The following is a 63,127-nucleotide window of genomic DNA, read 5'->3' as shown; positions in this document are numbered from 1 at the left end:
AAAGAAGCCATTAGAGACCTTCAGAGTTTTTAGTCAGTGAAAAGTTGAGGCTCTTACTTCAGGATGGCCAGCCTGATGGAGTGGCTAGGTCTCCAGAGACTGGAACCTGGAGGATGGAAACTGTGGGAATTTCACATGCAGAAACATCTGAGGCAACAGAAGCTGTTGGAAGTAATTACAGGATCGGAACCAGGAGAAGGTGCTTCTTGGGAGGAACAAAGAATTTGGACTGAGAAGGAAACGGTACAAGACCTCATCACTAAATGTGTGAGTAATGCGCAGATTCCGTTGATTACGAATTCTAAAAATGCCAGAGAGATGTGGAAAACTCTGGAATCCCATCATAATCCCAAAAGCCAGGGACATTTAATTGCAATGTTAAGAAGCCTTATTAATTTGCAAATGAAGGATGATTGTTTTGAGGAACATTAGACTAAATTTATGGTGTTAATCCAAGGGATAGAAGAGGCGGGAACACAGCTGGACCAAAAGGTAAAGGTTGCATTATTTCTGGACTCCCTTCCAAAATATATGGAGACTTCCATACTTATACTGCAAGAACAAAACAAAACTCTAAACGAGATGATTTCAGAAGTGAGCGAGCAGTTCTCTCAGAAAGCAGCTACGGAAAAGGGACAGCTCTCCTCTTTCCTAAGCAAAGAAGCTGCTGGACAGGCAGTCAGATGCAGCTTTCAGGAACAAAGGGAATCCAAAGGGGTGAAAGCCAAGCGTTGCTATCTATGCAATTCAGCAAAACACCTCAAAGACCAATGTGAGAAGAAAGGGAAGCCTGAAAGAAAGAAAGAATTTAAAGGGACAGAAAAGAAAAGTGCAAAGAGCTTTCAAGTAACTCATGTTGAAAAATGTTACAATGAAAATAAATTCTATATTGACAGTGGGGCAAATGCTCATTAATGAAAGAGAAAAAAATTGTTTGAAGATTTAACCCCATATGAAGGCACAGTTCCATTGGCTGACTCGAGAGTCCTGCCCATAAAGGCGCGGGGAGATGCTAAGCTGTTTTGCCAGACTCTAAGCGGCACTGAGGAAATTTATCTCAGGAATGCGCTCTGGACCCCAGGGATCTCAAACAACCTAGTCTCTGTTAGTGAAGCGACAAATAATGGATGCAAAGTGTTATTTGAACAAGATTCCTGCACAATTTCTAGAGATGGTGAAATTTTATGCACAGCTACCAAAAGAAAGGGCATGTATGAAGTGGATCAGGAAGGTCCACAAGCTAATGCTCAGTGGTTCACAGATGGAAAGAATTAAAAGACTTGAGCGTATTGGCATGGATAAACAATGTATGGAACATTGCCTTACTAGGGAACGTTACTTGTTCACTTCACCTCTCTCGAGGATTGGAAAAGACAGACAACTTCAATGCTATATGGTGGAACTTTATTACATACATCTCAGAACATGATTTACAAGGACATTTGTCGGTCGCAGCAAAACTTATATGGTTAAGCTAAGAACTCTTCCTTTTCATGGAATGATGAATCATGGAATTAGTTCTGCCCTTCTCAGGGGGATTGAGGGTGGGAGGGAGGAGGGGTAGTTTATATTTTGAAGGGGGTTGTTAAAACATAAAACATATAATGTATAGGGCTACTACGACGTAAGGTGAATTATGTTGTAATGTTTTAAATGGAAAGGTTGGTATATGTAAAGTGTAAAGAGTTGTTCTTTAATAAAACCCTATTATGAAAAAAAATCATTTGCACCATTGGGTGGAGGTCTAAAACTGTTGCATCTAAGGTTCTAGCCACGTTACACTTTTCAAAACCATTTTGAAATGGAACCAGACTGAAAGGAATGAAAGGATATCTTCTTCAACTTTTTAACCATCTAGGGAAGAAATGCCCCCCAGGCACACACACACACACAATCTTCCAGCTCCCCATTGCCTGGACTGAGTTAGTAAGGGGTCTCATTCGGCTTCCTGGGCCTTGGGGAGCCAGCTCACTCCCCTCTCTGCTGCTTCCCAGGTGCTGCCCTGGACCAGGTTGGGCTGCTGCACAGCTGAGGCCCAAAGGCCCAGGGACACCCACCAGATGCATTAATAGCACCCAACCCCTACAGGGGCTGCTTGAGCTTTATAGGGGAGGCGGATATCAGTGTTGGCAACGAGAACTGTTTTTCCCACCAGACCCACGCCCCAAATCCACCAGAATCTGACCTTGACCCACTGGACACCATGTTTGATAACACATTTGACACCCTTGTGAGGAATTGCTTAACAAGGTGGATGACAGAATTTTTAAGTCCTAGCAGTCATTGGTGTGTTGTATTTAAGTTTGGAACTGCAGGTAGAAATGTGTGTGTGTGGCTTTTAGATCTGAGAGAAGTACGGAGATTTTGCATTCCTAGGTGGGGTGTGTGGGGGGTTGGCTACCCTGAGAACAGGATGCTGGACTAGGTGGGCCTTTGCCTGATCCAGCAGGCCCTTCCTGTGATGATGATAAGATGTACTGTTTATACAAAGGTCCCTCATTGGTGAGGCAGGTGCACTCTGTGCATGCTCAGGCCATTTATTTCTGAGGCTTATAGTTCCTAATCATGTCTCCTTTGGTGGCGCTTAGCCTGCCTCACACTTTGATTGGGTAGAATAGGGGCTCCACGTTTTCCTTCTCAGTCAGTCAACAGGAAGAACCTCCTCGTTCTTTATACCTTTAAAAAACAAGCACACCAGAGGATCAGGAGGCTTGACTTAGAAAACTTCTCTGTCACTGGCTCCGTGTGTTGCGTTGGGTAATTTACTCTGGTCTCCTTTCAGTCAGAGGCAGCCAGCTAGCCGTGGCTTACAGCAGAAAGGAAATAATAGTCAACTAGCACTTTAGAAACTATGCACAGAAAAAGAAACGCAAACAATGGAAAATACAATATCCAAAAGTAGATTTTTTTTAAAGGGTAGATTTTGGCAAGACAGTTTCATGATATACATAATGGAGGGGGGTGGAATGAAACTGAAGTATTTGTAAAAACCACCATATTCTGACCATAAAACATCTGACATCCACTAGATTTCCCACTAGCCACTAAAATTCCCCAACAGACCTGGGCCTAAAGACAGTAGATTTTAGTGGGGAAATCATTAAATTGACTCCAATGGGAGAGATGCTCTGCAGTGAAGAACACAAGTGATCCTTCCCACCTCTCCTTCCTCCAACTGCAAACCCTTCCAACTCTTCCCTTTGCTGTGTTTACAGAGGAGAACTTTAGTGGCCACATCCCGTCTCATTCTGGTCCTCATCCCTCCTGCCCCCTTTGCCTCCCCTCGATTCCCAGGCCCTGGTCAAGGCGAACTTTATAAACTCAAACTTCTTATTAGCAAAATACAAGACTTTGCATTCACCTTCCCTGGGGTGACATGGCCCTGCCCCTCTCTTGGGATGCCTAAAGTACATTTCTGAAAGCAAACCTGAAGTTTGAAGTTCCTGCAGTGCTAGAAATTGGGGGACCAAAGGAAAATTTCATTTGGGGGCAAGATTATGCCCCCTGCCATTCTTCATTTGGTTGCAGGTGTGGAGGGAGGGGGCAGAGCCAAAAGGGGTGGGGTGGGGGGAGCTCCGACAAGAGTCTGCAGCTGCGGTGGGGAAAGCCTCCCCTCCCCCCCACTTTAGGGCCTCCCCCTCCCCCCTCCTGCACTCAGCACCCGGCTTGGATGAAGGGCGCGGATCCCCCAGTTGCGCTGGCGGCAGAAGCGCCAGGCGCCCCCCCGCCTGCTCCAGCCCCCCACTTGCTCTTCCTCCCGGAGGAGAAGTCCTCGTGGATGCCGTAGTGGAACCGGCAACGCCCCACCTTGGCCATCGCGCCCCGCAGCCGGTCCTTCTCCTTGTTGCACCAGTTCGACGTTGCGCTCGCTCAGCTGGGCCCCGAAGTCCCCGCGGGCGCAGTCGAAGTGGAAGAGCTCCTGCCGGTCCCAGAAGTGCCTCTGCAGGGGGGGACAGGGCGGAGCGTCAGTTGGGGAGAGGGGGCTCCTTCCCCCACGCCCTCCCTGCCCCAGGGGCCGCTGCCCTGCGAGAGAGAGGGCCCCCCTACTCCCTCGGCTTCCCCAAGCCGGAGCAGCCGCCCCGACCCGCCTTTCATGCCCTCCCAGAGGCAGAGGAAAGGGGCGGGGGGGAGGCAAATGCCTGCAGGGCACAAGTGACCCCCAGGGCCCCTCAGGCCCCCCATTCCCTCCAGCCCCCTGAGACTGAGAGCATCCCAGGACTCGAGGGCAGCTATGGGGGTGGGGGGAAGAGTGTCTTTTTTCTCCCCCTCCGCAAAAGGGTCTTCCAGCCCTTTCTGACTCTGCTCTTGTTTTGCATACTAGTTTTCAGAAAATAGCCCTGCACTCCCGTGCCCCCCACTGTGTGGCCTAGTGGTTAGAGTGCTGGGCTGGAACCTGGCAGAGCGGCGTTCAAATCCCCTCCGCGCTCAGCCACGCGAAGCTCACTGGGCAGTCTTCAGGGCCTGTCACCGCCCCTCAGCTTCGCCTACATCACAGGACCCTCGTGATGATAAAATGGGGACGGGGAGACCCATGCAAGCCACCTCGAGCTCTGGGAGGAAAGGGGGTGCATTCCTGTAGAAATATATATTGGCGAGGGGAGTGAGGTCTCCCCAGGATTCTTTGGAGGGAGCCAAGGCTGTTTCAAGGATCATGATCCTACTCTACAGGGATAGTGCAGAGCGCTTCAGAAAGTGAAGTCTCCCCTTCCTGTAGACGTTTTTAAGCGAGGCTGGATGCCCCCCCCCATGGATTCATCACCATGACTCGGAGTTGGACTAGATGACCTTTGAGGTCCCTCCCAGGGATAGTTAATAATAGTTAATGACAGTTTTATTCACCCTTGGATCACCTGGCAATGAAAGAAGGGATAATAATAATAATAATAATAATAATAATAATAATAATAATAATAATAATAATAATAATAATAATAATAATAATAATAATTCTGCAGAAACAGAGAGGGAGGCTGGCGAAGACCCCCTCAGGGCCTGCTTCAATTGCACTCCTCCCCCTATAAAACTCAGGGCTATCCACCATCAGCTGTCCTGATGCCTTTTTAAAAAGATGTTTATATTGTGGGTTTTGAAAAATGGAATTAAGTGTTACTTGTAAGGCTTGGTATCCTGAGAGGCGGGATAACTGTAATAAAGAAAGAAAGAAAGAAAGTCTCCTTCCCACCCCCCAAAAGCCTGAGCAGCCATTTCTGTGTGTGTGTCACGTGCCTTCAGTGACCTCCAAGTGCATCTATCGTGAACCCCCCGGTTCAGACCTTGTAAGTTCAGGTCTGTGGCTTCCTTTATGGAATCACTCCATCGCTTGTTTGGCCTTCCTCTTTTTCTACTCCTTTCTGTTTTTGCCAGCATTGTTGTCTTCTCTAGTGAATCAGGTCTTCTCATGATGTGTCCAAAGTAAGTTGCCCCCCTTCTCCCATCTCCCCTGCTTGCCCCATCAGGAGCCCCCTTTGCTACTGCCCCATTGATGACAGGGGCACTCTGGAAGGACTTCCCTCTTACTCCCCCCCAACCTGGGATCTCTGCTCACCTGGAGGCTCCTCCACACCCAGCACCTTCGGGGAGGAGACCAGCACCGCCAGCACTGCTGCCCCAAGGAGGACCCCCAAGTCCAATGCATAGGAGCCCCCCATCATCTCGCAGCCTCCGGAGTGGGACTTACTCCGCTCAGCTCTGGGAGAACTCCTGCCCAAGCCCCGCCCCTCCCCTCCCGTCCAATGGGGCTCCGATCCGAGGCAGCGTCATCGGTCACCAAGCAGGGGAGTCCCGAGAATGTCCCGTTCAGGCACTTGTAAAGTGAAGGGGCAAAATTGAGATTTATTTAAGATCTTTCTGCTCTTCCGAGATTTGCGGGGGGGTTGTGTGCTTGGCTCATTCTGACGTGTTCCTTAGTTTTATTTTTCTGCGTGTGAATAAATGCTCCACTGTGAGTCATCCTGACTACCTGACGGAAGGGAGGGCTGGGAATCCTAATCACTTTCTGTGACCCAGGTAAGGCGGAGGACGGCTCCCCTGCATTTGCTAAACTGCTCCTTAGGGGAGCCCACCACCCCCGGGACAGAAGTTCTCCATCGCCCCAGGAGCATCTTTGCTCTGGCTGGCAAAAGCACGAGCCACTTGGGGGGATGGGAGGGCTATGCTCTGCCCTCTTTTTAAGATCCGGAGAGGCTACTCTAGAAGGGCTTGCGGAGGAGGGGGCAGCGTGAAGGGTTATTTTTCTGTTTCTTTTCGTGAATGTTTCTGTTTGACAGATGAAAAACTGGAAATGGACTGCCTTCAAAATATGAAATTGAGGAAGCATCCAAACTAGGAAATGTGGTAGTAATGGGTGACTTCAACTACCCGGACATAGACTGGCTGCATATGTGTTCCAGTCATGACAAAGAAGCAAAGTTTCTAGATATTCTAAATGACTATTCCCTAGATCAGTTGGTCATGGAACCGACCAGAGGGACGGCAACCCTGGACTTAATCCTCAGTGGGGACCGGGACCTGGTGCGAGATGTAAGTGTTGTTGAACCGATTGGGAGCAGTGACCACAGTGCTATTAAATTAAACATACATGTAACTGGCCAATTGCCAAGAAAATCCAACACGGTCACATTTGACTTCAAAAGAGGAAACTTCACAAAAATGAGGGGATTGGTAAAAAGAAAGCTGAAAAACAAAGTCCAGAGGGTCACATCACTCGAAAATGCTTGGAAGTTGTTTAAAAACACTATATTAGAAGCTCAACTGCATACCGCAGACCAGAAAAGGTACCGCCAGGGCCAAGAAGATGCCAGCATGGTTAACGAGCAAAGTCAAGGAAGCTCTTAGAGGCAAAAAGTCTTCCTTCAAAAAATGGAAGTCTTGTCCGAATGAAGAAAATAAAAAAGAACACAAACTCTGGCAAAAGAAATGCAAGAAGACAATAAGGGATGCTAAAAAAGAATTTGAGGAGCACATTGCTAAGAACATAAAAAACAACAACAAAAAATTCTATAAATACATTCAAAGCAAGAGACCATCTAGGGAGACGATTGGAGCCTTGGATGATAAGGGAGTCAAAGGTGTACTAAAGAACGATAAGGAGATTGCAGAGAAGCTAAATGAATTCTTTGCATCTGTCTTCACAGTGGAAGATATAGGGCAGATCCCTGAACCTGAACTAACATTTGCAGGAAGGGATTCTGAGGAACTGAGACAAATAGTGGTAACGAGAGAGGAAGTTCTAAGCTTAATGGACAATATAAAAACTGACAAATCACCGGGCCCGGATGGTATCCACCCGAGAGTTCTCAAAGAACTCAAATGTGAAATTGCTGATCTGCTAACTAAAATATGTAACTTGTCCCTCGGGTCCTCCTCCGTGCCTGAGGACTGGAAAGTGGCAAATGTAACGCCAATCTTCAATCTTCCGGGATCCCGGAAATTACAGGCCAGTTAGCTTCACTTCTGTCCCTGGAAAACTGGTAGAAAGTATGATTAAAGCTAGATTAACTAAGCACATAGAAGAACAAGCCTTGCTGAAGCAGAGGCAGCATGGCTTCTGCAAGGGAAAGTCCTGTCTCAGTAACCTATTAGAATTCTTTGAGAGTGTCAACAAGCATATAGACAGAGGTGATCCAGTGGACATAGTGTACTTAGACTTTCAAAAAGCGTTTGACAAGGTACCTCACCAAAGGCTTCTGAGGAAGCTTAGCAGTCATGGAATAAGAGGAGAGGTCCTCTTGTGGATAAGGAATTGGTTAAGAAGCAGAAAGCAGAGAGTAGGAATAAACGGACAGTTCTCCCAATGGAGGGCTGTAGAAAGTGGAGTCCCTCATTGGGACCTGTACTTTTCAACTTGTTCATTAATGACCTAGAATTAGGAGTGAGCAGTGAAGTGGCCAAGTTTGCTGATGACACTAAATTGTTCAGGGTTGTTAAAACAAAAAGGGATTGCGAAGAGCTCCAAAAAGGCCTCTCCAAACTGAGTGAATGGGCAGAAAAATGGCAAATGCAATTCAAAATAAACAAGTGTAAAATTATGCATATTGGAGCCAAAAATCTGAATTTCACATATACGCTCATGGGGTCTGAACTGGCGGTGACCGACCAGGAGAAAATAAAACAGCCGATATCATAATGCCGTTGTATAAATCTATGGTGTGGCCGCATTTGGAATACTGTGTACAGTTCTGGTCGCCTCATCTCAAAAAGCATATTATAGAGTTGGAAAAGGTTCAGAAGAGGGCAACCAGAATGATCAAGGGGATGGAGCGACTCCCTTACGAGGAAAGGTTGCAGCATTTGGGGCTTTTTAGTTTAGAGAAAAGGCGGGTCAGAGGAGCCATGATAGAAGTGTATAAAATTATGCATGGCATTGAGAAAGTGGATAGAGAAAAGTTCTTCTCCCTCTCTCATAATACTAGAACTCGTGGACATTCAAAGAAGCTGAATGTTGGAAGATTCAGGACAGACAAAAGGAAGTACTTCTTTACTCAGCGCATAGTTAAACTATGGAATTTGCTCCCACAAGATGCAGTAATGGCCACCAGCTTGGATGGCTTTAAAAGAAGATGAGACAAATTCATGGAGGACAGGGCTATCAATGGCTACTAGCCGTGATGGCTGTGCTCTGCCACCCTAGTCAGAGGCAGCATGCTTCTGAAAACCAGTTGCCGGAAGCCTCAGGAGGGGAGAGTGTTCTTGCACTCGGGTCCTGCTTGCGGGCTTCCCAAAGGCACCTGGTTGGCCACTGTGAGAACAGGATGCTGGACTAGATGGGCCACTGGCCTGATCCAGCAGGCTCTTCTTTTGTTCTTATGTTCAAGTGATCCCGACTTATGGGGACCCCATGAAGAGGGTTTTCATGGCAAGCGGTGTTCAGAGGAGATTTACCATTGCCTTCCTCTGAGGCTGAGAGGCAGTGACTGGCCCAAGGGTGCCCAGTGAGCTTCATGGCTGTGCCGGGATTCGAACCCTGGTCTCCCAGGTCCTAGTCCAACACTCTAACCAGCACACCACACTAGCCCTCTCACCTCTCTTTAAACAGAATATATTTTCAATTTGGATGAGGGGGGAATTATCCTGCCATTTCTCCCCCACACCCCATGTATAAAACTTTAAAGTTTAAAGCAGTGGTTCTCAAACTATTTTGTTCGCAGTGCGCTGTAAAACATATACAAATTTCTGGTGCACTTTGTGTACAAAATTACATACTTTCATAATATCTGCGGCACTCCTAGTCACCTCTTGCGGCACACCAGTGTGCCGCAGTGCACCGTTTGAGAATCATTGGTTCAAAGCCAGAGGCTACCAAAGTATAAATACAGGAAACAATCAATTTATTTAACGTAGCCGGCAAACGGTGTGGTGCCCATGTGGTGTAGTGGTTAGAGCGTTGGACTACGACCTGGGAGACCAGGGTTCGTGTTGGAAGTGGGGCAAGAGCATCTCCTGTTTTGTTCTTTTGTTTAAGCTCCAGAAGCGAGATAGAGCAAGGGTCCTTCAGATGGAGAGGCTTGTTTACCTTTACCTGGGATGCTCTGACTGACTTCCTTCCCTTGTTAGACTGATACGTCTGAAGGGAAGCTGACCTGCCCCTCCTCCTTCTGCCCTTTCCTCTCTTCTCCTTCCCAACTGATACCTGAAAGACCATCTTACCCCTGCTATACTCAGCCGATCACTGCGCTCTGCAGGTGGGGGCCTCCTGCAGATACCATCTTATCAGGAGGTCCGCTCTGCACAATATAGGAAATGGACCTTTAGTGTGGGGGCACCTACCCTGTGGAATTCCCTCCCCTTAAATATTAGACAGGCGCCACCTCTGTTATCTTTTTGGTGCCTTTTGAAGACCTTCTTTCAACAAGCCTTTTAAGTTGAGACCTTATCCCAGTCTGCGTCTGTGTTGGAACTGCTTTTCAATATGTTTTTAAACCTTTTTTTTGGTAATGTTTTTAACCTTTTTATAAAAAACATTTTTTAAAAAAGCTTTCAAAACTTTTGAAAGATGTTTTGTTTTAATTTTAAATTATTTTAAAGTCTGTTTTTACTATGTTTTCAAGTGTTTTTAGTGCTTTTGTTTGTCCTCATGGGCTCTGGCTGGGAGGAAGGGCAGGATATAAATCAAATAAATAAATAAACGCCTGGGTAGAAAGGTTTTTGCCTGGTCCCCAAAAATAGATGATGGCGCCTGGTGTAGCTTCCCAGGGAGAGCATTCCACAAGCGGGGAGCCACCACTGGAAAGGCCTGTTCTGATGTCACCATCCTCCACACCAGGGCTGTGGAGTAGGTATGCCAAACCTTCGACTCTGACTCCTCTATTTTTCTACTGTCCGACTCCGACTCCACCCAAAATTGCTCCCAACTCCACAGTCCTGGAAAGGGCTGTAAATGTCTTTTTAAATTGGAAGCTCTCGTAGGAGCATTTTTATCGCTGCCTGAATATGCGCTGATCTCGGCATCACAGCATTTGTCTTCATCTGGGTCCTGTGTCATACACTGACACACAAAATGTTTTCCATCCTGAGTTATGGTGAAATGCTCAACTACAGCTGACATCATGGGAAGCTCCTATGACATTTTGAATTGATATTTTTAAAAAATTGTCAATCAAAATTTATATTGAAGCCGGATTCGGAGTCGGTACATTTCTACTGACTCCAACTCCACCCAAATTGCTTCCGACTCCCAGAGGCACCCCTAGGCACCAGGAAGCGGGGAAGTTGCCCCGGGCCCCGCGCTTTGCCCCCCCCATATTCTGTGCTTGGCGATCTGCGCCCCCACTCCCCACCTCAAAGAAACAAACAAAAAGGCGAGCATGGCGGAGCTGCCTGAAGAAAACTACACCTCCCATCAGCTCCCGAGGAGGCCCTCTCTCTGGCGTCATGCAGCATCCCCTCTTCTGCAGTCACTGCACGGGGATTTCCCCTGCTCTCTCTTCGCTGGTGACACGCAGCATCCCCGCAGCCAATGGGCGTGGAGGGGGCCCCCTGCAGCAGAGCGCAGCAGAAAGACACCCTCGGATCCTTCAGGCAGGAAGGGCGGGCAGGCAGGGAGGCATGGCCCTAAACAGCAGGGGGAACCCATTTGAGAATGACGCGGGGAATCCCTTCCAGGTGCCTCCTTCCCACTCCGTGTGACGCTCGTTCCTGGGTAAAATAGGCGCTTACCTCGGTGTTTGATGCATACCGAGGTAACATGGGTCATTCTTTGTTTGGACATTAAACTCTGCTTCCTGCAACCCGTCTCCTGCCCGTCTTTTTACGATGCCTGTGCCTGCCCTCGCTTCTTAGTTCACCTCGGTTTTAAGCAGAGAGGTTCAGCCTCCCCTTCCCAGGTAAGTCAGGGGTGGAGTGCAGTAACTCGGGATCCTCCTTCCTGCCTTTGGCTCGTCAGCTGTTGGTTGTCCTTCCCCCTGTTGCTGGGATTGCTGGGTGCTGTTCGCTCTCCACCCACTTTTAAGAAATCAATCAGGGCTTTCAGGGGGAAGCTCAGTGGTAGAGCAATCTGCCTTGCACGCCAAAGGTTCCAGGTTCGGTTCCCGGCATCACCAGGCTTGGCAGGAGGAGACTGCCTGTCTGAAACACTGGAGAGCTGCTGCCGGCCAGTGCAGACAATACTGAGCTAGATGGGCCAAAATTCTGGCCTAGCTATAAGGCAGCTTTCTGTGTTCCTATTTAAGTCAGCCCTTGAATCCAGAACATTGAGGACTGGAATCTTGCTTTGTAGCTCAGTTGGGTGGAGCGTCTGCCTGGCATGCAGAAGGTCCCAGGTTCAGGCCCCAACATCTCCAGAACTGACACAGGAGCAGCAAGTCTCTGCCAGACTGCCACTTATGAGAAGCAACACCTTTACCTAGAACAGGCTGTAGAGACGGGAGGTGCATCTATGGACACAATGTCATTTCTCTCCCTGTGCTAGATTTGAGAGAGACTTTATTCCGATAATCTTTTGCAAACTGCTCTGAGAGCCTTTGGGGCTATAAAGCAGGACAGAAGAATTATACCTAAGTGCCCTTGAGAAGTGAAAAGGGGCAGGCAGCGATACCACATCGGGCAGCCTACAAGCCAGGCAAAGGACTTCCCTCCCATTCCAGTCTTTTCCACAGCATCTGGGTCTGACAACATAGGATGAAGGAACGGGAAAGGGGAAAAAATCTTCTAAATAAATCGTATTCACATGTCCTTTTCTCGCCTAATTTAATTTAATTAAGTTGTCCGTCCTGGCCACACATGCCCAAATCCTATTTCCTCCCAAAGTGCTGCACCCTCATCCCCCTTCCTATATTTTATTGTAAGTAAGCCAAAGCAACTGTCAATGAAATAATCGCATATTCTTCCCATGCCTCCATCCTCCCTCTCTCCGTTGTCCCCCTGGGTCTGTCTTAGATTGTCAGTCTCCCCTTGAGGTTTGGACCTGTTATCTCTGTTCTTTGTACATGCGTATATATTTCATTGACTCCACTTCTGTCCACGTGGTGAGGAGTGGTACTTCCGTTGCCCACCCATGAGAGCCCCCGATCTCTTCTGTGTGGAAAATACAGGCATGGAGTACTTCTACATGTCCACCACAAGCAAGACTGTTTTGCTTTGGGGAAGGTGAACAGAGCTTTTGGACCTTTAACAGCTGCAGTAACAGGCAGCCATTCAATGGGTGACGATTTTGTGCAATTTCTATGCTGGGTGAAAGCTTGACCTGTTGAATATATATAAATATAGAGAGAGAGAGAGAGAAAGAATGGGGGGCAACTATGCTTTTGCCCTGGGCCCCACACATGCTAAGGCCAGGCCTGCCGACTCCACAACTCGGACTCCACATCCCTGCTCCGCACTTCCCTCAGAAGTGGCACACGGAGAAGGGCCTCCGATGAAGAACAGAGTCCAGGTTGGTTCATGTGGGGCGGGGCAGTCCTTGAGGTATTGGGGTCCTGTACCAAACAAGGCTTAATAGGTCAAAACCAGCTCTTTAAACTGAGCCTGGAAACTAATTCGTAGCCAGAGCAAAGGTCCTGGTCCTCTCTTTGTGGGGCTGCACCTTACGATGGGTCCAGCAGCCGTGGCTTGTGCAAAAGGCCACGCTTTGCCTGCTGGCTGGAGGCACCAGCTGCAGACATGTCACACCACAACTCCGAGATCCACACCCACAGGCTGCGAATTGGCTACCAGCCCCGCGGGCCAAGTTCTCTTGCTGGCCCAGAAAGTCCTCAACAAGTTGGGACGTGGTTGCACAAAGGGGTCCTTTTGCCCATATAAGCAGATCTCCCAATGGGGACAAATGGGGGCAGGGCCTTTTCTGTTGTGGCACCTACTTGGTGGAAACATCCAACCACACAATCAAAGTAAGGCTGAGTTTTTAATGCCTCCTGGAAAGATGTTTGTTCACTCTCAGGCCTTTGCTGGGCACTGATGCATTGAGCAGCCCATGGAGAGACTGTCCAACTGCTATGATCCGTGCCGTATTGATTGACTTTTAATGGCATGTTGTACTGCCTTGGCATTTTGAATGAAGGGTGGCATGAAATTGTTTGACATAAGTAACCAATCAAAGCTGGGAAGACACTATAGGTATGACAGAAAGTAACATTTATACAGATAGAGAAGTTGTATCGAAATGGGCAGATTTAGTCCCCACTACTGATAAAAGTGGCACTCCTTTGAGCCCTGACTTTTAGGGAAGAAAACAGTTTAAAGACTGAGGGAGGTTCAAAATATTTTTATTGGTACAACTCAGAAGAAATCATGTCAAGGCTGTGAAATCTGCTGCTAGATTGAAGTGGGTCAGGGGCAGAGGGTGGTTAGTGGTTGCCATAAAATAGCTGGATATTTACAGAGCAATTAACAAATTAGCAGCTGTCAGCAGAGGGGGAAGGAGGAGGTCTGTCTCTGGAAATTGGGCTCATCCTCGGGGTCTGGGGGAGGAATGCAGAGTCCTTCCCCCACAATCATCTAGAAAGTGGGAGCTTCAGACTTGCAGCATTTGTCCAGGAGTGGGTGGCCAGACATTGACTCCGGATCCGAAGGGGAGGGAGGCGGCCAGGCAGAAAGAGGGCTGACCCACAAGTGTCCCCTGGCCCTCCTCAGATGCTGCCGGTCAGTGCAGACATTATAGTAAAGGCAACATCGAACTAGGCTGATCGTGAGGTAATTTCCTTGTAACCTGGAGAGTTGGTGGCAGCCGTATCAGTCCGCAAGAGCAGCCAAGACTTTTGCAGCCCTTGAAAGTGAACTTTTTGCAACTCAAGGGCCGCTTCCCTTCTGGGTAACCTTCCAGGGGCCAGATGCTAGAGGTGGGCGTGGCCAGAGGCAAAAGTGGGTGGAGCACAGAATGCAAATTTAACCTTTCAATAGGAGGATGGTTTGCCCCTCCCCCTCCCTCCTCCAAAGAAAGAGTAGCCATTATGGGGGGGGGAGGGGGCTCCAGCCAGGCAGAAGTTCTCAGGGAGGGGGCAAAGCGAGGCTAGTGAGGGGTGTGGCCTGGGGACGGGGGACGGTGGCTAAAGGAGAGCTTCAAGGGCCAGACAGAGAGGTCTGGAGGGCCGCATTTGACCTCTCCCCCAGCCCTGAAATTCCCCTTCCCTGCTTTAAAGACCAAAAGTCCTTATGGGATCGAGTAGATCCTTTGTTGTTTTAAGGGACAGTTCAGGCCCCACCCCCAGCAGGGAGTGCACGAGACTCTAGATCTAGAAGACATGTGCCAGAAAGATCAGCCAGGCTTACAGAGCTGGAAGAAAACACCAAATAGGACCCCCCTTTCCCTTCTCCCCCCCTAAAGGAGACATGAAAGGCGGAAGACATGTGGGGCTCTGGAGGGAGTGGCTTTGTCTCTGCGAAGGGTCTTCTCCAGCCCCTCTGTCACCTCCAAAAGTCTGCATCTTCAGAGCAAGGACAGGCAGACACTCGCCGAGGGGGGGGCAGAAAGGTGCTCCTCCACATCGGGGGATCCCCACGGAGCAGCGAAGTCTAACTGATGAGCGCTGGAGGCCAAGGAGAGAGAGAAAGAGAGACAGAGATACTAATCAATTGTGGGGTGAGGAGGAGGGAGGACCATCCCTGCCGGACTTCGGGGCAACCCTCAGATGTGGGGCCAAAAGAGAATGTCAAGAGGCTGAGTGTGCGTGAGGGGGGCAGGGAGGGGGTCAAGATCCTTGCCATATTTCCCTTTTCCCAAAACAACTCCTGGAGCAACAAAAGAGTAGTTTGCTTATTTACTGTAAAATATGGATCTGACGCTTTCCCAGGAAAAGTCTGTCCAAATCACAGAAGAAAAACTAGGGAGTTTAAAAGAAAATCAGTACTGCACAAGACAAAAAACCAAAACAGCTTAATTCAGGGATAGCCAACCTGGTGCCCTCCTCCTCTTCCTGGACTACAACTCTCATCATCCCTCCCCACTGGCCATGTGACTGTGTGTGTGTGGGGGTCCCTAATCCACCTGAGGCAAGATGTGGGGAGTGTCCGGTGAGGCACTGAGGTGGCAAGGGAGGTGGAATGGGGGGCTTGACTGGCTGCCCAGCAGAGAAGGGGAGTGACAGGGGCAGAAGAAGGTCCTTCTCCAGATGGACCACAAAGGGGGCAGGACACCCGCCTTCCCCTGAGGGCCGAATACCCGCCCTGGACTCTGCACTGGCCCCTGCGAAGGAGCTCTGCCCGATACCCTCCGGGGTGGGAAACTCTCCTGCAGACCCACTTCCAGGAGCCAAAACTGGAGTATGTGTGTGGGGGATTGGTTTTTCAATTGAAGCCCCCCCAGGAGTCTGTGGGTGAAAAAGCAAAGCCCCCCAGGACCTGAGGAAAGGGAGGGAGGGTGAGGGGGGAAGAGCCGAGAGAAAAGTTACCTGCAGGCTGAGGGATGGATCGCCCTGGGGGGGGAGGAGAGAAAGACTCAGTCAGGATGGAATAGCCCCCGCCCCTGAGAACACCCTCCCCACCCCAGATCAAAACAACACCCTCAAGGGACAACTGTTTTGTACAAAATAAAGCTCTCCCACTTCCGTCCTGTTACAGAGTGTGAAAGAGGAAGAAATGGAGACCATCCGTGATGTGGAGGGTGTGCAGGATAGAACCATGTCTCCCCAAATGACAAAAACTAGTGCGGGGGACATCTTGCCCTCTCACCTCCCCACCCCCACCCAATGCCCACAATCACACGGATCCCTCCCATTTCCCTTCACCTGCACCCTTTGGACCAGCCATGGGTAACACAACGGCCCTTCGCTCTGCACGGAGGGAGCATTGGTCAGCTGCTGCAGTGAGATTTTTGGTCAAGTGGGAAGGAAAATGGACATGAAGAGTTCAGCACAAGGACCCTGAGAGAGAAAGGCATCCAGAACCGGAAGGAGCGTTCTGTTATTCCCAAGTATAAAAGGACTGAACGAGTGTCAAGAGATGCAGCATGTGATTCTGACTCTGTTTAGGCTAAACTCTGCCCACGTCTTAGACACCAAGAGGGACCTCCTAGGAGTGGAGAAGGAGCAAGGACAGGAGGGGAGTCTAGAGCCAAGCCCAGTTCCCCCCAGATTCAGGACCCCCCATCAGACCCCCACCTCCCTCATCACCTTTCTTGTTCTTCAGGTAGAGGGTGAGTCCGGTTGCCACAAAGACCAGCCCCAGCACGATCCCCACTATCCCCGTCCACATCTTGCTCTTGGCGGAGTCCGACTGTGGCTCTGGAGAAACAAAGGAAAGAAAGCCTTGACTGAGGAAAGGCAGGCCTGGGATCAGACCACAAGGGGAGCATCCTTAACCCCCATGGAGGCCTTGGCCCCGGAATGCCCCTTTCCAAAAGAGTCTGCCTCCACTCCAGGAGATAACGAAGATGGATCAGGGCTGTCCTACCCCACTGCACGGTGACAGGGCCCTCGAAGCTGGTGTGGTCCACCTGACAGGCATAGACGTCTCCGCGTTCTGGCTGCGCCTCCAGCATCACCTGGATCTGGAATGTCCAGTCCCCGTTCCGGGTGACGTCTGTGGTCCACACTCTGGTCTCCTCCTTCCCGTTCCTGAACCACTTGATCTCGATCTTTGGAGGGAAAAAGCCGGCCACGGTGCAAATCAGCAAAGTGTTGTGCGATGAGGAGTCATCCTCTGTGGGTGTGATCTTCACCTTGGGCTGGACTGTTGGAGGGGGAGAGAGAATATTTGTGAGGGGGCTTCAGAGACTGACAGAGGGGTAGACCTGCAGACTTCAAGGGAGGGAGGGAGGGAGGGAGGAATATTGAGAGCATCTTCCATCCATCATCCCCAGTAGACACTCAGTGAATCCTTCCCTCCTAACACCATAACCAACCTGTTTGTTCTCTGTAAGATTTTTTTTGGGGGGGGAGAAGGAATTAAGTGGCCAGACTAAGAGTCAGATAATATGTGATGCTCACTTGTGTATAGCTTTTGTGGAATTTTTATAATATCTACACACACACACACACACACACACTTCAGCCATGTGGAGGAGGCTTCAGTTTCAAGCAGAAGACTGCTGAGGGAGGGGCTTAAGCCTTTCTGTTTGCTGTTGTTTTTAACTGTCTCCTGTGGCCACTTGTATGATTACTATATTGTATTGTCTGTTGTTTACTTGTACATTGCTGTAAGAGCCAATGCCAAAGTGCTGTCTTGAAATATTTTCCCCTCTCTATAATAGACATATTAAATTGTTGTCATGCTGTAGTGATAATTCAGCCTCTAGGGGGTCCTCTTGCTTCCCCCTCCTCTTCCACCGCGATGGAAGATGTATTTTTGCTAGAGGATTGTTGGAGGGAAGGTTATTCACAGTGGCATCACTGTATGCTCCAAATACATGTCCATTCCCTTTTTTATGTAAGATTCTTAAAAAATTAACCAAATTTGCAAAAGAAACCAGTGTTATGATAGGGGGAGATTTGAACATGGTCTGCGATGCAAATATACATCTATCCACAAGGGGGCAGAGAGGGCTTGTAAGAGAGAGAAATCAATTATTACAACTATTAACACGATTTAATTTCTCTGATGCCTGAAGACAGGCCAACCCGGGGATCAGAGATGATTCATATTTTTCTTCAAGGTATAAATCTCTTTCCCAGCTGAATCATGTATTAATATCTGCCCCCTGCTCTCACATTTCTGGTCAGCAGACATAATGCCAAGGACAGTGTCAGACCATTCAGTGGTTGTAGTGGTACTTTGACGTTTGGAATTCACTCCCGCTCATCCAATCTGGAGGTTAAATCCAAATTTAATGGTTTCTCAAGACTCAGTTCAAAGTATAACAGCATTAAAGGAACATTTTGAAGTTAACATAACTCCAGAGATAGCACTTACCACAGTTTGGGATCCTACGAAAGCAAAATCAGAGGAGTATGCATAGCAGAAGAAGCAAAGGAGAAGACAAATGGCAGATCCTATTAGGTCTCAGTTATTAAAAGATATCTTGAGTCTGGAACACTGTTATAAACAAAGGGGTTCTAGAAGGATCTTGCATATATTAGAGATCCAACGTAAAGTACTTGAAGACTTGGAAACTAATAAAATGGCCACTTCTTCACTGTATGTTCGACAACGGTATTATGAGGCAGGGAATAAACATTCTAAACTATTATCAAATGCATTAAAAAGAAACAAAGTTTAAATAAAAATATATTATTTAACAAACCAATCAGGCAAAGTGATATGTGATTGGGAAAAGATTAATTTACAATTTGTGGGCCTGCCCCTGAATTCAGATATTTTGGGGGGAGGTCCACAGAGAATTCTCAAAATTACAGGGGAAAAGATTGTATGTTCTGCTGAGTTATTTCTATTATCCATATTTGAAGATCAGAATGTGAATATTAAATTTAAGAATTGATATCTTCACTGCTTCTGGCGGCACATGAGACGGTGGTTCAAAGATGGAAAGAATTAAAAGACTTGAGCGTATTGGCATGGATAAACAATGTATGGAAGATTGCCTTACTAGGGAACATTGCTTGTTCACTTCACCTCTCTCGAGGATTGGAAAAGACAGACAACTTCAATGCTATATGGTGGAACTTTATTACATACGTCTCAGAACATGATTTACAAGGACATTTGTCGGTCGCAGCAAAACTTATATGGTTAAGCTAAGAACTCTTCCTTTTCATGGAATGGTGAATCATGGAATTAGTTCTGCCCTTCTCAGGGGGATTGAGGGTGGGAGGGAGGAGGGTAGTTTATATTTTGAAGGGGGTTGTTAAAACATGAAACATATAATGTATAGGGCTACTACGACGTAAGGTGAATTATGTTGTAATGTTTTAAATGGAAAGGTTGGTATATGTAAAGTGTAAAGAGTTGTTCTTTAATAAAACCCTATTATGAAAAGAATCATTTGCACAGGTGGGTGGAGGTCAAAGACTGTTGCACACACACAATATTCCAGCTCCCTATTGCCTGGGTTAGTAAGGGGTCTCCTTCCAGCTCACCCCCCTCTCTGCATCTTCCCAGGTGCTGCCTTGGACCAGGCTGAGGCCCAGAGGCCCAGCCACACCCACCAGACACACTCATGCTGACAGGCTGCGTCTGTGTCAGAATTGCTTTTAATATGGCTTTGAATATGTCTTTAACCCTGTTTTTTTTTAAAAAAAACATATTTTTAAAGGGTTTTTAAAATGTTTTTAACATTGTTTTGTCTTAATGCATTTTAAGGTCTTTTTATGATGTTTTAAAGTGTTTTTAGTGTTTCTGATTGCCCCCCTGGGCTCCTGCTGAAAGGGAGGGGGGTATAAATAAAATAATAAATAAAATGAATAATACCCCCCAACACCTATAGAGGCTGCTTGAGCTCTATGGAAGAGGGGAGATCAGTGTTGGCAACGAGAATTGTTTTTCTCACCAGACCCACGCCCCAAATCCACCAGAATCTGACCTTGACCCACTGGACACCATGTTTGATAACACATTTGACACCCTTGTGAGGAATTGCTTAACAAGGAGGATGACAGAATTTTTAAGTCCTAGCAGTCATTGGTGTGTTGTATTTAAGTTTGGAACTGCAGGTAGAAATGTGTGTGTGTGGCTTTTAGATCTGAGAGAAGTATGGAGATTTTGCATTCCTAGGTGGGGTGTGTGTGTGGGGGTTGGCTACTCTGAGAACAGGATGCTGGACTAGGTGGGCCTTTGCCTGATCCAGCAGGCCCTTCCTGTGATGATGATAAGATGTACTGTTTATACAAAGGTCCCTCATTGGTGAGGCAGGTGCCCTCTGCGCATGCTCAGGCCATTTATTTCTGAGGCTTATAGTTCCTAATCATGTCTCCTTTGGTGGTGCTTAGCCTGCCTCACACTTTGATTGGGTAGAATAAGGGCTGCACATTTTCCTTCTCAGTCAGTCAACTGGCAAGAACCTCCTTGTTCTCTATACCTTTAAAAAAACAAGCACACCAGAGGATCAGGAGACTTGACTTAGAAATTTTTCTTCTCGGTCACTGGCTCCGTGTGTTGCGTTGGGTAATTTACTCTGGTCTCCTTTCAGTCAAAGAGGCAGCCAGCTAGCCGTGGCTTACAGCAGAAAGGAAATAATAGTCAAGTGGCACTTTGGAAACTATGCACGGAAAAAGAAAAGCAAACAATGGAAAATACAATATCCAAAAGTAGAATTTTGGCAAGACAGTTTCATGAAATACATAATAGCGGGGGGGGATGAAATGGAAGAATTTGTGAAAAACAGCAGATGCTGACCATAAAACGTTTGACATCCACCAGATTTCCCACTAGCCACTAAAGTTCCCCACCAGTCATCTGCATGAAAACACTACATTTTAGTGGGGAAATCATTAAATTGACTCCAACGGGAGAGATGCTCTGCAGTGCAGAGCAAAAGAGATCCTTCCCGCCTCGCCTTCCTCCAACTGCAAACCCTTCCAACTCTTCCCTTTGCTGTGTTTACGGAGGAGAACTTCAGGGGCCACATCCCCTCCCATTCTTCATCTGGTTCCAGGTGCGAAGGGAGGGGGCAGAGCCAAGGGGGGGGGAGCTTCCGGAAGGGGACAGCCTTCGCCCCCCACTTTTGGGTCTCCCCAGCCCCCTTCTAGACTCACTCAGCGGCCTGCTAGCATGAAGGGCGTGCCGACCTTTCCCCAGTTGCGCAGGCGGCAGAAGCGCCAGGTGTCCCCCGCCTCCCCCACTTACTCTTCCTGCGGGAGGAGAAGCCCTCGAAGATGCCGTAGTTGTGCCGGCAGAAGCGCTCCACGTTGGCCATCAGGGTGCGCAGTCTGGCCTTGTCCTTGTTCCAGGCTTCGAATTCGGGCTCGCTCAGCTCAGCCACGGCCACGAACCTCCCTCGGTCGCTGTCGAAGTAGAGCTGCTCCTGCCGGTCCCAGAAGTGCCTCTGCAGGTAGCGGATGCGCTGCAGCGTCCCGTTGGCGGAGGAGGCGGAGAAGCGGCACTCGTTCTTCCCCTGGAAGAGGAAATGCTCTGGGGGGGAGAGATGGGGAGGGGGTCAGGCGGGGGCAGAGGCGGCTGTTCTCTTGGCGAGGCGGAGGAAGGGCCGGAGGGGCGAGGCGAGGGCCGGCCGGAGGGGCAGGTCCCTCGGGAGGGATCCTTCCGCTCCCCCCTCTAGAAAAGTCTCTTTTCCAGCAAGAGGGAAGAAGGACTGGGGGGGGGGGAGGAGGCAGAGCAGCGCTTCCTTTCTTTCCTTTCTTAAAACAAAATTATTAAATTCCGGTTTTTACCTTTGCCTACACTAAGTGCTCCCCAACAAAGCAAAAAAGGAGAAATGTAAAGGGAACAAAAGTACAAAACATTCTAGAAGAAGGAGGATTGCTCTGAAACGACTGGAGCTAGGAAAAACTCATGTTGCGGAAACCTTGAGGGGGGAAGTATGGAAAAAATGGAATGATTTTTTAAAAAACTTTGATTTTTCTCAGGCTGGGGATTTCCAGTTTTCCCCTTTTGGAGCGATACGTATTTTCGCCCCTGGGACCAAAGTTGCTAGAAATGGGGCCTCCACTTTTGTAACTCCCCCGCGGAGAATCGCTCAGAGATTTCTTGACATTGTTTTCCCTCTCATTTCCTTTATGAATTTGTTTTCCAGAAGGGTTTTACTTTGGCACAGCTCCAGAAAACATGTACAAACTCTTCTACATCTCCAACAGTACAACTTTGGATAAAACCTTTTGCTTAGCCTGGGTGGTGTTAAGCACTATTGGTCAATTGCTTTAAAGAACTTTCCTTTCAGATTCGGACTTGATAATGCAATTGGGATGTTCCTAAATAGCCAACTCTGCTCTTCTTCTGATATGGGCAAATGAAATTTCTCTAAATATGAACTCCATTTCCTTTGGTATGTTGGGTGTAACTGTTGTATTTTCAGTAAGGAAAGAATCTGAAATATTTTACCAACAGCTGTCCTTTTCTCTGACTAAAGTAAGAAAATTTCAAAGATAGTAGATGAACGTGGAACTCTGTAGCTTGTGTTGATCTCCTCTGTGTCTTACTTGTAAAAACTGAAAAAATGGAGGTCTCTCGTTATTCAAAATTGCAACCACGTTTACATAGAAAGTGATAGATCCTTGTTTAAACCAGTTGCTTCATTAAAGCATTTTTCCCCATAGGTGATGAGCAGTGCCGGATTTAGACTTGGTGAGGCCCTAAGCTATATAAAGCTTGGAGGCCCTTTGTTAAAAAATTACACCAGATATATATATATATTCAGTACACATAAAATTTTAAAAGCCCCCCACAAAAATTCTGAATTTCTTTGAGGCCCCTGCAGATTGTGAGGCCCTAAGCTGTTGCTTGTTCAGCTTATGTCTAAATCCAGCACTGGTGATGAGCGATTCTTTTAAATATTGTGTTTGTAGATGTGAGGAAATGTTATTTGCTGATCCTTATTTTTGGCTTAAACCATAATATTTGCTATAGTTTTTTACCCTACAGTTCTTGCTCAGCTTTTAATAATGTATTCACTAATAGATTATGAGAACTCTGAGAGAAAAAAGTCCAAAAGGGCTCTCAGGTTTCACTCTCTCTTTTTAGACTTTGAACTGTCTATTCTCTCTGACTGTTTTGTGTATCGCCATGAAAATTGAGAGGGTTGCTTAGCAAGCGTTTCTGAGTTCAGGACTATAAGTCTTGTAAGGTTTTGTTTTGAAATGAGCTTATGGGAAGCATAAGAATGGCACGGGGGTATTTTCATTTTCACATTGCGGAATGTGAAAAGTCCACGCTGGCTATAGGATATGGCCACTCTTGTGGCTGCATAATTATCTCTATCTTCAAACCATTCTGACATCAAAGGCAATTTAACTGCTTGATAATACCTAGTTATATTAGGTATTCCCAGTCTTCCATTACTAGTTTTTTGATACACATTCTCATTCACTGTCTTACTTGGCTTATGTGACCAAATAAATTTCAGTATTCTTTTGATTGTAATAGGAGTAATTTTATTACTTTTGAGGAGTAATTGCAATGTTTCCAGCATTACTTTGGGGCATTACTGGGGGGGGAGCAGGGGAAGTCTTCTCCTCCTGTGATTCATGGATGAAAACAATGTTCCTGAAATTGGGCTTTTGCACACCATCGCTTTTCCCTCATGCTCTGTGGGTGTTCATGATGCAACAAGGGAGGAGGTGAGGAGCAAGACAGGTGGAGTGGAGAAAACAATTGTTTAAGAAATGGACGGTGGTGGAGAAGGATGGCGTGGAGGGAGAAAGGAGCTGGAGGAAAGGATGTGGATGGAGAAGGAGAAGGAGGCAGCAGTGGAATGGAGGTAAAGAACTGTGGAGCTGAGAGATGAAGATGACTGAGTGCGTGTGCATGTGTGAACACTGTGTTTGCACTTAGCCCATGAACTGGTCTCTGCCTCCCTCCCTGGCTACTTTGCTGCATTTGCAGTGTTGTAACTTTTTTGCATCTCAGGGGAAAATGTCTGTTTGGATGGGTGTCCTTTAGATGGTGGCAGGGCAGGGTCCAGGAGGTGGTTGAGTGTGAGAGAGATGATGCTTGCTGGATGAGAGTGGGGGGGGCTTGCACTTGGTTTGAGGCACAGAGAGCTGAGCAGTGGCCTTTGCCTCCGTCCCTCCCCACCTCCCTTACCAGCAGAGAGAGCACCATTGCTATCTTATAGATAAAAAGAATTATTCTGCTACCTGTGTTTATTTTTCATGTTGTTTTCGGCTACTTAGGTGTGCAGCAGCCAAGACCAGCACCTTAGAGGCATTCTAGTTTTTTATATAGTAATTTAACTGTAAATGTAGTGATTATCTTTGAGTAACGATAAAGTAATCAATTCCTTTCAGAGCAATTGTTAATTGTAATGGTAATGTATTCCTTTTGGGGGCCATGTAACAGTAATTGTAATTTATTCCTTTTAAAAGTCATCTTCCAAGCTCTGGTTTTCCCAAACACAACAGTTGCCATGTTTCCCATTTTTAAAGATCCTCTTCAGTCTCCGTAGTCAGGCTTTGAGAGTTGCCTCCTGAATTGTTTCAAGGTTAGGATGTAGCCAAATACCTAAATGTCTGATTGGTTTGTTTTCCCATTGTAAACCAGTACCTCTTGGCTGTTCTTCTATTTTCCTCTTAAATATATTAATTCCACAGCACTTGGATTTAGTTGTATTTATATCCAGAAGCTTCACCGTATGTTGAAACGGTTTGTGGTCTCTTTAAGGGGAATGGTTTGGGTGTGACACAGAGAGAAGGCTAAAGGGAAATCTTTTTACGTCACTCCCATTGAATAGTATGCGAAGTGAAAGCAACTAGGTTTTCCTGCCTTTTTCTCTCTTTTTCCCTTTACCTCACAGTTTGTAGAAGCAGAGCTTAGTTTTGCTGTAAGCCAAGCCTGTCAATTAATAAATATAATCAGTGTTAAAGAAGTCAAGCCACCAAGAACCATTATTCCTGTTAGGGAGACTTTAGCTGTTGCAATATTTTTGGTGCCAAAACTTGGGAGGGAAAGATTCAAAGAGAAGACAGACTGTGCAGTAAGGTCGGAAAGAACAAGGGGACATTGCTGAGGCTCTGGAAAGGCAAAGGCGCAAGAGCAGGGGTGCAGTGGTCTGGAGTCTCGAGGGGTCTTAGACCCTTTACTTTTTTGGGAGCAGAGTCCCTATGTCTGCAGCGCCCTGCGAGCCAACTGGCAGGAAAGGGCAGTGAGTTAGTCACTCAGAAGAGTCTTCTAGCATGCTTCCTTGTCTTTCCTGCTGATTGGAGCCGATCAGAGTGGAAGGTGGTGTTTCAACCACTGAGATGACTCTTCTCAGTAGGGAACACACTCCCCTTTCATACTGATTGACTCGTAGGGACATCTGTTGTTTGGCAGAATGCATGCGCAGGAAGGACTGAGGAGCACGGAAGTGATGACAAGGAGCAAGCGAGTAAGTGGGAGGAGGTGTGGCATGGCTATCATGAAGGGACCCCACACGTCTGGATTTGCCACTACACTACTGTGCAAGAGGGCTATAACTAGAACATTGACAATAAAACTGTTACAAAAGACAGAATCTGGACGACAGAAAACTGATGCAGATGTGGCTCTGCTTGAGGAAAGCTTAAATCAGCTTCCAGCAAAGGAGAGATTCTAAATGAGCTTTACCAAGAGCTGGTTCACACAGAGCTGTAGTGCGGGTCTGGTGCTACTCATTGCCCCTTTTAATTTGCATGGATCACACGACGCCTTGAAGGCAATCAGCAGCTAGATCTCAGTGTACCCCTTTAAGTCCATAGTAGGTCAATGTTCTTTTAATTGAACAAGGGAAGGTAAAAACGACTCAGTTCTGTATCTCCAGTGGTTTGTAAGTGCTTTACTCAGATGCTTCCCCTCTCCACGCCCATTCCCTCCTCCTCTCTTTGCTCCTGTCATTCCCTGATTGGCTGCTTTCTCCCGTCCTGCAAGCCTGCATGGTCATTAGGAAGCTGTGCATTTGATCCTTTCCCTTCAGTGTGAATGAAAAGCACCATGTTTGCAGCTGGCTTTGAGCCCCCTCTGTGGACTGTGCAGACAGAAAACGAAGGTAAAAGCAGAGTTTTAAATATGATGTTTTGCTGCCATTTGGTCCATCCCAAGACATGGAAACTGGGATACATTTTTAGTGCTTTTGTTTGCCACCCGGGAGGAATGGTGGGATATAAATCAAATAATAAATAAATGCATAAATAAATAAATAAAATAACTGATCTAGATGGATTAGAGAAAGAAGTGGAAACAGCACAGGGCTACAAAGACCGCATCATAGCTGGGAAAGCTCATCCAATGCGAGCGATTAACACTGAAGATGCAAGAAGTCCCTCTTCCCCAGCAAGGGCAGATCCATGGCCGCTGAGGGTCAAGCTCCCCAAACGGATGACTGAAAGATTTTATGGGGACATTAGCTGCTGGTGGGGATTTTGGAGCCAGTATGGAACCTCCATTCACCAGAACACCAGGCTGGCAAAGGAGGACAAGTTTAATTGCCTCAAATCCTTCCTAGGTGGGGCAGCAACCAGTGCAATTGCTGGCATGCAGCTATCAGAGGGAAATTAAGATGCATCTGTGAAAGTCCATAGGAAATGATTCCTGAAGATACAGCGCTGGAGTTCAGCCGCAGTAGGGATAATAATAGTGATGAATGGAAGATACCAGCACTCCTGACGTTCCTCTAAAGGGAAACTGAGAGCCGAGAGCTTACCTCAGTCCTGACTAAGACTGCAGTTAAACCATGTGAGAGCGATACCTCCCTCAAGTATAGCCAGAAGTCAAGAGCAGAAGAAAGGATTGGTCTCTGTGCCATCCGCTGTAGCACTGAGCACAACTCCAGAAGCAGCTGCATATTCTGCAATGCTTCTGACCACAGGGCAGATGACTGTTCAGCTCTGACACTTGGAGGAGGAAAGGAGAAGCTGAAGAAACAAGGCCGATGCTTCATATGTCTGGGGGTAAGACAGGCCAAATTCTGAAAAGCAAAGGGAATTGTTTGCTCTGGTTGTGGAAAAGGCCATCACAAGTCCATTTGTTCTCAAGAAGCAAAGGAGAACCCACCAACAAGACCACTCCTGACGACACTGTTATGCCATCAGTCGCTCCATCTCCAGTGGACTTAAAGCCACAGAACACAGTATTACTGCAAGCTGAAAGCACATTTCTATGAGAAGACATCTCCAGGGCACTAAAGCTCCTGCTGGTGGGAGAAGGGACCCTAACTATCCACTCCTTTGCCATAAAGACACCAGTGAGTGCCAAAAGACGGAGAGTTAAGGTGGTATAGCACAGTGGGGAGGAGAGCCTGGCTGGGAGTCCAGACTCTGAGTTCAAATCCTGCTCGTGTCTCCTGGGTGTCAAGGGCCAGCTAAAGATGAGCCCCACAAGGAGTGGCTCAGGGGTTAAGTGCCCTGCCACCTGTGCAGCCGTGGGCAAGCGGCATAGTCCCAAGGAGCCCAGTTGCCCCCCAGCTGGCAGTTACGGGCAAGGAAGGGGCTGGCTTGTGCAGCTGTGGCAAGCTGAGCAGGCCCTAGCCAGCTGGGGAGGACTAGCCTGAGAGGGAGGCAATTGTAAACCCCCTCTGAATACTGCTTATCATGAACACCCTATTCATAGGGTAGCCATAAGTCGGAATTGACTTGAAGGCAGTCCCATTCCATTCATTCATTCATGCAAGGCGTCTGGGGGAGAAAAGATTAAACTGGAGGCCCTGGAAATGCCACAAGTATGAGCGCCATGGTCAGGGTCCCAGGAGATGGCCTGTGCCAAGAATCAGAAACAAGAGGCCTCCAGGTGGCAGATGCAACCTCTCCCAAGGAAATCCAAGGGCCAGAGTTAGAAGTACAGATTGGAGGAGATTATCATTGACAGGCAGTGACAGGCCGAGTGGAACGTCTAGGAAATGAACTGGTGTCACTTGAGACTGTATTTGGATGGGCTGTTCAGGATCCCACTACACCCCGCGTAGGCACCAGTATCACAGAGGCCGGAGTACTGAAAGTCATAACGGAGGAGGAATCCCTCATCTCCAAACAGCTGAGAGCCTTCTGGGAACTAGAATCGATTAGCATAATGGAAGAGCTGAAGGGGAAGATGAAGTGTGACAAAGAGAAGCTCCAAGGGTTTGAAACTTCCATAAAATACAAGGAAGGGAGATATGAAGATCACCTGCCTTGGAAGTCAGATCAACCTGACTTACCAAACAACAACCTTGTAGTTCAGAGAAGATTCAAACAGTTAGCTAGGAAGTTCAGAACTGATCTTCTGCTCTTTAAGAGGCACAACAATGTCATTGAAGAGCACCTTCAGAAGGCCATAGCTGAAGAAGTCACCCATAGGTCTGCACTTGAGACAGGCAAGGTGGTCAACTGTCTTCCTCTTTGTGCAGTCATCCGGGAGGATGAGGCTACCACAAAACAGAGTAGTGTTTGATGCCTCGTCCCATGAAAGGGGGTGTCCATCACTTAATGACTGTTTACTAACTGGACCCAATCTGAATCCAGATTTGTTTGGTGTCTAATCAGGTTCCACCAGTACAAGGTAGCTCTCAATGCAGAGATTGCAAAGGCTTTTCTTCAGATCTTAATAGCAAGTGAAAATCAGGATGCAGTAAGATTTTTGTAGATGGAAGAACCACTAAACTTTGATCAAGAACCAGAACTAAAGATTCTGAGAATGACTCAAGTGTTATTTGGTTTATTGCTTTTTGCTTGCTGCTACCATAAGACATCATTTAAAACAATATCAGAAGGAACATCCAAACATCTGCCAGATGCTTGATTAATGCCTGTATGTTGGTGACTCATTGCCATGAAGTCCAGAGAATTGCTTTCAACACCTGGAATGGACCTCCGGAAGTGGAAGACCAGTTCTAAGGAACTTCAGACATTTTGGCAGAACAAGGAGAATGAACCCAACTTACAGCTGGAAGAACAAACTTTAGGACTTTCATCATTAAAGGTTTTAGGTCTGACATGGAAGACCGAGGCAGATGAGTTCATATTTGAGATTCATAACCTGCTATCCTATTTCAGTGACTCATACAACTACTGGAGATGAACTCAGTAAAAGGTGGAAATACCGACAGACACTGATGAATCCGTTTAGGAAAAGATGGCGACAAGAATATCTATTGGACGTATGATCAGTTCATCGCAATGAAAGCTGAACTCACAGTAAATGGCATAGTTTTGATTCATGAGGATAAAATGCGCAAATACAGGTGGAAGATTGGTAGAATTGAAGAAACGTTCCAAGGACGTGACAATAGAGTCTGTGCATGTGCAGTTTGACTTCCATCTCGAGCGATTCTGAGAATGCCAATGCAACTATTATATCCATTAGAACTTGAAGAAGAGGATGAGCTTGCATGAAGTTCATTGGGCCAGAGGATGCTGAAATTGTTTGTGGTCTCTTTAAGGGGAATGGTTTGGGTGTAACACAGAGAGAAGCCTCAAGGGGTATCTTTTTATGAAACTCCTGTTGGATATTATGAGAAGTGAAAGCAACTAGGTTTCCCCGCCTCTTTCTCTCTCCTTTTTCCTCACAGTTTGTAGAAGCAGAGCTTAGTTTTGTTATAAGCCAAGTCTGTCAATCAATCAATATAATCAGTGTCAAAGAAGTCAAGCCTCCAAGGACCAGTTTTCCTGTTAAGAAGGCCTTAGCAGCTTTTGGAATACTGTATACCTGTAACCGATTAAAAGTATTTTCAATGGCTGGTTCTGGTTGTGTTAAAGCTAATGCTATATCATCTGCATATAACACTATATTAAATTCCTCACCGCCATTTTAGAATTTTGTTATTTCCTGATTATTTCTTATTAAAATTGCTAAAGGTTCCAAAAAATAGCGAACAATAATGGTGAGAGTGGACATCCTTGGTGAATATCGCGCTCCTGCAAGATAGGTGTTGATACTTGATTGTTAACAAATACTTTTGCAGTGGGTTTTTGATATAATAAATCTATCCAAGATTTGAAAGTTCCTCCCAAGTTCTTTTCTTGAAGAGTTCTAACCAGAAATGACCATTCCACCCTATCAAATGCTTTCTCTGCATCTAAAAACATAAATATGGCTTGTAAATTCTGCTTTTGACTTAATTCTATGCAATCGACTAGTTTTATGACATTGTGCTGTAATTTCCTGTTTTTTCTGAATCCTGTTTGGTCTGCTTTAATATAAGTTGGTATTATGTTATTAAGCACTTTTGCTATAATGGAAGTCCAAATTTTTGCATCTTGGGTCAGAAGCGACATTGGCTGATAGGCAAGCCAGGGTCTTGATCTGGCTTTGGTATAACTTCTGATACGTTTGTCTCTAGGCTTCTTAGGTCTTGTTCTGTGACTTTGGGCATGTGAGAGGAAAAAGGAAATTTCCAGTACAGGAAAGCTCTTTCTAACCCAGGTTTTATTTTACATGTTAGTTTTCAACAAATTAAGAAAATCAACCTGCACTCCATTACCCCCATGGAGAGATAGTGTAGCACAGTGGTTAGAGAGCTGAATAGCGACCTGAGAGTGCCAGGTTCAAATCTCCCATACTAAGTGGTCTTGAGGGCCTGCAATGCCTCTCAGCCTAACCTACCCCACAGGGTTGTTGTGATGACAGTCTGGGGGAGGGGCAGACCACGTACACCCCCTTCAGCTCTTGGGAGGAAAGTGGGGGGTATTAACATAAACATATATCAATATAGGAGGGGGGATGCTGTCGCTGAGATAGTGTGCCTTGCGTCAAGGTAGTCCAGAGTAAGAGGTAGCAGGTGAGTTTGGTTTGGAACCCCCAACCCCAAATTTCCCAGGCAGGACACACTCCAGTTCCAGCAAAGGTCATTCTGCTCAGATGCCCCCCCAGGAGATTTGGAGGGGCAACAGCATCTGGCCTGGCTTCCCCCCACCCTTTTTGCTTTTCTCCCAACCCACAGGAGAGTTCTGGGGAACTTCAAGGCTTCCTCAGAGATAGGTCAAGATGAACCATTTGATGGGGGTGGACCAGGCACATAAGTGGGGTAGGGGACCCCTGACCCCCTAAAATGTTTCTGGGTGCCCTAAATATTTTTCCAAAAAATAAATAATGAAATTTATTTCAGAAAATAATTCTGGACATTACTTTTTTGTGTACCCCCTTAAACCTTTAGGCTGGCTCCATGCCTGGGGGGAACAAAGACTGCCTCAGAAAGGGGTGGGTTTCCTTCCTTTACAGCTTTTGAAGCGGAGGCTGGATTCCCCCTCCCCCTGGGACGCTGGAGCAGTGGATTCTCTGCAGTATCTGTGGGTTGGACTGGATGACCTTTGAAGTCCCTTTCAGGACTGAAAGAGGAATAAAGGTGACCCTCTCTCTTCCAGGGCAGCTTCTGAGTAAAGGGGGGAGCTTTAAGCCTGCAGTTGATGATAGTGAATAAGGCCTGTGGGGCAACTGTGGAAGTCTGGAGGAAGATGTGGGGCAGCCCGGAGGGGGAGGGACAAGTGGGTTGGGTGGGCCCTCGCTCAGAGACTGGAGCACCTGGTCTGCATGCAGAGGGTCCTTGGTTCAGAGGCATCTCTGGGAAGGAGGACCCTTCTCTACCGTAGACCATGGGTAGGCAGTCCTGAGCTAGGCAAGCAGACGGCTTGACTCCTATGACCCCAAGTGAATGTGGGGGGGGGGCTTAGGTGATTAGGGGTGGGATTCCGGGGTGGGGAAATAGGGCCGGAGCCGTCTAAAGTTTCACTGGGGCAGGTGTTTTTTGGTAATAAACTTAGTTGTTTTTTGTAGAAAACGATTGCAGGGGAGGGGTACCGTAGGACTCCCCCTCCGCTATGGGTCAGGGAGAGCTTGATGAAGGGAGTCAGGTTCAGGTCCCTTGAAGTGGGGAGATTACTGAGAAGGAAGACGTTGGGAGATTACAGAGATTCATTTTATGGAGTTGCTAATTTGTTACGGCGCATCTCTTTGTGGGACCCTTTGGCCGCGAAGGGAGGATCGCTCTGCCCTCAGCTCTCCTGTCCTGGGGGGGTCCTGGGGGCTTTTTAAGGGGGCAATATTGGGGCTTACTGGTAAGCCGCCTTGGAAGGATTTATAGCCTGAATGGCGAGATATAAATAATTGCAATAAATGAGCTGCCCCCCTCCTCCTCCAGCCCCAGCAGGAGCCCCTTTGCTGCTGCCCCACTGATGGGGGGTCTCTGGAAGGACTTTCCTCTTACTCCCCCCCACCTGGGATCTCTGCTCACCTGGCGGCTCCTCCACGCCCAGCACCTCCGGAGGGGAGACCAGCACCGCCAGCACTGCCGCCCCAAGGAGGACCCCCAAGTCCAATCCGCAGGAGCCCCCCATCATCTCGCAGCCGACTCCGCAGTGGGACTTTCTCCGCTCAGTCCCGGGAGAAACTCTGCCCAAGCCCCGCCCCTCCACCCTGGGGATTGGGCAGGGACCAATGGGGCTCCGATCCGAGGCGGCGTCATCGGTCGCCAGGCAGGGGAGACCAGAAAACGTCCCTTTCAGGCACTTGTCAAGAAAAGGGCAAAACTGAGTTTTATTTGCGCTCTCTGCTCTTCCTACATTTGCGAGGTGAGCAATTTCCCACTTAGCTTATTCTGATGCATTCCTTATTATTTATTCCGCGTTCATAAATACGTCACTGCGAGCCTGCCAGACAACCTGACTGAAGGGTGGGCTAATCGGAGGCTGTGACCCATTTGCTAAGCGGCCCCTTATCGGAGCCCCCCCCCAGAGATCCCCTCCCAGCCTCCACTCCAGGAGCCACTTCGGATGGGGGGGTGGGGGGTGCTTTTGCTCTGCCCTGTTGGTAAGACCTGCGTGGTTTACTCTAGAAGGGCAATGCGTGGCTTTTGGGGGGGGGGATGAAGTTTCATTTTTCTGTTTCTTTTTTGAAATATGTATTTGTTTGCTCGATACGTTAAATAATTTTTTTTGCTGTATTTATATTTTGGTGGCCTCTGGCTTTAACCAATAATGTTTTATTCACGCATGCAGAAATCCAAAAGAGTAAGGACGATTCGGGTGAGCGCTTTGCTCAGAGGGTAGAACCAGCCCCCAGCCCACCAGTCCAAAGAAACAACTCCCCGTCCAGTCTTCCTGCTTTCAGTCTGAAGCCCGTTCCCTGGAGGAACCCCCCTTGAACGAGAGGGCAGAACCAGAGTTCCCCCTATAATCTCCCCCCATAACTTCCCCATCCTCTGGATTTCTTTCTATCTCCCAGGGAGGCGCCTGCCCGGGGAGTTTCACCCGGCAACAGGCTGGTCATCACCAGGGCGCTTCCTCATTGGCTGAGGTGCCGAGGCTCGCCTCCCCTCCGCCAAGGCCACCCTGGGCACCACCGCCCCACAGCCACTTTGGGGGCGGGCAGGCAGGCGGAGGGTGCAGGCGAAATCCCTTTCTTTGACTCACTCCGGAGACTCATCACTCCTTCCCCATTTCCATCCAGCCCTCCCCCAGCCCGGGAAGAGCTTCCGCGATGATGGGCACAAGAGGAGCCCTTTGCCTCTGGGGGTGCCTCTGGGCCGTCCTCACCGTGCCGCGGGCTGGAGCCCTCACAGGTCAGGCAGGGGGTGTGGGGAGGTGCCAGGAGAGGGGGCGTGGGAAGGAGTTCTGCCTCTGGGGTTCCCTTGGGCAGAGGGAGGAGGGATTGAGGAAAGAGTGCATGGGGCAGAAGAGGAGAGAGAAGTGGGACCTACCCCCCTGAAGAGTCCCAGGCAGTGTGGGGTGAGGAGCGAGGGGGGAGGATCTGCTCCCTTAACTGAGGGGGGTGTCTCTTTTTAGCCAAAAAGGACAAGGTAAAAGGGAGGTGCAAACGGGACCCCCCCAAAACAAAGCGCCTTTTCATTCCCTTTCATTCCATTTCAAAACAATGGCCCGCTCCCCCCCCATTTCCTTCTCATTTGTGGGAAAGATCGTCACCCGTTGCCTCTCTGTGCCTCTCACTGGACTGCAACAGGGCCCCTTCACCTACCGAGGCTCTGCAAACACTCGCCTGACAGCACTTGCCCAGACTGGCAGTGCCTCCGTTTGGAGAAAGGGCAGAGGGGGCGGGGCCTCTCTCGTCACTGCAGAACAAGAGAATTTGTGTCGCTGCCCAAGTTTGCAGCACGTTGGGTTAATAGGGTGCGTGTGCACCGGCTGCAGCCCCCACAGGGACTAAATCGGCGGAGGTGGGGGAGAAGCAGCTGAAGCAGCCCGGCATTTCCTCTGCAGTCTGCACTCTTGTTCGCGGCCCCCTTTTTACTGGTTTGCGACCCCTTGGGGGCCGCGGCCCCCAGGTTGGGAAACACTCGTGTAGATCATGAAAAATTATGGACTGCTTTAAAAGACATGGGGGGGCCGCACCATCTGATTATCCTGATGCACAACCTAGCACACCTCTTCCTTTCAGTGCCTAAGGTGCCTGGGAATCCAGGTGCCACAATGAGTATGGAAGATGCAAGGTCAACAGGGAAATTGTTTCATGGTCAAAGTCACAGCTGCCTGTCAGCACTAAGGCTCACAAGAGGACTTTTCTTAAGGCTTTATTCCGGCCTGTAGCTACTGTCTCCTATCTGTCTGCCAATCAGCACCCCAGGTGCTAGTAATTAGGCTGTTGGGACGCAGGACCAGCTGCCGCTCTTCTAGGTCCCGGATCATGGGAAAACTTTGTCTCACTTGCATCAGGTACAGAATCAGTTGGTAGAGGTTCAGAAGGCAGGCCTCTGGGTTCAGCTCAGCTCCAACATTCTTGCACTGTGACATGTGTCCAGTTGTTTGGACCCTGATGGCAGAATGGGCTGTCAGTGTCTCTAGATATGGACCTTGCCACATTCCCCAGGGAGAGTGGGATGACCAGGTTCTGTGAGGGGCTCTGGAAAGGCCTCTTTGACCTATGAATGCAATGTTCTAACAGCATCCATTAATACACAACAGTACTTCAACAAGGCTTCACCCTCGAGGGTTCTGGTCGAAAGCGTGATGGCAACGGTGGTATCCAGGCCCTCCTCCCACTCCCTGCTGTGGAGGCCAATTCTGGATCCACACAGCATCCCACAGGGAGGACATAGGTTTTCGGATGGAAGATGGTTACAATGAGGATTTGTTTGACATGCCTTCTGCGTAGATTGTTTGTCCCTTTTGCCCTGTATTCATGCTTCTTCGAAGTCCACAGCACCTTTGATAATAGCCGCCTTCATGGGCCAAAGCTTCCCAGGATGCCATGCTCATGTTACATTTTTTAAGATTTGCTTTAAGAACATCTTTAAACCTCTTTTGCTGTTCACCAATATTTTGTTTTCTGTCCTGAAGTTGGGGGTAAAGTAGCTGCTTTGGAAGACGGTGATCAGGCATTCAAACAACATGGCCGGTCCAGCAAAGTTGAGGTTGAAGGATCAACACTGGTGGTCTTTGCTTCTTCCAAAAGCCTGGAGGTGAATGGCCAGAATGCAGACACTTGCCAGTTTCTACATCACCTGTTCCATCCATCTTGTGAGGTGGCGGTGGCGGCAGCAGTGAGGCAAGAGCTCAGGAGCCGAGGTGCACCTCTCTGAGCTGCGCCCCCTGTCCGGCCGGCCCCACTTCGACAAAGGATGGGTTTGGTGGTCGCTGCGATGAAAGAAACCTGGTGCAACGGCTCCATTTTCGGCATCCACAACTCCGTCGGGATGCTCTACATCTTGCTGCAGAAAAGACCCCACGCTCCAGTTCAAGACAGCTATTCCGGTGTCTGTCTCCTCTCAGGGGCTACTCGCTTCTTGTCCGGGGATGCTGCTGTGGCCCAAGACGCAGGAAGGCCGCGGCGAGGAAAGGCCTCCAGCGGCTTCTCGCTCTCCCTCCCTCCCCCCATTGGGCTCCACCTTCAGGACCCTCGCAACGTGAACCGGCGGCTCCAGGGCCAGAACTGCCATCCCGCCACCATCCTATGCGGGAGGCCTGGCTTCTGCAGGCCGAGCCACACCCAGAACTATGGGGATAAGAGGACTATGACTGAGAGAGTGTGGCTAGCCTTGCAAAGTAGCCCAGTGTCTTTAACACCTATTTTGCCAAAGTGAGGGGGGAGGTAGTTTGTGTTAACTTTGAATTGTATTACAAATTGGATTGCTTTTATTGTGTATTGTTTTATTGATGTATTATTGATGTTTTATTTGTGTTTTTTTATATTTTTTGTAAGCCGCCTTGAGGGCCTTTTGGCCGGAAGGCGGGGTAGAAATATTAAAATCAATCAAAATCAATCAATCAAAATGCTAGCATTAGTCCGTCTGTCTTCCCAAGCAATTTGCAGAATTTTCCGGAGGCAGCATTGGTGGAATCTTTCAAGAAGGTGGGAGTGGCATTTATAGATGGTCCATGTTTCGCAGGCGTACATTAAGGTCGGTAGTTGGTAGTAAGGTTGGTCTCCCTGCAAATATTCCGATCCTTGAACACTCTATGCTTCATTCAGTGTTGCCAACCTTGACTGGAATAAACTCACCAGGGCTTCAGACAGAAAACCTTTCTAACCCTACCTGACAATGCTGGGACGGCAACCGCATTGAACCTTCTGCATACAAAGCAGACACTCTTCCAGTTAGCTACATTTCACATCTCTGTCTGTTGAGAGTCTCGACTTCTTATTCTGTTAGACATCTTTTAGACTTTCCTCTTCACCCAGGCATTTTAGCAAGTGTTTTAAAATTTGTATATTTGTTTTTAATTGTTGTAAATTGCCCAGAGAGCTTTGGCTATGGGGCAGTATACAAATGCAATAAATAAATTGGCCATAACAGCAACCACAACTACATTGGACGTAACAGCAAAGACGTGTCACATACCCAAATACTCACACGATCGCCCGAGTGAACACCAGCCCCAAATGAACAGAATCAGACTCACCTCCCACCTCCAGAGGATGTCTCAGTAATCCGGAAGGGCTCTTCGTGAACCTTTACTTACTCTCAACAAGCACCATCCTGGAAGCCCCTTCCTTCTGGACAAAATAAACATTCTACTTTTCTTTGTTGCAAATTTGGGTAGAGACACACTTACTGTTGTGCCAGTTCCAGTGCGTCTACCTCTCTTTTCTCAAAATGGGGGCATATGATGCTTAATTTCTTTTTAAATTCAGCTTCAGGGAGATTTCACAACTGATTGGTAGATCAACCCCTTTCTGTTCCAGGTGTGGCCAATGGAAAAGCTTTGCTGCAGGCTCAGGCAGAGACAGTGATTGGCTGCTTTGTTGTGGGACGTCCTAAAAGGTCCGAAGGCAGCAGTGGGGAAGGAAGCTGTGCCAGCCGAGGGCAGAGTCTCTTCAATACGCAGGCAGAAAAATCATTCTTGCTGTTTTTAAAGCAACTCATGTTCCCACAGCCTTAGCCCCATGTTCTTCCTCGTAATCCAAATGATAACTAGCCAGATATACTAAAGGCACTTTGCCTTTATAAACCTCTTGGATACTTTCCTTCCAAATCTGTTTCAATCCCAGGTTGGCTGCTGGGGGTGGCAGCTTGGAAGGGGTTGGTCTTACTACCACCCTCTTTATCAGACTCAAAATCTTTTTCTTTCCCTTTTTGGCTACTTCTTGTTGTTGTTATGTGCTTCCAAGTCGACTATGACTTATGGTGACCCTATGAATCGGCGACCTCCAAGAGCATCTGTCATGAACCACCCTGTTCAGATCTTGTAAGTTCAGGTCTGTGGCTTCCTTGATGGAATCAATCCATCTCCTGTTTGGCCTTCCTCTTTTTGTACTCCCTGCTGTTTTTTCCATCATTATTGTCTTTCTTAGTGAACCAGGTCTTCTCATGATGTGTCCAAAGTATGAGAACCTCAGTTTCATCATTTTAGCTTCTAGTGACAGTTCTGGTTTAATTTGTTCTAACACCCAATTATTTGTCTTTTTCGTGGTCCATGGTATCCGCAAGGCTATCCTCCAACACCACATTTCAAATGAGTTGATTTTTCTCTTACCAGCTTTTTTCACTGTCCAACTTTCAAATCCACACATAGAGATCGGGAATACCATGGTCTGAACGATCCTGACTTTAGTGTTCAGTGATACATCCTTGCATCTGAGGACCTTTTCTAGTTCTCTCACAGTTGCCCTCCCCAGTCCTAGCCTTCTTCTGATTTCTTGACTATTGTCTCCAGTTTGGTTAATGACTGTGCCAAGGTATTGATAATCCTTGACAAGTTCAATGTCCTCATTGTCAACTGTAAAGTTACATAAATCTTCTCTTGTCATTACTTTAGTCTTCTTGAGGTTCAGCTGTAGACCTGCTTTTGTGCTTTCCTTTTTAGCTTTCATCAGCATTCATTTCAAATCATTACTGGTTTCTGCTAAGGGTATGATATCGTCTGCATATCTTAAATTATTAATGTTCCTTCCTCCAATTTTCATACCTCCTTTTTCTTGGTCCAATCCTGCTTTCCGTATGATATGTTCTGCGTATAGATTAAATAAATAGGGTGATAAGATACACCCCTGTCTCACACCCTTTCCTACTGGGAACCAATCATTTCCTCCATATTCTGTCCTTACAGTAGCCTCTTGTCCAGAGTATAGGTTGCGCATCAGGACAATCAGATGTGGTGGCACACCCATTTCTTTTAAAGCATTCCATAGTTTTTCATGATGTACACAGTCAAAGGCTTTGCTGTAATCTATAAAGCACAGGGCGATTTCCTTCTGAAATTCTTTGGTCAGTTCCATTATCCAACATATGTTTGTAATATGATCTCTGGTGCCTCTTCCCAGGAATCCACAGCCATCTCCCCAGACACTGAGGATGAGCCCAGTTTCCAGGGACAGACCTCCCTCCCTCTCCGCTGACTCTATCTGCTCACAGTGGGTAATTTGTTAATTGCTGTATAAATATCCAGCTATTTTATGACAACAGCTAACACCCCTCTGACTGTGGGCTACCCCTGACCCACCTCAATCTAGCGGCAAATTCACAGCCTTGACATGGTTTCTTCTGAGTTGTACCTGTCATGACATCAGGCCCCCAAGAGCCACGATTTTATGCTTCAGGCCCAATTCCCACCCTTAGGGCAATTGATCTGGAACCTAAACAAGAAATTCCCCTTGCCAAGGCTGTGCAAACCAACACCAACCCTGCAAGGTAGAAGATAAGCTGCCACCACCCCTTCACTGGTTCAGCTCTGAGCTAGTGGAACTCAGAGCCCAGAAATAGGTAAACCAAGGATCAGTGAGACAAGAGCCAAACTTACACTCCTTGTCCAGAAACCTCTGGTAAAGCCAAAATATACTCTGCTTAACTCCTTGGTAGCGCTGTGGTCAAATGGTCAAGGTGCTGGATTCAGAACCACCTTCCCGCTCAATGAACACACCAGGTTAATAAGAAATAGCTTTATTAAAAATATAAGTGCACATTAATATGTAGCAGCAAAACAATTCCCCAAAACTGTTGGAAGTGGGGCAAGAACAACTCCTGTTTTGTTCTTTTGTTTAAGTTCCAGAGGGAAGATAGGGCTAGGGTCCTCCAGATGGATAGGCTTTGTTTACCTTTTACCTGTGATGCTCTGACTGACTTCCTTCTGCCCCTAGACTGGGACGTCTTTAGGGCAGCTTACCTGCCCCTCCGCCTTCCGCCCTTTCCATTCCTTTCTCCTCGTGAGAGAGGAGACATCCCTTTGTCTCTACCCTCTCTCCGAGCATGGGGCTGACTCCTACACCTGGGAGTCATGCCTCCAACTTAGCTAGTTAGAACTAGGAATGCCTTTTCTATCTACAATGTATTTCTCTAAATAAAGTAGCTTTTCTTATTTTACTAAGTCTCCAGTCTCAGTGATGTTGATACAGGGTAAAAGCCTGCTTTCTTAGGCAAACGCACGCACACGCTGGCACACTCGCGTTTCAACATCTGCTGTTACTCTGCTGCTGTGGTGCTGCTTTAAACAAAATTAAGCACACAATTGCACACAGCAACATGTAAAGCACGGGCTCAGTGGGGTAGGGGCCAGCTCAGAAGTGTAGGGTCCCTTCATGATAGTCTCACCCCCAGGATTCACAGTCTCTTCTGCAATTCCAGAGCTCTGTAACCAGAATAAAACTGCTGTGTCCACAGGCTCTCCAGCCCTCACCCCAAATCTCTCTCCCTGGGGGCTAAATGTTGCCAGAAACTACACACAGCGCAACAAAAACCACACACCCAACCAGGGGTTCAGGTATAACATAAGAGAGTTCACACACGCAACAGAAAATAATAAACTATCTAGCCTCATCTACTTACTTAGAGGTAGTTGTTGATAAGTCTCATCTCTCCGTAGAGAGAATAATGTCAGGATAGCAAGAAGCAGTGGAACCCCACATAGGGAACCACCCATCAGGATGGAAACCCAGGGGAACAAAGGCTATGGGTCTCAGACCCTATACTTAAGGAGAAGAAACCCAATGGTCCAGGATGAATTAACCAATCAGGGGCTTTCTGATGTAATCATGTTCCTGAAGCTTCTTCACTTTTTCGCGCCTTGCAGGCCCCCCTCCCATCTCTGATCTCAACCTTCTCAAGCCCGCATGGTCTTGAGTACCAGGCTCCTACTGGTTAGCAGAGATAAACAGGTGTTTCTGTTCAGGCCTCCCCAACTGCTTGCAGCTGGAAACGAAACTTCAAATTTTCCTCTCACAGAGGCCTGTCTCCTTCCAAGATGTCCCTTGTAACTGAGCCATGATATACAAACCAGGTTAACAATTCACAGAAATTTCCAATTTCATGACAGTACCAATAAAGATTTTTACAACCACAATCTGTTGTCTTTAAACAGTTTTCTTCCCTAGAAGTTAATTTAACTATACACTGTGTGAAGAACTTTCTTTTCTCTCTCCTGAATCTCCCAACATCCAGCATCTTTCCATGTCCATGAGAGGTGCTGAAAACTCAGCAGAGTTGGCACCTGCCTTATTTCTGTGTATGTGTAGTGTCATGATAGGCACCACCACAGAAAAGGCCCTGCTCTGTGTGTCACCAGATGAACTGCCGCAGACTGTGGGGCAACCAGGAGGGCCTCATCCTGAAATCTCCATTTTCTGGGGTTTGGTTATTATTATGACCCTGCAAGCAGCCATTGATATAGATATGTCACTTTTCCCATTTTGTTCCTCCCAAAATTTTTAAAAGAGCTAATGCTGGTGTACCATACATTGTTTGATCTGCCAAAAATAAAAAAAATGACTTGCCAACTGAAATGAGGTAAACACAGAACTAAAACATTCTATTTTCATATGGTTTGGCAGTGGCGTCACTAGGGTTGGTGTCACCCGGTGCAGTAACTCATGGTTCACACACCCCGTACCAGACCATACAGAATCTTTAGTAATGTTTTTGTACTAATGTAACTTGTAAATTGTAATTCCCATATATCACTGAATGTAATAGCACACACACACAGAGCCAGCTGTGGGATCATCACACAAACAACTTAGAACATTTTTTCCCTTCCACAAGGACATGCAAAAGATTGAACCCAGGACCTTTGGCACACAAAGAACATGCTCAGCCTACCACTGAGATATAGGGTAGAAAAGCAGTCACTGTTCTGCTGGCCTGGGGATAATTCTGAGGGCCAGTGGGAACCACAGATGTGATGGGAGGCAGGGAGAAGTGAGTGGGCAAAGGGTGCAGGTGCAATGCTGAGGTGCCGTCTCAGCAAAACTGACACCAGTCCTAGTGGGTAAGCCCCATTCAACAGGGTGGGATTTACTTCTGAGTAAACATGCACAGGATTGCAAGGTGGGGGGAGCAGCAAATCCCCCCTCCCTCAACCCCAGCTTAGTCCTTCCCTACTTTAAAGTTGATAATGAGGACACTGAACTTGTCAAGGATTATCAATACCTTGGCACAGTCATTAACCAAAATGGAGACAATAGTCAAGAAATTAGGCTAGGACTGGGGAGGGCAGCTATTGAGAACTCACATGCAAATCTGTATCACTGAACACTAAAGTCAGGATCATTCAGACCATGGTATTCCCCATCTCTATGTATGGATGTGAAAGTTGAACAGTGAACAAAATGGATAAGAGAAAAATCAGCTTATTTGAAATGTGGTGTTGGAGAACTTTGCGCATACCATGGACTGCGAAAAAGACAAATAATTGGGCGTTAGAACAAATTAAACCAGAACTAACACTAGAAGCTAAAATGATGAAGCTGAGGCTGTCATACTTTGGACACATCATGAGAAGACATGACTCACTTGAAAAGACAAGAAAGTTGGGAAAAACAGAAGGGAGTAGAAAAAGAGGAAGGCCAAACAAGAGATGGATTGATTCCATAAAGGAAGTCGCAGACCTGAACTTACAAGGTCTGAATAGGGCGGTTTACAACAGATGTTACTGGAGGTTGCTTATTCATAGGGTTGCCATAAGTCATAATCGACTTGAAGGCACATAACAACAAAAACCTTGAAACGCAGGAAGCTGCTTTAGACTGGGGATCATTGGTTCATCTAGTTCAGTATTGTCTGCCCTGACTGGCAGCAGCTCTCCAAGATTCCAGGCAGGGGGTCTTTCCCAGAAATATCAGCGATCGAACCTGGGCCCTTCTGCATCCAAGGAGGTTCTCTTCTAATGAGCTTCGTTTCGTTCCCAAATGGTGAGCCCCCCTTCAAAAGAGCCACCACCTGTCCACTGCTGAAGTGTATCCAGGGGGTGGAAGGGGGTGAGCAGCCTCGATGTCAAAGCAGGGGCAGAGAAAGGGGAGGCCTTGGCCTTCTTGGAGGCAGGTGTTCGTGGGGCCCATTACTGGCCCTGGGCTCACAGCCCCCCAAAAGTCTGTTGCCAGCCCTAGACCAACCCCTCTCCTAACATCAGAGGAGCCTGGCTGCTGGGTCAGGCCCAGAGCCCAGCATCGTGCCCTCAGTGGCCAACCAGAGGCCCCACTGGGAAGCATGAAAGCAGGCCTCGAGGACAACAGCAACACTCACCCCCAAATGACATTCCCAGCAACTGGTATTCAGAGACATTTCCTGCCTCCGACAGCAGACGGAGCAACAGAGCCGTCATGGTCAGCAGCCATTGAGCCTCTAGAAACGTGTGCAACCCGCTTTGAAAGCCATCCAAGTTGGCGGGCATAGAATCATAGAATAGTAGCCAGTGCAGTTCCTTAAGTACAGGGGTAATATGATCACGGCAGCGGCTGCCCTTAATCAGGCGAGCCACCACATTCTGCACTACCTGCAGCTTACGGACCGTTTTCCAGGGATTACAGTAGTCCAACCGGGACAGAACCAAGGCATGTACCACATTAAGGAGCTGGTGGCTCGGGAGATAAGGGCATATCCTACGAATGAGGTGGAGTTGGAAAAGTGCTGCCCTAACGGTCGCTACCTGTGCTTCCATGGATAGCTGGGAGTCAAGAATGACCCCCAAACTCCAGACTTGGTCTCTTAGGGGCAATTGTATCCCATTGAGCACCAAATCCGTAATTGCCAAATTCTCTTGATCACCCACCAACAGAACGTCAGTTTTATCAGGATTCAGCCTAAGCTTATTCCTGCTCATCCAGTCCCTCACAGCCTCCAGACAATTAGATAGCCTTTCTATCGCCACCAGTGGGGGGGACTTAAATGAGAGAAAAATCTGGGTATCATCTGCGTATTGATGGAATTGCAGTCCAAATCTCCTGATGATGTCTCCCAGCGGCCTTACATAGACATTAAATAACATCGGTGAGAGGATAGAGCCCTGTGGTACCCCACATGTAAGAGGCCAAGGCTCTGAGACCTCCTCTCTCAGTACCACTCTCTGGCATCTCCCAGAGAGGAAGGAGTGGAACCACCGTAAAACGATGCCTCCAATCCCAAGATTCTCTAGGCGATCTAACAAGATATCGTGGTCGACAGTGTCGAAGGTCGCCAAAAGATCCTGGAGAACAAGGAGGATATGCTCCCCTCTATCTAGTGCCTTTCTCATGTCATCCACCAGGGCTACCAGGGCTGTTTCTGTCCCATGTCTGGGTTGAAACCCTGATTGGAATGGGTCACAGTAGTCCACTTCATCTAAGTACACTTGCAATTGCATCACCACCACCCGTTCAACCAATTTACCCAGAAATGGCAGATTAGAAACTGGGCGGAAGTTGTTTAAATCCAAGGGGTCTGAGGAGTTATTACTGCCTCTTTAAAGGCAGATGGCAGATGGCCTTCGTCAAGAGACGCATTCACCATTGCCTTAATCCCCTTGATGAGTTTGTCTTTACAGCTCATAATAAGCCACGCTGGGCAAGGGTCGAGCATAAACGAAGTTGATTTAAGCGAGGACAGGGCCCTGGTGATTTCCTCAGAGGAAGGAAGCTGGAAACTATCCCAAGACCCTGAGGGTTCAATGGTCACTTCTGGTTCCATTATTAAGGCTGTGGCAGGTGGAATAGAACTCTTGATGTAATCAGTTTTGTCCGCAAAATGTTTTGCGAAGTCATTACAGGAGGCCAAGGCAAGTTCTGTCAGATCTAGCACAGCTGGTCTCACCAAGCTCTGGACCACCTGAAACAGTCTCCTTGGGCAGCTTTCTGCGGCAGCTATAGAGGCTGCAAAAAACTCTCCTCATCGCTGTCCGATAGGCGGCTGCTGCTGCTCTGTTCCGAGTTCTCTCTGCCTCTGCACGTGTCTTTTGCCAATGGCATTCAAGCTGTCTTACCTCCCACCGTAGGCCACACAACCGTGGGGTGTACCAGGGTGCTGTCCTGTATCTGTATAACAGGAGGGGGCATTTTGGGGCCAACTGGTCCACTGCCTTGGTCGCCCCTGCATTCCACCTGGACACCAGACTCTTGGCCACTTCGCTGTCAATAGCATTTAAAAAATCCCCCAGTTCGCGTATGAAGCCATTCGGGTTTGACAGTCACCTAGGGCGAAACATCCTGCTGGGCCCTCCAGTTCTCCGAGGGGGAGGGGATATGCAAAGGTCTATCCTGACAAGATAATGGTCTGACCAGGACAGGGGGGCAGTGAGCAGCCCCCCGGCTTCCAGGTCACTGCCCACCTCTCCTGACAAAAAGACCAGATCAAGGGCATGGCCCGCTGCATGGGTAGGCCCTGTTTGAATAGGTTGTAGCTCCCAGGCTACCATCGAGTCCAAAATGTCTTGGGCCACTCCTGAAAGAGGGGCCTTGGAGTGCACATTAAAATCCCCCCAAACTACCAAGTTTGGGGATTGCGCGTGTACATCCGAGACCACCTCCAGCACCTCAGCCAAAGAGTCCAAGGTGCAGCGTGGTGGCCGATATACTAATAGGAACCTGAAACTGCCTGTTGGGCCCAGTGGCCAATTTGTCCTGGCCCAGAGCAGATTTTGGGGTGGGCAGCCCCAGTTCCTTATTTTTTCCTGTATGTTTTTCTCTGGTTTGGTTTCGCATAGATGACCTCCTCCATGCCCTGCGCCCAGCAAAAGCTCTGGGCCAGGAAGGACACAGTGGCATCTCGCAGAGGACACCCTTCCATTTCCTGGGGTGTATGATTTTTCCTGGCCCAGACCACATTTTGGGGTGGGCACCCCCAGGTCCTTATTTTTTCCAGCACATTTTTCTCTGCTTTGGTTTTGCATAGATGCCCTCATCTGTGCCCTGCACATAGCAGAAGCTCTGGGCCAGGCGGGACGCAGTGGCATCTTGTAGAGGACACCCTCCCCTTTCCTGAGGTATATGACTTGTCCTAGCCCAGAGCAGATTCTGAGGTGGGCACCCCCAGTTACTTATTATTTATGATTTTATGACATCATTATGTATTTATGATAATATCAGAAACCTGATGATTTTGATTGCATAAACGTATTGTTGTTCTTGACGGGGAGAGTCCCCCGATCACAGTGATATATCATACAGGGTACCCCAACATATATTTGGGGTTTCAGAGACATGCTAAATTTGGCTTGAAGTTGCTGTAGCTGTCAACTTTTCTTCTTTTTTAGCGTTTTGAACTTTCAAGTAAACAAGGAACTGGGAACTGGGAACCAACTTCAGCGTCGTTTCTGGCTCAGCTTCTTCCTGCTTCCTGGGATTCAGCCTCACAGGTTGTCTGCTGCTGGCCTCCTCCACTCCTTACTCTCTTGGGATTCCTCCCTCAAGCCTGGCCTCCCACCACTCCTACGCCTTTCCCTGGGGTAACCGGGGTGCCAAACTGCCAAGAGGATGTTCTGGGCCCAGTCCACTGGATGTGGATCACACCCTCTGCTGCACTGACAGATGACGACACAAATGTACATGCCCTTCATGTCATGAGCAAATGTGCACCCTCTTTTGCAGATGGAGGGGGGGAAGCCCAAAGATAAATGGAGGTCACACACAAGTAACAAGATGCCTGACAAATGCAATATCAAACTCGTGAAGCTTTCCCATAATTTTAGTTCCGGACTAGAAAAGGCTTACTGTTTAATATCTGCCTGCCACTCAGCTGTTAAAGCCATGAGAGCCCTGCTCCCCTTCAGCGCCAACCGGAACCCATGCAAAGAGCTCCAATTTCATGAGCTATAAATGAGTTCTGTATTGTTGTGTATCTTAGCTGGGGGAATCTTTTATCCTCTTGAAATGGTAACCCCGGGACCTCCTGGTGAAGTGTGGATAAGAAACACTCGTGAGAATTCTGCTTTCAGGCTACCATCTTCAAGCACACTTTGGAAGCAGCAGGATTCAACCCTCTCATATCTTTATTGAGCATTTGTTCTGATTTCTTCATGGGCAGGTAATGCGACCACAAGGGAGCATTCCTCCTGATTTGCTTGCAGGATGTTCGCAGGTCTTAGGAGTGCACTGTCGGTGCTCACCACAGTAACACGAGAGTTCCAGAAGGAAGGCATTAGGCAGGAGATCTGTCTCTGGCTGGACTCGGTCACTTCAGACTGCAGGAGAGAAGTAGCAGGGTGAGATGTTCCTCCGTACAAGTCAGCACAAAAAGTCCCTGCACAGATAAATCAAACAGGTAAAGGAAACAGGGTTTAGGCTAACCTAAGCTGTTCTTTCGAAGACTTTATTTAAAAATGTGCATGGCATTCTTGTTTTTAATATGCAGAAGAGTCACCGGCGAGAAAGAGGCTTCCCCTCGCTCTCCGTGCGAAGCAGCCGAGGAGCTTCAGCCACTTGAAGGGTTAAGAAACGACAAGGGAGCTGAAGGCAAGAAGGCAAATGAGGGACTTCCCTTTCCGGCCCCGCCTCTCTTCATGCGCAGCGATGCAGCAGAGCGCGGTTGCAAAGGGGGAGCCTCGCAACAAAGGTATGCAATTGGGGGGTGGGAGAGGGCGAGCCCCCCCTTAAGCATCCCCTCCCAGCAGACCCTCCAGATCGATCCCGTCTGCCTCTCCCCTGAGCTGGGCTGGCTTTGGTGGGCCGGATCGAAGCATCCCGTGGGCACATCATGCCGCTGACGTTGGTTCCCAGTTCCCAATTCCTTATTTGCTTGAAAGTTCAAACCACTAAAAAAGAAGAAAAGTTGACAGGTACCGCAATGTCAAGGCAAAGTTAACATGTCTCTGAACTCCAAGATCTATGTTGGGGTACCCCGTATGATATATCACTGTGATCCGGGGACTCCCCCCATCAAGAATACCAATACATTTATGCAATCAAAACCATCAGGCTTCAGATATTATCATAAATGCATAATGATGTCATAAATTCATAAAAAAATAAGTAACGGGGGTGACCACCCCACGATCAACTCTGGGCGAGGACACATTGTGTACCCCAGGAAAGGGGAGGGTGTCCTCTAGGAGATGCCAGTGCATCTCATCCTGCCCAGAGCTTCTGCTGGGTGCAAGGCACGGATTAGGGCATCTACGCAAAACCAAAGCAGACAAAAAGCACTCTGAAAAAAATAAGTAACTGGGGGTGCCCACCCCATGATCAACTTAGGGCCAGGACACATCGTGTACCCCAGGAAAGGGGAGGGTGATGTCTAGGAGATTCCAGTGCATCTCATCCTGCCCAGAGCTTCTGCTGGGTGCAAGGCACGGATTAGGGAATCCACATAAAACCAAAATAGACAAAAACATAAGTAACTGGGGATGCCCTCCCCGCAATCAGCTCTGGGCCTGGATAAATCATGCACCTCCAGAAAGGGGAGGGAGCCCTCTAAGACATACTAGTGCATCCTGCCTGGCCCAGAGCTTGTGCTGGACACATGGCAGGAATAAAGGCATCTCAGAAAACTGAAATGGAGAAAAAACATGCAGAAAGAGATAAGTAACTGGGGGTACCCACCCCAAAATCTGCTCTGGGTCAGGACAAATCATATACCCCATGAAAGGGGAGAGTGTCCTCCACGAGATGTCTGTGCGTCCCACCTGGCACAGACTGTCTGCTGGGCACAGGGTATGGGTGATGGCATCTATGCAAAATCAGAATGGACAGAAAGAGGCAGAAAAATTCAAGTTACTGGGGATGCCCATGCCAAAATCTGCTCTGGCCCAGGACAAATCATACACCCCAAGAAAAGGGAGGATGTCATCTGTAACATACTAGTGCATCCCACCTGGCCCAGAGCTTCTGCTGGGTTCAGGGCATGAATAATGGCATCTACGGAAAAGCAAAGTCTGCTCTGGGCCAGGACAAATCATACATCCCAGGAAAGGGGAGGGTGTCCTCTCTAGCATACCACTGTGTCCCACCTGGCCCAGAGCTTCTCCTGGGCACAGGACTTGAAAAAGTGCATCTATGCAAAATGAAAATGGACAAAATAAAGTTTGAAAAAAAGAAGTAACTGGGGCTCCACAAGAAAAACTATTCCAGGCAGGATGCAGTGGCATCTCACAGAGGACACTATCCACTTTGCTCAAGTGAATGATTTTTCACAGCCCACAGCACATTTTAAAGCGGTCACCCCAAATTACACATTTCCCCCTATTTACTCTTCATTATTTTAGCTGGGAAAGAATGGCATCTCATAGAATACACCCTCCCTTTTCCTGGGGTGTATGATTTGTCCTGTCCCAGAGCAGATTTTGGGGTCGGAACCCCCAGTTACTTATTTTTTTCTGCCTCTTTTTGTCCATTTTGGTTTTGCATTAACTAGGATGGACAATGGTCAAGGGAACAAGTAGTGGCCCTCGATTCTCCCAGAATCCTGTCCACATCCTCAGGCTTTACAAGCTGAAACTGTTTAGCGAGTGACATTTTTCCTGAAACAGGTGCAAATTGGTAGAAGCTACTTCCACTCCCTCTTCCTACACCAGGTGTAAGTTCCCTACTAAATCAGAGGTATTATCCACTTTCTCCACACCACGTACCTTTATGGCACATCCACAGTGTACATTGAAAGCATATGGCTTCCTCCCAAGAGTCCTGGGAGTTGTAGTTTGTGAAGGGTGCTGGGAATGTAGCGCAGTGAGGAAAAACTATTATCCAGGACTTGTTGGGGGAAACCATGTGTTTTACATTTGTGTTGAATGTGCTTTAAATGTCTGGTGTGATCATACACTTCTATCGTGTCTCCTCTAAGCTATTTTTCTATGGCAAAAATCCCCAAATATTGCAATCCTTGCTCACTTTGGCTGCCCATTTCTCTACCTCTTCCACCTGTACAATGCTATTTTTGCAGTCAGGCAACCAAAACTGAAGACAGCATTACAAGTAGGATCACATCTTAAATGTGTATAATGGCGTTATGATATTGGCAGTTTTATTTTCAATCTGTGTCTTAGTGATCCCACACACTTAATTGGGGCATCCGCTTTGACCTCAGTGTCTCTCTCCTCTCAGTCACCACCTGTTCAGTTAGGATTTTTCACTTCTGTGCATCACTTTATGCTTGCTTACATTTAATTGCATTTGCTCTTTAATAGCCAAGCCTGCTTGGAGAGTTCCTTTTGGAGTTCCTCACAATCCCTCTTTGTTTTAATCACCCTGAACTTGATATCAACAGTAACGTTGGTTACCTCTCTTCTCATCCCAAATCCATGTCATTTAGAAACAAGCTTAAAAGCACAGGTCCTAATCCTGATGATTGGGGGGGGCTTCTTACATCCCTCCGTTGGAAGAACTATTCATTTATTCCTGCTTTCTCCTTCCTGATCTTTAAACACTTCCTGATGCATGAGAGCGTATTTCCTCATATCCCATGATTGCTATGTTCAACTCCATGTTTGGTAATTCTGTCTTTAATAATATTTTCCACTTCTTCTCCCAGAACAGCTGATAAGCCTCTGTTCCTCTCTCTGAGGAGAGGGGGGCTGTGCAATTGTCTACGTACATGTAAGTATAGACTAGGCTAGATAGCTTTCTTGTTTTTCAGTTGTGACCTTGCCCCTTTTAAGTGCTGATATTAAGGAACTATTTTGCTGCTGTAACTGTGCACCTCTTTTATTCTTTAATAAAGTTATTTCTATTTACCAGTGTGTGTTTATTCAGGAGAGGGTTGGCTCTGAACCAGAGCTTGGAAAAGTTACTTTTTTGAACTACAATTCCCATCAGCCCAATCCAGTGGCCATGCTGGCTGGGGCTGATGGGAGGTGTAGTTTAAAAAAGTAACATTTCCAAGCTCTGCTCTGAACCAGTACATTGGCCACTTACCACGACCACTGTGTGAATTGGGTATTTTGCCTAAAGGCTTCAGAGCAAAGAGTGTCTGACTCTTGCTGTCTGTAATCCTTGGCAAGTTTTCTGGGCTCAGAGTTTCCCTTTGGCTCAGGGTGGCTAACCAGTATAAAAGGTGGTGACAGTCTACTACCTTGCAGGGCTGTTGTGAGCGGACCCAGCCTTGACAGAGAAGGATATTTTGCCAGAGTCAATTGCCCTGTGTGTGGAATTGGCTTTTGGGATGGTGGAGGGTGTTCTGGGATGGCCCCTCTCCATCAATGAAAGAATGATAACCTCAGTTTCATCATTTTAGCTTCTTATTGAATTTGTTGTTGCTATGTGCCTCCAAGTCGACCACAACACATGGTGACCATATGAATCAGCAACCTCCAAGAGCATCTGTCAGGTCTGACCAAAGGCAGTTTCAGAGGCTCCTGTTGCAACCAGCCCTGTATTCAGAACCATGAGGACTGTTATATTTCTTTAGGGGAAGGGCTCAGTGGCAGGACAACTGCTCTGTGTGCAAATATCCCATGTTTGCTTTCCAGGCAGGGCTGCCTGAAACCCTAGGCAGCCACTGTCAGTCAGTGTATAGACGATACCAAGTAAGACTGAGTCTGACTCATTGGTAAAAGACCCTCATCTCCGGTGACCTTTTTGGCCACCGTTCCTGCTGGACCCCCGTCTTTTCCTGGGAAAAGGTGTTTGCGCTATGGAGCCTCATTCTCCCCTTCTTTTTTAAATATCTGCCCATGGGGGGACTGCTCATGTGTGTAGGATTTCAATTGGGGTGGGGGTAGCCCTGGTTCAGTTGCTGGAATAAGAAGTGAAAGTAAAAAAATCATCTGAAAGGGAAGTCGAGAGGGGCTGGTGAGCTGGGAGCCTTCCTCTCTTCTCCTGGGACCAGCAGAGGGGAGACTCTCCTGGCAACTCTTGCACTGTATTTCTAAATGTGCACATGTAAAACCAGAGCACACCATTTTCATACATGCTATCGTAGGGATTCCTGTGATCAGACTGAGGCACCAGATGACACGGAGCCAGGATTGGGTACAGGCCGTTTGGAAACTAGTGAAGTGTCCCTCTGTCACCCAACAGACCAAAAGGCCAGAACTGAGATCTGGACAACTTCTGGGCAGGATGGGTCTCACTCCACCCCTCTCTGCTCTGGCAAAGCAAAACTCTCCTCCTAAAGGTTGGCCTCACTTGCATTTGTCTCTGAGCCCCTGAGCTGCAACGAATTTGTCTCATCTGTGATCCCTGCAAATGCTGCCCTCGTTCATCCTCATGGCCTTGAAGAAAAGGATGGTGTTGGGAGAAGCAAGCTTGCATGTCCCCTGCAAAGGGAGATGTTCCTTCTAACTAGAATTGGGGGATAACTCTATATGCTTGTTGACCATGATGGAACTTCCTAATGGGAGGGTTACTTCCTTCTCTTCCTCTTTCTTTTGTTAAGGGATTATTGATCTCTTTGCATATTCTCCATTAACTTTGAGGGAGTGAGAATCACGCACATGCTTCTCTTCCAAGATGACCATCACCATGGACTAAGACTTCTACTTTTTCTATCTAAGCTAGAGCCTATGTTTCCTGAACGTATGAAAGGTTGTGAGTAAACCTCCTTTATACTTTTTCCCTAAGAAGACTGTCTGCTGTTTATTTAACTAGTGTGCATAAGGGGAAAGTGGGACTGGTTATTCTCAATTCTGCTGCTGTGTAAATGCAGTGCTAAGAAATAGAACTACAAACTATTTCATTAAAACCAAACAGATGGTGCCAGCGACAATGCCCAGAATGCCTGTCTTCTCCATGTCCTGCAAGACCACCTCGTTGTTCTTCAGCCAGGTGATGTTCAGCACCAGGGGAGAGAAGCGGTCCACCAAGCAGATGAGGACAATGGGATCCCCCAGTTCCACAGGGTCTTCCACGTACACGGTTGCCAAAGGAGCCACTGAAGAAGGAATGGGACAAGGCCAGAGACAATACTCTGTGTCCTCCGGAGGCTCATTCCTTCCCTGTGTGACCTGATCCTGGCAGTCCCTGGTCACAAGCGGCATCCCCTCCGAGGCCTGCCATTCCTGGTCCTCGATGCCTCTCCCAGGAAGCCACACTGTGGAAATCCCTTTTATGCCCTTCCCAGGGTGAGCAACTTCAGCTAAGCCAGAGGGGAGGCCCTGAGACTCTTTGAGATGGCCATCCCCTTCCCCACCCCTCTGGGCATGAGACTGGAGTCACAGATTCATATAGCTGAAAGGTACCTCAGAGGTCATCTAGTCCAATCCCCTGCTGATGTAGGAAGACCTCTCCTGCAGCATCCCAGGATATTCCCTTTCTGTGAGAATCAGGGGGCCTCCTTTCCTTGCAAGTGTGAGAACTTCTGGGCTTGTCCTATCAAATGCAGCAGTGTCTCTCTCTGTGGGGGGGCTTCGTTCCCTTTCAGTCTGTCTGTGTGAGGCAGGTTGGACTCCATGGCCTTACAGGCCCCTTCCAACTCTACTGTCCAACAACCCTAGGCATGGGTTGCTTCCCTCGGGCAGGATTTCTGGGGTAGTGGAAGAGGCTGAAGGGGTTTGTCATAGAAGCCATGAGGAACCCCCCCTGCACGCCTGGGTCCTCCCCTCCATCCTGTTGGAAATGGGGCAGGAGCCACTCCTCTTTGAGTTTTTGTGTGTGTGTTCCAGAAGAAAGATAGAGTGAGGGTCCTCCAGCTGGCTAGGCTTGCCTAACTTTACATGTGCTGTTCTCTAGCTAACTTCCTTTGGTTGGAAACTGATATGCTGCATTGCACCTCAACTTTGTCACTTAGAAGTAGGTATGCCTTTCCTATCTATTGTACACCACCCAGAGAGCTTGCTACGGGCGGTATAGAAATCGAATTAATTAAATAAATAATAATAAATAAATAAAATCTACTATGTATTTCTATAAATAAAGGAGCTTTCCTTATTTTGCTAAGTCTCAAGCCTCAGTGATATTGATGCAGGGTAAAAGCCTGCTTCTAAGGTAATCACACACATGCCAGCACACAAAAGCATCTCAGACCGCTGTTAAACTCTGCTTTATTATTTAGGTACAGAGTTATTTCACATAACAACAAGCAGTACTACTGATGTGAAGAACGGCAAGTGGTACAGTGTCTCACCACTCATTTTAAACATCTGTCCGGTAAAATGAGATCCACAGTCACTGCCAGTGGGGGGATATGATGGGGAAACACTGGACAATGGATAGGCCATTTTGGCATCTGCAGCCACCTTGGCCTCATCCATCTTGGATGCTCACCCATTTTTGGAAAAGCCAAAACCTCTCTGTATCTGCAAAGGAAAACTGACAGGCCACCAAAATAGCAAGTGAAGGGAAGTGGAACAGTCTGTGTAGCCTGCCTTCCATGTATGGATCCTTTGATGCACAGAAAGAGTTGAACTCTGTGATGTTCCTGCTTATATTGTAAATATGGTAAGTGCTGGTTATATAGAAGACATATGGTAAGTGGAGTGAAAGAGGAGGGGGGAGTACATGAGCAGTAGAATGCTGGATGATTGGCTGAGCATTTGAATGGCTGGGAGTATAAATGGAAGAATGACAGTTGAATCAAAAAGGTTTGGTGGTGGATGTTGGAGGTTGAGAAAGAGGTTGTTGTTGTTGTTGAGAGTCAGAGTTCTGAGGCAATTAATGAGAAGTAAAGTACATGTCAGAACATATATGAAACCATAAGCTTGTCAACAAAGTAATTAAGTAATTTGTTATTTCTAATACTGAATAAATATTTCTTGGTTAAACAAAAGCCTGATTCCTTCAGCTGGGAAACACAAACCAGGGGGGATAGCAAGTAACCAAGGCTGAACAGTTGTATCGAATGGTGGCAGCGGCGGATCGGAGGAAAGTATCCAGTCCGACAGAGAAACCCAGGGCTGTATGCTTCAGAGCCAAGAGGCTGCAGGGGTTTTGGGGAATTACCTATATCCATAGACACAAAGTATTGAGATAGCCAGGCAGAGACTAGGCACAGTCTAAAGGTTATAAGAGATACAGAGTGTGGGGTAGTAAGGCCTAGCAGGGGGATTTGTTGAAATCTGTGCTAGAGCTGTGGTGGCTGTAGTGGTGGGATATGAACAACAGAGAGTCCCTAAAAGTGGTGTGGCAAAAAGAAATAACAAACAAAGATTACTTGTGAGAGTGACTGGCAAAGAGTGTGTGGCAAAGTGTGAGTGAACTCCTAAAAACATGGCTGAATATATAAAGATGAAAAGAGAGGAGCTGGTGGAGAAGTGCATAACATTCAATTTACATCACGAGGGTAAAGGGGTAGATGAATTGCGAGTAGCATTGATAGCATTCGCATCTGTCCAACAAAAACAACCTGTCAGAGAAGAGAACCCAGAAGGGTACTCAAGCAATCCTGCTTATATAGAGTATTTAAGAGAGAAGTTAAGATGGGAACGTGAGTTGGGAACTGAAAAGTTAAGATGGGAGGCTGAGGAAAAAGACAAGCAGAGGGTCTTTGAAGCTGATGAAAAAGAAAAACAGCGGGAGTTGGAAATTGAGAGAATGAGAGTGGATGCTGAAATACAAGTGGAAACATTAATATTTGAAATAGAGAAGTTTCATTCTGATGAAACAAGGAAAGACAGAAATGAAACAAAAATCAAGGTTACACCAAAAGACTTTGCGGTGTATGAGCCTGGACAAGACCCACAGATTTACCTCAACACTTTCGAAAAGGCAGCTCAGATGTGGGGGCTACCAGAGGATAAATATATGCAATATTTATCAAATCTAATCAAAGGGACATTGGCAGAGGTATACCAGTGTACAAAAGATTCAGACTGGGACCTGACTATTTCAGGAAGTTATTTCGAAACTGCCAGACCCAGGCAGGCAGGTCTTTTGTTGAATTGGGAGCAAAATTGGTGGACATATTTGGAAAGTGGATGGGAAGTGCCAAAGCTCAGTCAGTAGAAGAGGTGAAAAGCCTCATGATACTGGATCAATTATACCATCAGTTACCACCAGAAATAAGGCTCCTTGTCAAAGACCGTTCCCCTAAATTTGTTCAAGAGGCAGCAGAGTTGGCAGATCACTTTGCCTCCAATAGAACTGGCTGGGTGGGGAAAACCTCAAGAGAGTTTAAACCCAGACCATATAATGGTGGCAGAAAGGATGTGGTACCACAGCGAGTGAGTCCTCCAATAAAGTCTGAAGGGCACAGGACACCCCCAAATGGAGGAGAAATTGTTATAAATGTGGTAGACTGGGGCACCTACGTTTTCAATGTGAGATCGCCAACCCCATTAGTAATCCTGCTCAGGAAAGGGCAGTGAAAACAGAACCAAGGGAGTTAGAAACAAAGAAAGTTCAGTTCTGCCAGATAAACTGGACAAATGTACAAGACTTTGATTCAAGTCTGAGGGAAGAAGTGAGTGTGCAAGGGGCAAATTATTGGGCATTGCTGGATACTGGTGCCGCTCAGACGTTACTGAGGCCAGATTTGATAAAATCTGAGGAAATATTACCTCAGGAAACGGTGACAATCCAATGAGTGAACCAGAAAGCATACACATGGCCCTGATAAAATTAAAGTGGAGAGGAAAGGAGGAGATCTGTAAAGTAGGTATTAATGCCCAACAACAAGAACCAGTGATACTGGGAAGAGATGTTATGGGGGCACAAGGAAAAATATATGCTGTGACCCGAAACCAAATGAAAAAAGGAGCAGAAGCCATTTTAGCCAGCTCTGAACAAAACAGGGTAGAATCTGTGGTTGAGACTGAGGTCGCCATAGCAACCCCTAGCAGGCCTGCGGAGAGAGATACACTGTTTCAAATGGGGTCTGACACAGAGACACAGCAGTTCAGGGAGGAGCTGAAAAATGATAGCAGTTTGAATATAATAAAAGAAAAAGCCCTCCAAAAATCCCCTTTACAGAGACTCTGAGGGATCAAACTGTGTGGGAGAATGGTGTGCTATGCAGACTGTGTATGCCTGCTGAGAGAGAGAATGAATGTGAACCAGTGAAACAATTGGTGGTACCTAGCAAATACAGAGCCAGATTGCTAGAGGTAGCCCATGATGTCCCATGTTCAGGGCATCTTGGAATAAAGAAGACCAAGAAAAGATTGGCTGAACACTATTATTGGCCAAACATTTCTGAAGATGTCAAGCAATATTGTTCATCAAGTATGGTATGCCATAAAGTGGGAAAAAGTGGGGTAAAAACAAAAGCTCCACTGAGATTTCCTATTCCATTGGTGTGCTATGTTGTGAAAGAAAACTCACCCATTTGGTACCTTTATGGGGGGAAGGACTTTGGAAATGCACCACCTACATCTTCAGCTAAAAACTAACATTAGTCCTCGGAATTCTCCTTCTCATACATCCACGAAGCATGGGTGTAATACATCCTGTGGGGAAAGAGGAAGGAACTCAGATTTCTTGATGGAAATACAATTAAGCAGGGTGAGATTCAAGCCTGAAGTATATCCATCTGGCAAATCAGAATGTGAGGTCAACTTGTTAAAGCAACCAGTTTCTTGTCAAGTGGTTGTGGTTCAAGATCTTGAGAACAGAGATCATTTGGATACATCTCAGATGAATAAATTTCTATACCTTTACTGTAGTAAAGAAATGTTTAGAAAGGCACATTCTAATATGTTGACAGTCAAAGCATTGCAGGTGTGTCCTGAGTCGGGCAGATCACAAGAGTGTTGTTTACGAGTGTCATTAGTGCCACTTCATCTCAATATTGACCAGGATACCCTGGGGTTCTTGAAGGATTTCTTCACTAGTCTGTCTACAGAAGTAAAAATCCTAATGAATCTAGATCATGGGGTTAAAAAGCCTCATGGTGCAGACATAACATGTACCTTACCCAAGCATCCCAGTAGTTTAAAGGAGTCAAGCTCGATTATTTCTTTCTCATTACACAAACAAGTGAGTCAGAATAAGAGTGCTTGAGGAAATCAGGAAACAAGGGAGAGCATTTTTAGGTGTGGCTGGTTTCTACCGTAAATTTATAAAAGATTTTGGGGAAATAGCAACCCCCTTGCATGAGCTAACAAGGAAAAAGTGTGCTGAGTGTGTGGTGTGGACGGATGAATGTCAAAAGGCTTTTGACCTTCTAAAGCAAGCCTTGTGCCAAGGGCCTGTATTAATCACACCAGATTTCGAGCAACCATTTATTGTAGCTATGGATGCATCAGACCTAGCACTGGGAGTCATCTTGCTGCAAGAGTGACCGACCAGGAAAGAGACCTCGGGGTTGTAGTGGACAGCATGATGAAAATGTCGACCCAGTGTGTGGCAGCTGTGAAAAAGACAAATTCCACGCTAGCAATAATTAGGAAAGGTATTGAAAATAAAACAGCCGATATCATAATGCCATGGTATAAATCTATGGTGCGGCTGCATTTGGAATACTGTGCACAGTTCTGGTCGCATCATCTCAAAAAGGATTATAGAGTTGGAAAAGGTTCAGAAGAGGGCAACCAGAATGATCAAGGGAATGGAGCAACTCCCTTACGAGGAAAGGTTGCAGCATTTGGGGCTTTTTAGTTTAGAGAAAAGGCAGATCAGAGGAGACATGATAGAAGTGTATAAAATTATGCATGGCATTGAGAAAGTGGATAGAGAAAAGTTCTTCTCCCTCTCTCATAATACTAGAACTCGTGGACATTCAAAGAAGCTGAATGTTGGAAGATTCAGGACAGACAAAAGGAAGTACTTCTTTACTCAGCGCATAGTTAAACTATGGAATTTGCTCCCACAAGATGCAGTAATGGCCACCAGCTTGGACGGCTTTAAAAGATTAGACAAATTCATGGAGGATGGGGCTATCAATGGCTACTAGCCATGATGGCTGTGCTGTGCCACCCTAGTCAGAGGCAGCATGCTTCTGAAAACCAGTTGCTGGAAGCCTCAGGAGGTGAGAGTGTTCTTGCACTCGGGTCCTGCTTGCGGGCTTCCCCCAGGCACCTGGTTGGCCACTGTGAGAACAGGATGCTGGACTAGATGGGCCACTGGCCTGATCCAGCAGGCTCTTCTTATGTTCTTAAGAGAGGGGAGGCACCAGACATCCAGTGGCATATCTTAGTCGCAAGCTGACATCGCGGGAGAAGAATTATTCATCGGTCCAAAAGGAGTGCCTAGCGGTCGTGTGGGGACTGAGCAAGGTACACCCATACGTGTGGGGACGAAGATTTACAGTGACAACGGATCATCGAGCATTGCTATGGTTAGAGACCATGAGAAATAACACCATGCTGCAGAGGTGGTCCTGGGCTTTACAAGAATACCAGGTGGACTTTAAGTTCTAAAAGGCAAGGACAATGTATTGGCCGATGGACTTTCAAGGCAGGTGGCCAGGACTGCAGTTACGTGACCCAGACGTGGGTGTGAAAAGAGATTTTCCACTAGGAGACTTATTTTTTTTAATTAACGCGTTGTATGAATCCTAGAGCAGGAATAATACTTTGCTGTTATTTTAAGGGGGGGGATGTGATGTTCCTGCTTATATTGTAAATATGGTAAGTGCTGTTTCTAAGCCGCCTATCTGGCCAAGTTAACGGCCACTCTAGGCGGTGTACAAAAGATAAAATAACATATAAATACAATACATCAACTCTACTTAATCCAAAACCCACCCACATCTTTATAAATCAAACTAGGTTACTCAAAAGTCCCATAGGCCCGCCGAAACAGCCAAGTTTTCAAGTCTCAGCAGAAGCCTGTCAAGGAGGGGGCATGGCGAAGATCATAAGGCAGAGAATTCCAGAGGGTGGGGGCCATAATCGAGAATGCCCTCTCTCTGGTCTGCATCAGCCTAGCTGTTTTAACTGGCGGGACCGAGAGAAGGTCTTGTGAGGCTGATCTCATCAGGCGGCCTATCTGATGATGCTGGAGGCGCTCCTTTAGATAAACTGGACCGAAACCGTGTAGGGCTTTAAAGGTTAACACCAACACCTTGAATTGGGCCCAGTAAACAACTGGTAACCAGTGCAGGTCTTTTAGCACTGGGGTGATATGATCACGGCGGCGGCTGTTCTTAATCAAACGTGCCGCCGCATTCTGCACCAGCTGTAATTTCTGGACCGTCTTCAGGGGTAGCCCAACATAGAGCGCATTGCAGTAGTCTAAGCAAGAGGAGACCAGGGCATGTACCACCTGTGGGAGCAGATGGACAGGGAGGTAGGGTCACAGCCTCTGTATTAGATGTAACTTATACCAAGCTGCCCGGGTCACTGCCAAAACCTGAGCCTCCATGGACAGCTGGGAGTCAAGAATGACCCCGAGGCTGCGAACCTGGTTCTTCAGGGGCAATCTTATCCCATTTAACACCAGGTCAAAATCACCCAACCCTCTCCTGTCTCCCACAAGCAGTACCTCGGTCTTGTCTGGGTTCAGCTTCAGCCTATTACCTCCCATCCATTCACTTACAGACTCCAGGTACTTGGAAATGGTATCCACAGCCATCTCTGGTGAGGACTTAAATGAGAGATAGAGCTGAGTGTCATCTGTATATTGGTGGCACTGCAACCCAAATCTCCTGATGATGGCCCCCAGCGGCTTTACATAGATGTTAAATAGCATGGGGGAGAGGATAGAACCCTGTGGCACACCGCAATTGAGAGGCCAAGGGTCTGAAACCTCATCTCCCAATGCCACCCGCTGGTGCCTGTCTGCGAGATAGGAACGGAACCACTGTAAGTAACCACTTGGGGATCCAAGAAGGACTTTTTCAGAATGGGCTTTATTATTGCCTCCTTGAGGGCTGATGGCACTGCACCCTCTTCCAAGGAAGCATTTACCATCGCCTTGATCCCTTCGCTCAGTCTCTCTTTGCAGCCCACGATGAGCCACGTAGGACAAGGGTCAGACAAACAGGTGGTTGGCCTCACAGTAGAGAGCACCTTGTCCACTTCCTCAGAGGGAAGAGGCTGAATCCGATCCCACTGGCCCGGAGTGCAACTGGCCGACTATGACCCACTTCCTGTATCCACGGCGTACGGAATCGTGTTCTTCAGGCGCTTGATTTTATCAGCAAAGTGTTTGGCAAATCTCAGGGCTGTGTAGGCGTGAGGCAGGTTTACTGAAGTGAGAAAATCTAAGTAGTTTGCTTTTGTTTGGTCAGTTTTAAAGAGGTTATACCATGGTGAGAAGTTGGAATTTGCTAATGTTAGTCTGTCTAGCCAGGCTGTGTGAAAAAGGATGGCCTCCTTGAAACTGATTTTATTAAAGGACTTCCCGGAAGTGAGTGCTCAGCTGGTGCCTGTCCCTGAGAGATCTCTGCCTCAGAGGAAGCTTTTTTCAGGTTAAAAGCCAGTTAAAAGGAAACTTTGACTGGCTTAAATGTTCTCCAAGGTATAGGAGAACCGATCAGATTTTCCACAAGACTTCGTTGAGCTGTCGGCGGCTGGAATTGATCAGGAAATCCCTGAGATAAGAAGGCATGCCGAGCGGCTGAAGACGGAGTCAGGATTTCCATGCAAGCTGTACTGGAAAAAAGCGAAGCGTTTTTTTTCCTCTTAAAAAAACGTCCTTAACCAGCGAGCCTACTTCTGTCTAAATCTTATCATTTGGCTTAAATTACTACAATAAAAGGGATTTGTTTACGAATCAGCAACTGAGAAACCTGGGTGAGTCATACTTTTTCTCTTTTAAATATAATTAAGGAAGAAAGAAAATGTAAACAACTTATATATTTTTTTTACGACAAAAAGCTGGCCTGAATTTGGAGTTTTAAAGTTTAAAAACGGATGAGAGGTAATTATTATTTGATGGAAATATATTTTGGACTATTTTTCTCCTTGGACTATTTTTTTTTGGACGAATCTGCTGTTCGTATATGTTACTAATCGCTTGGTGTTGGCTGTACTGGGAACCAGGATTGTTTTGCATTCTTGGACGTAGATAAGAACTGTGTTGTGCTGGCTGGACTATAATAACAGGCCTGGAATATTAACTCTTTTGTTGGTGGAGGAAAAAAAAAAGAAATAGACTGCCTCTAGGTTTTGGGAACAGTGGTTAATATCAGAAATTAAAGGCTTCTTTTGAAAATGACAACTAAAAAAGCAACTAGGGCCCAGGAGCGAAGAGGTTCTATTGACCCACAGGAAGGGGCTATACCCCCAGATATGTTTCAAAAAATAATGGAAGGGATTAATGCTATAAAACAGGAAATGAAAACTGAATTGATAGATATAAAAGACTATATTAAAACACAAGTGGATGAGATTAAAGGGACAATTGGGCAAATAAAGGAGGATGCAAAAAATACTAAAGAAAAGGTACAAATCTTGGAGAATAGAACAGATATATTAAATCTGGAATTAGAAAAAAACTTGGACTATTTGGCTGTGACTGAAATGAGAAATAAAGAGCATTGTTTGAGATTCCGTGCAATCCCTGAGGAAATAGGTGAAGACATCAGAGATAAAATTGTTAATGCTTTAGTAAAATTTCTGGATTTGAATGAAGAGCGGATGGAATTTGAAATAGACAAAGTTTATAGAATTAATTCCAGATATGCAACAATGAAAAAAATTCCAAGAGATGTGCTTGTTCATTTTATAAAGAAGACGACCAGAGATATGGTATTACAGCAACACTTTAAAAATACCTTTAAAATTGATGGTAAGGAAATACTGGTGATGAAAGAAATTCCTATTAGACTTCTACATAAGAGAAAAGAATATGCTTTCCTTACAGAAAAACTTAAGCAATGCAAAATTCAATTTAGATGGGATGTTCCAGAAGGAGTGATCTTTACATTCAGACAACAGAAATATAGATTGAATGCTGTTCAAAAAGCAAGGGACTTCTTGAGAAAAGCTTCAAAAGATATGGAAGAAGATAAACTCAAAGATATGGATATAATTCCTGGGAAACAAAGTCAACAAGGATATGCAGAGGAGGGGAAGGAAGATGATGGATTAAAAGGAGCATCAGGCACATTTTAAAATACACGCTTAAAGATGGATTACAAATATCTAACTTGGAATATAAATGGAGCCAACACGGCGCAGAAGAGAAAGAAAGTGTTTCATTATTTGAAAAAATTAAAATTGGATATAATTTGTTTACAAGAAACTCATATTAAGAAGAAAGATTCCAAATATTTGATTTGTAAAAATTTGGGTGAAGAATTTATTTCAGCTGGACCAAAAAAAAAAATGGAGTTGTTCTTTACATTAACCCACAATTGCTTCCTAAATTGGTATTACTGGATGATAGTGGTAGATTTGTGGGGGTTGAAATTACTTTACAGGGTACAAACATTTTGATAGTGGGTATTTATGCTCCCAATGAAGATAAAACAAGGTTTTACACAGGACTTATGGAAAAATTGTCAGAGTTTTCATATGATCATTGGTGCGTCATGGGTGATTGGAATGGGGTAATCTCACCAAAAATTGATAGGCTTTCTGAAAAAAATATCAAAGAGACACAGGGTAAATTACCGAAGATTTGCTTTGAACTGATGGAACATTTAGAATTGGTGGATACCTGGAGATATATAAATGATAACGCAAAGGAATTTACTTATTTTTCAGAAAGACACAAAACATTCTCGAGGATTGATATGATTTGGATGTCTAAAATTTTAGCGAAGGATATTTTTAAAATGGATATATTACCAAAAACTTTTTCGGACCACAATCCTGTGATATTAACTTTAAAAAAAAAAAATCTTGGATTTAGATGGAGACTAAATGAATCTTTACTTCAGAATGACAAAGTAGTACAAGAATGTAAGAAGAAATTAAAAGAGTTTTTTGAACATAATTTACATAAAGGAACA

General features: G+C 46.8%; 1 protein-coding gene and 2 long non-coding RNA genes across 3 annotated transcripts; 2 read left to right on the top strand and 1 right to left on the bottom strand.

The window, feature by feature from the left end:
* Positions 1 to 13,681: 13,681 nt before the first annotated feature.
* Positions 13,682 to 32,231, bottom strand: LOC133381885 (H-2 class II histocompatibility antigen, E-S beta chain-like). The gene is made up of 6 exons (XM_061621449.1): positions 32,084 to 32,231; positions 21,106 to 21,390; positions 16,819 to 17,097; positions 16,539 to 16,649; positions 15,819 to 15,842; positions 13,682 to 14,957 (listed from the first exon to the last, which is right to left on the bottom strand). Exons 1-6 carry the CDS (start codon positions 32,187 to 32,189, stop codon positions 14,944 to 14,946), a joined length of 819 nt encoding a protein of 272 aa, XP_061477433.1. The 5' UTR covers positions 32,190 to 32,231; the 3' UTR covers positions 13,682 to 14,943.
* Positions 32,232 to 32,371: 140 nt separating this feature from the next.
* Positions 32,372 to 37,906, top strand: LOC133382457 (uncharacterized). The gene is made up of 3 exons (XR_009761972.1): positions 32,372 to 32,420; positions 33,298 to 33,409; positions 35,142 to 37,906. It is a non-coding gene; the product is annotated as an uncharacterized LOC133382457 (long non-coding RNA).
* A 9,059-nt stretch (positions 37,907 to 46,965) lies between these two features.
* On the top strand, positions 46,966 to 53,259 carry LOC133382456 (uncharacterized). Its single transcript, XR_009761971.1, has 4 exons — positions 46,966 to 47,032; positions 49,943 to 50,007; positions 51,788 to 51,939; positions 52,102 to 53,259. It is a non-coding gene; the product is annotated as an uncharacterized LOC133382456 (long non-coding RNA).
* Positions 53,260 to 63,127: the final 9,868 nt, after the last annotated feature.

Source organism: Rhineura floridana, chromosome 3, assembly GCF_030035675.1.
Source record: "Rhineura floridana isolate rRhiFlo1 chromosome 3, rRhiFlo1.hap2, whole genome shotgun sequence".
Classification (NCBI taxonomy): domain Eukaryota; kingdom Metazoa; phylum Chordata; class Lepidosauria; order Squamata; family Rhineuridae; genus Rhineura; species Rhineura floridana.
This window is presented reverse-complemented; position numbering and strand designations above follow the sequence as displayed.

Excerpts from the sequence above, each read along its gene's own strand:
- LOC133381885 (XM_061621449.1), bottom strand. The coding sequence starts at position 32,189 with ATGATGGGGGGCTCCTGCGGATTGGACTTGGGGGTCCTCCTTGGGGCG. Across the intron at positions 21,391-32,083 it reads GGGCGTGGAGGAGCCGCCAG|AGCATTTCCTCTTCCAGGGG; the intron begins GTGAGCAGAGAT and ends TCTCCCCCCCAG. Across the intron at positions 17,098-21,105 it reads CTTCTCCTCCCGCAGGAAGA|TCCAGCCCAAGGTGAAGATC; the intron begins GTAAGTGGGGGA and ends CCCCTCCAACAG.